This window comes from Cricetulus griseus, chromosome 3, assembly GCF_003668045.3.
Source record: "Cricetulus griseus strain 17A/GY chromosome 3, alternate assembly CriGri-PICRH-1.0, whole genome shotgun sequence".
Lineage (NCBI taxonomy): Eukaryota > Metazoa > Chordata > Mammalia > Rodentia > Cricetidae > Cricetulus > Cricetulus griseus.
The window spans coordinates 145,775,913-145,848,001 of NC_048596.1; the positions used below are offsets into that span (position 1 = coordinate 145,775,913).

At 40.4% G+C, this 72,089-nt stretch overlaps 2 protein-coding genes across 2 annotated transcripts in view; one reads left to right on the forward strand and one right to left on the reverse strand.

Moving 5' to 3' along the window:
• The first annotated feature begins 15,528 nt into the window (after positions 1-15,528).
• Zdhhc13 (zinc finger DHHC-type palmitoyltransferase 13) lies at positions 15,529-58,467 on the forward strand. The gene is made up of 17 exons (XM_027410485.2): positions 15,529-15,660; positions 23,299-23,444; positions 26,473-26,595; positions 28,299-28,376; positions 30,069-30,213; positions 31,472-31,536; positions 33,658-33,820; positions 34,040-34,165; positions 36,622-36,755; positions 39,665-39,765; positions 45,212-45,336; positions 46,219-46,281; positions 46,941-47,034; positions 50,056-50,139; positions 54,070-54,227; positions 56,174-56,271; positions 58,096-58,467. The coding sequence occupies exons 1-17, from the start codon at positions 15,634-15,636 to the stop codon at positions 58,232-58,234; spliced, it is 1,869 nt and encodes a 622-aa protein (XP_027266286.1). The 5' UTR covers positions 15,529-15,633; the 3' UTR covers positions 58,235-58,467.
• Positions 58,468-64,865: 6,398 nt separating this feature from the next.
• Csrp3 (cysteine and glycine rich protein 3) overlaps positions 64,866-72,089 on the reverse strand; it is a 17,899-nt gene continuing 10,675 nt past the window's right edge. Inside the window, exons 3-6 of the mRNA XM_027410486.2 lie at positions 69,904-70,072; positions 67,950-68,082; positions 66,785-66,878; positions 64,866-65,174 (exon numbers count right to left, since the gene is read on the reverse strand). Of these exons, the coding sequence (XP_027266287.1) occupies positions 65,098-65,174; positions 66,785-66,878; positions 67,950-68,082; positions 69,904-70,072 (473 nt within the window). The 3' untranslated portion in view covers positions 64,866-65,097. The remainder of the gene's footprint in view (positions 65,175-66,784; positions 66,879-67,949; positions 68,083-69,903; positions 70,073-72,089) is intronic.

Sequence of the window (72,089 nt, forward strand, 5' to 3'; positions counted from 1 at the left end):
CCATCCCTGTGAGCAGGGCTCAGCTCTGAACAAGCTAGAAAGGAACAAGCCAACTGAACACTAGCATTCATCGAGCCTCCCACTCCAGCCTCCATGCCTTCCCATCATTGTGGACTGTGTCCTCAGTCTGTAAGCCCAGACTGTAAGACAAACATTTGTGGCTTTTTGTCAGATATTTGGTCACAGCAATGAGAAAAGTAGTCAGTATATCATGTTTGTGGTAACTGTTACAGAAACCATGGAAACTAATATACTCACTAAGTATTGTTTTCCTCTCTCTTCCCAACCTTCTAAAGCAAAACACATGCATGCAAACAAACCTACACACATATGCACACATATTACATAAAATATTATGTATTTTTCATGCACATTCCATGAAAGATCAGTATTAGGAGCAGATATACTAAATCTAGAGCACATAAATGTTGTATCATACAAGGTGTTACTGTACCTGGATACTAATTAGTAATTAACCCACTTGGTCTGCCTCCTGACGGTACAGTGTTCTGTCCGAATTTCCTTCAGCTCATGGATACAATGATAACATTTTGAGCTGATGGCACTTGCCTAAGAGAAAGCTTTGTCACTGCATCACAGCAGAGGCTTTTTCTTTGTTTGCTTGTTTTGGTTTTTGAAAGGTGTTAGGGCTGCAGGGAAGCTCCCTCTCTGGGAAGAAACTGACAAGGAAGCAGAATTTTGGTATTGTATAAAATCAGTACACAGGCAGAATCTAAGGCCATCAAACCAGAGACAACAAACCATCCAATCCAGCTCCTTGCTTTGGGAATCCAACTTAGGATAGAAAGCCATTATGAGAAGTAGAATTCTTCACAATATAGATCTTCTTGGATGCGGTGCTCTGGAGATGCCCTGGGACATGACTTGGAGAGGTTTGGATTGCTAATATCCAGGATCCAGGAGATGCCCATCACGGATAACTACAGTGCAGATATTGTATCTCAAGTCAGTGTGCCACTGTGCTTTATTAACATTCTTCCCAAGCCACACTCAGAATACAACATCTGCTGCAGGAAGACACAGAGGAAATGGAGCCAAATAAAAAAACCACTTCACTCAATGGAGTCTCCACCAAGATGGAGGTGCCTGGTGTCCGATGGTTTGCAGTGGAAGAGATTTGAGTAGGTGTCTAACCTTCTCCAACTTATTGCACAGGTGAAGAGCCTAAGACGCAGAAGACCTGCATTAGATGGACTATAGTGAACTAACACCAGATAAAAAATTTTCCATTAAGAGCCAGGTATTGATGGCACACGCCTTTAATCCCAGCACTTAGGAGGCAGAGGCAGGTGGATCTATGTGAGTTTGAGGCCAGCCTGGTCTATAGAGTGAGTACCATGACAGGCTCCAAAGCTACACAGAGAAACCCTGTCTTGAAAAAAAATTCCACTAAAAAGTGTAGCAGTGCACACCCATAACACTAGCACTCAGGCAGGTCACAAGCTCCTCTGAGGCCAGTCTAAGCTACACAGAGTGACCTGCCTCAAATAACAAATAGATACCCTCTACTCTTGGCCTTTATCTTTTGATCTGTCATGCTGCATCAGGGCATCATGTATATGATCCACACTCCTCATCAGAGCCAGGCTGTGCCTCATCGCTAGCTTTCCTAAAATACCTGCTGGACCAAGTTAATCTACAGCTTATAATTCTGAGATCCTGGCCTCTTTGCAGCTGCCCTGCTGATTACTGTTGGCAAACAAGGTTCCTCTTGAGCTGGGCACCTGAATATAGGGAAGGAAGCAGGATAGCTACAGTCCTCAGTCAAGGCACATCTTCTCTGGCTTCGTATAATGAGGAGTGAACAAGCCCACTGCCGCAGATGGTGGTAAGGTTTTCTTTATTGAGATACACCAATCAAGCGAGAGGGAGGGAGCTGGAACCAGCGTCGGTAGCCGGGGGAGCAGAAGAGAGAAGGGCCGGCCTTAAGAACCTTCCCTTATGTCAACCCCGTCAACACCGACTTCCCTTCACCCAGCCCTCATGGGCGTGTCCCCGGTACACCTGGCACCTGTCCAGGTTGCCTGGGGCGGGGCAAGGGTGTCTCCCTACAGTATAACCTAAAATCTCTGTTGTCTCCACCACAGGGAAACCCCTCCAGAAAATTCAACTGAGGCAATACTTACTGCATGCAACTTTCCTCACCATCCCAACAAGACCAAACTGCTCTAAGCAAGCAAAACTTGTCCAGCAAATAGATGAGTACTCTGCTTTTGAAACTGAATGATACCTTCCTGAAAACAACAATGGTGACTTTCTCAGTGTAGTGCTAGGATAGCTATGGAAGACTAGGCCAGGCAGTAAAGAGCAATGAACTGCTGCTGTCCCACTTGGAGATACGCAAATGATGATGGTTACAGTCTCCCCAGCAAATGGTCAGTGAAGGATTATCAGCATTAGTGTTATTGGCTGACTTATTCCTTTACTCCAGCAATTCTGGTAATTTTCCTCTCCTTGGCTTCGTGCTTTCTTGTGGAGGAAGCCCTCCCTAATTTCTGTCTCCCTCTCCTCCATCCTCTCTCACCTCATCTCAAACATAAAAACTGTGGCTTCCTGGAACAAACAGGTAACTTGGAGAGGAAGAGGAAGTGTCACCTACCTGGTAGTGAAGGGCGGGGGGGGGGGGGGGGCAGATGGAACTGGGAGAGTAGGATGAAAAGGGTAAGTTACTTCCTTGACTAGCTCTCTAGATTATCCAGTAGGTAAAGCACAAAGTAGGCACACACCTGTTTTTATGGTCACTTGATGTGTTAGCCAGCCCAGAACCTTAAAATGGACCTCATGTCCCTAAAGTAAGACCCAAAGCTTGTTTTCGAAGAAATACATTCCAATTTGTCAATAGATGATGAAGACATTCTATGTTATTCTGGTTTGCTTTTCTCCCTGAAGTATTTGTAATATTCTGGAATGAAATTACCACAGCTTAAAAAAGAGAGCAGGCTAGGGGTATAGATTAGTTGGCTCTGTGCTTGTTGTGTAAACGGGAAGACCTTTCAGTCCCAAGGCCCTACATTAAAAAGCCAGGTGTTGCTGTTCATGATTGTAACGCTGGTGCTAAGGAGCTGGAGACAGGTGAGTCACTGGTGCTCATGCCAACCAGCTCAGCCTACTCTGTGAGAGCCAGCCAATGAAGAGACCCTAGCTTAAAAGAAAAGGTGGGTGGCACCTGAGAAACTGCCCAGGGCTGATCTCCAGTCTCTACACGTGTGCCCAAATCTGAACATGAGAGACAGAGACAAAGATAGAGACAGAGAGAGACAGAAAGAGAGTGTGTTCAAATGACCAAGTATGTGTGTATCTTGTACTAACATCCTTCTGCCGGAGACTGGCTGATCCAGCTCTACAGAGCCCCACTCTTTTGTCTCAAGCAGGGCAAACTTCCCAGGATAGTTTGCACTGCTAAGCTCTTGTGGCTTTTTTTCCAATGTCATGAGAACTTTGGCTGGAACCCTATCTCTACTCTGCTTCTCCCCCCCCCCGTCCCCCCCTCCCCACCAACTCTGAAGTAGTCATGATTCTCCAAGGAAAAAGACCCAGTAGGAAAGACTGAATAAATGCTAGATGAATAATCTATAAACACATAGATGATAAACAGGAAGGTGAAAGGTAAGTAGATAGTTGGTAGAGATACATACATTAGTTCATGAGTACATAGTTTGTAGGTTTGTGAGGAATTGGCTCATGCAGTTTTGGAATGACAAATCTGAAAACCATACACAAGTCAGCAGGCTGGAAAGAAATCTGGGTGAGAACTGATGTCACAGTCTTGAATCCAAAAGTTAAAATTTCTATATTGCTAGCTGAAGGGGGTAGGAAATCTGTTCTGTTTGGGTGTGGGACCCTCAATCTTAGCTCATAAGTCCTTCAACTGATTGTGTGAAGCCTATGCACACCACATATGGTGAAATTCTTAAAGCCTACTGGTTTTAAATGGCATGTACATCTTTAAAATAACTTTATAGTAATATCTAGGTTAGTATTTGACTAAGAAATTGATTACCACAGTCCATCCCAGATTCCCTCTCCTGAGGTTCAGGAGCTGCTAACACAGCTTCCAGCCTTTCATTTTTCAGTCTTAGGGATGGCAGGTTGCCCAGAAGTTACTAAGCTGGGGATCAACCTAGCCTTGGTTTTCCTCTCAGCCCTTCTAACACCACATAACCACTTACTTGTGTTAAATTCACTGGGTTGAAACTATCTAAAGAGGCACATGTTGGCATGATGAGGCCCTCCCAACCATGATAATATTTGGGTCCTCAGAAATACTAGCTAAATAAATTTTGGTCCTTGCTTGTATTCTTAAAATTCATAATTAAAAAGAGTCTTCAGCATTAGTTAAGTGGCAAGACTCTGAATGGATTTACTTTAGTGGCAAAGGCATGGAGCCAACTCACTAGTCAGGTCTGGCTCACGGACACATGAGTGCTTGCAACAATCATGTACCAAGTGAGAATGGCAGTCCACCAGAACCACTGAGGGTACCTTGTTCCATAGGAGGGGAGAGATGGTGGAATCAATACTTCCAACACAGCCACTTCAGTCTGCAGGAAGAAACAGACACATTGACAAATTGTGATCATGTCACTAGAGTACCAGTGCTCGCTGCTGCTTGTCACCCAGATGCCAACAAGCAGACAGGAACTGAATCTTTAATGCTTTATTCAGAAAGTTAGCAATGCAAGAAAAAGTGGGTTCACATCCTAGAAACTGGCCTTCTATATAATCTCTGGCTGGCAGGTTATGTTGGGGGCAGGGAGCTAAGGCAATCAATCATTCTAGAGCTGGTCAGGTGATCGCTGCGTTTCTGTAGATGTTAGTCTTGGGCACCTCTGGGAATTCTGAATCAAGTTAGTTTCTGCTGGTATTGACCCTGTACCCGCTCCTGGGGCAGCTGGACTGTGAGGAAGTTCACTTAGAAAAGTCCAACCAGAAACAGTGTATACTAGGTTAAAAATCATGTGGACATGTGGATTCCTCTTCACAAGGTGGAGTACACATATGTCTATAATACAGATATGAACATGAATGTGGGGAAACACCAGCTGGGAGCAAGGCGAGTGATTATTCTGCAAAGCACTTTCACATGGTACCACATAAGCTGTTCCCATAATGCCAGTCACCAATTTCACAGACTCATTTGGACCTCATTGTGATTCTAGTATCCTTCCTGTTACTTATCCTGGCCAGGTCACACTAGCCCCAACTTTCCTTTTTAATTTGCAGAAATTTCTTTTTATAATTATTATTTTTTTCACACACAAAATATTTTTTTAATTTTTCAAATAGCCACATAATTTGAACAGACATTGAAGTGAAGATACAAGGCAGTTACTAAGTATACAATATCCATTGACTGGACAGAAATTTAAAACAAAATTGCAATAAAATACATCTTCACACACACTATGATTCCTATAGACAAAAAGATGTATAATAACCATTGCCCCCTAATGTCAGAGTTCGTTTAAGCTGATAAAACAAAACACTGCAGACAAAGTAGCTTGGAAGCAACAATTCTATCTTCTTCTGTCACCTAGCTGGAAGAAGGGACTATGGAATATCCCTGGGATCTCTTTTAGAAGAAGGGAAATACAACCATGAGGGTTCTTCCCCCTCATGTAACTGTCAAAAGACGCACCTCCTAACACCACCACCTTGATCAAACACAGATACTGCATAATCCAGCAATGCCACTCCCAAATGTATTCCAAAAAGAATAATAATAAAAAAAGAAAACTCATGTCTACACAAAAATGTACATGTGTTTTGTTTTGTTTTGTTTTTAGGGTCCTCCTTGTTTACTAGTTTCTCTGGCAATGTGGATTGTCTAAAATCCACATATGCGTGAGTACATATCATGTTTGCAATAGCATTTTCCTTTTAATGTATAATTCTCCAATTACAGCTAATGTATCTTTAACCCAGCAATGATTCTGGCACCATCCATCATCTATAGCACTCATTCCCAAGTACCATACCATGCCATTTAGGCTTCTAAAAACTCTACAAAATGGGAGCAGACCTGTGAAAGATTTTGTGACTTGGCTAAGGGGACTCCGCTACTGGGTGAAGAGCTAGATCCATCTGTCTCCCAGATCAGCAGACCCCATCACTTTGTCTCCATACCAACTGAAGAATGGCTGAGATGACTGAAGATGTTTAAACAGGAAGACCATATACTGGAAAGAGGTAGTCTCATCATTCATTCAATTACCAGTGGACTTCACTGTAAAAGAGAAACGGCACTGAAAACGAATGTGAAGACAAGCAAAACCAATATTGATATACAATTCTACTTAATATAACTGAAATTATGGATGAAAAAGCATGTACACACATTACTTCAACACACATATGTTCAACACTAATTCAGAGAACACACAGAATGAAGAACTTTTAGCATATTTGTAAAATTTATTATTAACGAGCATGCTTGTGTGTGTGTCTGTCTGTCTGTCTGTCTGTCTCTCTCTCTCTCTCTCTCTCTCTCTGTGTGTGTATGTGTGTGTGTGTGTGTGTGTGTGTGTGTGTGTGTGTGTGTGTCTGTTTCTGTGTCTGTGTGTCTGTGTGTGTGTTTGGGTGCTGCAGCACCTGTGTAGAGGTCAGAGTACAACTTTGTGGAGTTGCTTCCTTTTTCTGCATTTACCTGGACTCAGGATCGAATCATCCACCTTGCACAGCAAGCTCCTTTACCTGCTGAACCATCTTGCAGGCTCTGAGTACAAGACTTTTAATGACCATATGATTATGAAATTCTTTCTTTTCTTATTGATTGATTTTGGGGCTGAGGGACATGAAAGTACCACAGCACACATTTGGAAATCAGAGAGCAAATTTTATGAATAGTTCTTTCCTTCCACTATGCAGTTTCTGGGGATCAAACTCAAGCTTTTAGGCTTGTCAGGAGGGACTATTGACTGAGGTATCGCCTTGGCCCAGAAATTACTTCTTGTGTACTACCTTCTCCATTTCCTGAAGTCAGAGTCCTTGGAAATGTGGTTTATAATCTGGGTCAATCTCAGCTGGTAAATTGACCAGATGATTGATAGATAGATGGATAGATAGATAGATAGATAGATAGATAGATAGATAGATAGATAGGCAATAAATAAGTAAACATGCAAATCAAATTTTCCCATTGGTTAAAAAGTTATCAATTTTGTGCTGATTTTCGTAAACATCTATGTACCTGTAACTGCTCTAATCTACCTCAGACGTCCCAGAATTCTTAGTTTCCTGCTTACTGTTTAAAATCTCCATTTTATACATCTTAAGATAACTCTGCTTATTTGGGAATATTTACATCAATTTTAATATTCTTTTTCATAGTGTAAGTGAGTTACCTAAAGGAAGTGAGGGCAGAATGCCCAGATTTCAGGTGGTGTCCCATGGGTGCTTCCTTCCTCTTCCCTCTGCCTTGCTCATGGGTACCTCCCCGCAGATTCTGCATGAAGTAGCATCATGGAAGTTATTCCCTCTTTCAGAGTCAGGACTCCAACTTGTGCTTCACAGAGGACAATAGCCCACAGGTCAATTGGGGCTGGGATCAAACCATCTTGGCCTTGCATCTGATAATTCTTTTTTCTTGTCTGTCCTATAAGATGAACAACACAGGAAGATTTCCCACGATCCCATGTTCTAAAGTGTGCTCAGGTATGCTGTGTCCACAGATACATTTTACAGGACAGGAAACTAAGGCTAGAGACTGTCTGTCTTGTCTGAGGCTGTGTGTCAGTGATATCTGTGTAGACTTGAAGGACATTGGGAATCTTGCCCAGTGTTCCTTCATCTGCCCCACACAGCTCCATCACCAGGTTCAATTGTTGCATCTCTAATGGAGGAGGAAACTATGGTTCTGTGAAGTGATCTGACTCTGATCACAACTGGAAGCCTGGCCTCTAGTGCCCTCCATTCAGGTCACCCAGTGACACAGTGTGTTTCCTCTGTTGTGAACTGTTCTACCTTGTAGACATACTATCCCTGTGACATGCTATCTTCCTGGTTCTGTCATAAGAATCTTCCAGACATTTGAGCTCTTCATATGACTGGTGCTGAAATCTGTACAATGGGCTTCCACCAAAGGTTTGCAACTCCCTGATGAAAGGGAGAAGGTGAACTATTCTTCTAACTCAACCCTGAGGAGGAAAGGACCTATGCAGAATTTGGAAGTGAATCATGTGAATTGGGAGCTTTGGTTTAACTTCTAGCTTCTTCTCCCCCTCCCACGCTGTGCCTCCTCAACCATGTCTTCAGTTGCTGGCCAGTTTTACCATCTTCACTCAACAACATTTATTGAGATCTAGGATTTCCCAGTCACGGATTGGTAGCAGTGACAGACACACTCAATACAGTAAGACAAGCACATCGCCAGAGTGCTGAGCCATAGGCCAGAAGCGGTGGTCACCCAGGCCCCAATTAAATCTTCTTCCCTCTCAATCTTTCTCCTCCTCCTCCTCCTCCTCCTCCTCCTCCTCCTCTTCCTCCTCTTCCTCCTCCCCTTCCTCCTCCTCCTCTTCCTCCTCCTCCCCTTCCTCCTCCTCCTCTTCCTCCTCCTTTCTTCTCTCTCTCTCTCTCTCTCTCTCTCTCTCTCTCTCTCTCTCTCTCTCTCTCTCTCTCATTCTTCCCCTCTCTGTTTTGCTTTCTTCCCTCTGAGTGCTTTTTATTTTATTTTATTTTTTTGTTCTCCTGGGTGCTATGAGAAGTTTTCTTGGCCAAGTTTCCATTTTCTCCCAGTTTCCTTGTACTTTTGTTTCCTGCCCCTCCCTATCCTCCAGGATCCCAGTGGCCTTTACTGTCTCCTGGGTATCCAGAGACCCTCATTATCCCATTCTCTTGGCCTCGATCTCTAGAAAGTAGTTCTCACCTCAGGCTGACTTCTAGCTCATACCTCAATATTACATCATCAAACATGATGCTATTTCAGAACCTCTCAGATAGATATGGACTGGGTGAGATCTCACTCCTCCCCTCACTTTCTGTTGTGGGTTGAATTGTGCCCTTGAAACAGATGTTCAAGTCTTAAGTACTGGCACCTGTGACTATGACTATATTTGGAAATGGGGTTTTATAGAAATAATCAAGTAAAGACAAGTTCACATTGGGTAAGGGTGGAACCTAAACTAGTGACCCCTACCCCCACAAGAAGGGAAGAGCAGTGTAGAGACATAAAAATGGAGTGAATGGTAAGAAAGAAGCAGAAGTTAAAAGGATACACCCACAGACATAGCATGCAAGCATTGCCAGTGACCTCCAGACATGAGGAAGGGGCAGGGCAGGGGAAGGGGAGGGGCCATGCCTGAGAGCTTCAGAGAGACCATAGCCCTGTTCACATTTTAATTTAGGTCTTCTAGCCTATAGAACTATAACGTAATAATTATAAGTCACCTATTGTATTTTTATTCCTCTGGTGGCCCTAGAACATTGATAAATGGTCCTGAATGTGTTTAGATCTAAGGGGCCGGGGGATGACTTTAGTGCTTGGAATTTTGTACCGTAGGTTCCCTTTCCTGGAAATTGTTCCTACCTAAAGCCCTTGGAGATCCTGACAGAAACAAGACACCCAAGCACAGCTGTGTAGACAAGATAGATAAGTAACTGGAGACCCTGGAAGCCACTGAATAAATAACTACAAAGTCACTTCTCTCTTTGAAGAGTCTGAATAAAGATGTGTAGATTGAGTGACAGGCAAGCCCAAGAAATGCTACAAAGTCAGAGCTGTCCCCATGTTCTAGGAGAATGTACTCTGATTTCATTTAATTCTCTATGAAGTTATGAAGTGGGTACTATTACTATTCCCACATTGCCTATTAGAACATAGAAACTAAGAGTGGTAGGGCCTTTCTAGAGTGAAGCAAAAAGTGGGTTCTGTAGCCCATGTCTCACCTTGATTCTCCAGAGTAGCTAGGAGCTTAAGAATGTTGCTTAAAGCATCTGGACAAAGTTTGGAAAAGCTCTGAACTTTGAGCTAATTCCTGGATTCTGAACTTAATTCTCCCTAGTGATTATGGTGCCAAAGCCACAAATAGGACACTGTGCTTGCTATTCAAATCATTCTTGACATTAGCTCTTTGATATTATCTTGCTCAGTGCTCTTGGACAACTGTTTATCCCTCTGGGGCACATAACAACTCTAAGTCTATGGGGGAGGGGAGCTGCTGATCCCTACTGTTCCTGCTCCACAGTCTTGTTGGAGCCTAAACCTAAGTGGGAGTAAAGTAGTTTGCAAACTGCACAGAGCCAGAGATAGGATTCTTTAATGTAGATCATTAAATTTTTTTTGAGCTCTCAGAAACATTAAATGAAAATAACTGCTATCTGGTTGATTTTTGAACTCAACAGCTGAAGGTTGAGCAGCTCCCATGGGCCCTGTACTGTGTTGTGTGTTGAGAATAAGTTTATGTTGAGACAAGTCGGGTCCTGTATTCACAAAACTGCTTATGGTGTGCAAGAAAAATAGATGTTCTAAATGTGAATGCAATGTAGCCACAATGATCTGTGCTAGAAGCATTAGAGGGTGCTATTGGTATACTTGATGGGGCATCCTAACCTGGCCTATGAATCCAGAAAAGTCACTCCCAAGGAGGGGATATTTAAATGTCTTTGAGGAACACCGAGGCTGAGAAGCTGGATATGCAAACAAGTGCTCAGCACTCCATCAGTCAAGGAAGATTTAATACACAAACTTAGGCATCAATGCTACAATCTGGACACAGCCAGAAAATCAAATCATCCTTTAAAAGTAGATGCTGAAATGTGACTGCAGATGACTCAAATAATAACCAGTAAAAATAAATAGCAGAAATACATTGTGTCTATTATTCCCCTCCCAGCTGCCTCTGTCTCTGCTACACACACACACACACACACACACACACACACACACACACACACACATACACACACACACACACAATATATATATATATATATATATATATATATATATGGTTTTATATATATGATATATATATGGATATATATATATATATATATATATATATATATATATGGTTCCTGCTAATCTAGCATGTAACATCTAAACCACACATGGGCTCCCAACTCAGTACACATTCATGGTACTAGATCTAGTCATGATCTTGATATTTTACAGATGAAATGAGATGTTTTTAACTTTTCATGAGTATGACTTGTCCATGGGCAGAAGACAGAGGATTAAGCAAGATATCTGAGCAGGTTCCATGACTTTCTAAAGAGAATTCTCCATTGCACCCTACCTTCCAGGCTGAGGGGGCCCTTTTGGCCTTTTGGACCTTTTCCTTAAGCAGGTGTCATCTCTGTTTCTCTTTGTTTATCTGTTGTCACTCGCAGAGCAGAGATTATTGTCCACTACTTTTAGCTTCTAAAAGTGTTTTAGCTTGTACCTGGCCCAGAATCTCAGCTGACATTTGTCTCAAAAAGCACCCTCCCTATCTAGCTGCCAGCCTGTAGCATGGAGCATTGGCAACTCCTACCTGCTTCATGTGAGAAGCTCTCCACAGATGAATATTTGTTTTTTATTGCTATCACTATTTGTTTTCTTCGTTTTCACATTTTGGTGCCTCCATCATAATGATAACAGTCACAGCCCCCTACTCAAAACATGCCCATGTCCTTTCCAGAAGGAAGAAGAAATGAGCCCAGAATCAAAAGTTTAGGCAGAACAAAGTCAGTTGTCACCCATACTCTGACAGGAGACATTAGGAAATCTGTCTTGGATAGGGATTCTATCGCTGTGACAAAAACATCATGACCACAAAGCAAGTTGGGGAGGAAAGGATTTGTTTGGCCTACACTTCAGCATTGCTCTTCATCACCAAAAGAAGTCAGGGCAAGAACTCATGCAGGGCAAAAACCGGGAGGCAAGAGCTTATGTAGAAGCCTTGAAGGAATGTGGCTTTGTTGACTTGCTTCCCATGGCTTGTTCAACCTGCTTTCTTATAGAACTAGGACCACCTGCCCAGGAGCGGCACCACCCACCATGGACTGAGCCCTCCCCCATTTATCACTAACGGAGAAAATGCCTTACAGCTCTTTCTCATGGAGGCATTTCCTCAACTGAGGCTCCTTCCTCTCTGGTGACTCTAGCTTGTGTCAAGTTGACACACAAAACCAGCCAGTACAAAATCCCAATATGAAATATTCAAATCAAATAATTTCTCAACACTGCAAAAGTCAGCACTTAGTATGGTTTGTGGATCTGAGTTAACTTTGACGTCATCCTTACAGACCACTTTTTACATTGTGGTTGTTTATGTTTGAACATTTCTTGTTATGTTTCAACACTTGCCAGATGTACAAAGCATGATGGAGGGAGAGAGAGAAAAGATGAATGTTCACCAATAGCCCATGGCCATGAAAAATAAATAATGATCTACTCAACAACAGTAAGAGTGAAGTGCTGGTGAGTGGGTTATAGAGTCTTTCTCTTTGTGCTAGACAGTGAACCATGGGAATCAAGGGAACAGTTCTCTTTCTTGCTCAAATGCTTTCCCAATGCTGAGCAATGTCTGGTCTGTAGGAGAAAGTATGTGCTTGTAGGATGAGGACACTGCTACCGGTGTAAGGGCACTAGAGACAGAAAACTACATAATCTTGCTTAGGAAAGTTACATGATCAAAGCTAAGAGGAACCATAAAAAGACTGCTTTCAACCTCAACTTCCATGCAAATTTACATATGTGGACACTTAACAAAAAGGGGAAATGGTTTGCTCAGAATTACAGAGTGTTATAGGAAGAATGCCCTAGCTCCCCTCCTCCATTTACTGAAATCTTAAACCCCAGTGCTTCAGATGTAACTGTATTTGTCCATATGTTTTTTAAATACATATATGTGTATGTATATGTATGTTAAATATTTATATATGTATACATTTTAGGATACATACATAAATATATATATACATATTACATATATTTAGGATACAAATACATGCAAAGGAGATGACATGAAGGCACATGGAGAACATGACCATCTTCAATCTAATGAGACCAGCCTCAGAAGAAACTAAGCTTGCTGAAACTTTGACTTTAGGCTTCACACTTCAGATCTATGTGACAATAATTGCCTGGCACTTTAGCCACTCAGTCAGTACTGCCTTTTATATGGCAACCCTGGGAATCTAATACACACAGAAAGTGTAAACTAGAAACCAGGCTTGCTGGATCCCTATTCTTTCCCCTTTACACACAGCACCCAGCTGGTGTCATTCAATGCTCTCTCAATCCCATTCCTGAGGAGGCGCATGGCAATTATAACTAACCCATTTACAAAGCCTAGAATGTACCAAGCTTTGCTTTGAGCCCTTCACACACATCAGTTCATTTAATTCTCTCAAGAGTACTATGAAGTAAATATCATTTTGTGTCCTATTTATAGATGAGAAAACTGAAGGACAAAGACACAGCAGCATTTTGAAGATCACAGAACTACTAAACGCAGAAGCTTTTAGGGACATACACACACATTCATGCTTTTCTGCTGAGGCATGTCTACAAAGGTAATTTCAAAGGTGAGAGACAGTGACAGCAACTAGCAGCATCACTAGGCTCACTGTCATAGAGGAATTAGACAAGGATATGCTTATCTTAACCTGAAGTAGTTTGTTGGAGGGATAAAACTAATGAGCAGAGTGGAGTCAGGAGCCTGGCTAAGAAGTGGCATGTTGAAATTTATTCAGTGCAGACTCTTCCAATATCTTAGGACATCAAAACAAAAGCATGGAATAGAAGATTCCAAGCCTCCCTCAAGTTCAACAGCACCTTAATAACTCCTTAAAGAGGAAAGACTCAAACTGCATGGCCATAGCACTAACTAATAAGAAGGAACGTGATTGGATCCTCTCTCCACCACTCACTAGTCAAATGATTTGGAGTTTATGGAATCAGCCAGAACCATTTCATGACTTAGATATAATGTATGCAGAACACTGGCACAGTTACCAACACACACTAAGTGATCAATAATTCAATAAACAGACATCCAATTAGGTAACCATTAGGGAGTGACCTCACCAGAAGGTTCTCTCCTCTTTGAAACCCTCCCCAAGTTTCATTCTACCCTATCCAAATTAACTGCCTTTTCCTCCAGCTCTGAAGGAAGTCCCTTGCCCTTCCTTCTATTTGTTATTTAGTTTGCTCTGCATGGCATCATAAAAGTTGATGACATATTTGTACATCCACACATCTACTCACTGTAATTATGGTATTTTCTGAGTCTAAGTGCTGTTCTGGGTACTGAGAGTTCCAAAACAAATATGCTTCCCATCTTCACTGGGTGTAAGTTTTGTGGGTAACCTACTGTATGCCCAATAAGTAGAGTCACTGACAATAATAACAATACACTTATAATTTTACTGTTTCAATGTAATATTTTTTCATGGATAAACCCAGCACTTTATTTCCAGACATTTATTTCATGGTTTATAGGATGTGGAGTCATTATAGTTTTGATTCTATTCTGAATTAGTTTCTAAGGATCTAACCCAGCTGGGCTTAGCAGCAGAGGCATTAAGGAATTATTACACAGTACTGTGTTGAATGCTGGTCTAGGAAAGCCCCATTGTTTTCTGGATGCTGAGGAAGGAGGGCTTGCCACTGGCAGGACCCAAGAGTATCCTTGTTTCATAATTCACCAATCTGTGTAAGACTTACATGCCAGCTTCTCCATATATTCCACCAAAAGGTGCAGGGTGGGGCTTGTCTAGTTTACCTCTACCTTCCCTCTGGAACTCATGTATCTTCTGCTTTAAAACAAAAACAAACAAAAAAACACCTTATTTTGTTGGATTTATTAATTTATTTGTGGAGGTGGTAGTGAGTGAGCTTCTCTCTCTCTCTCTCTCTCTCTCTCTCTCTCTCTGTGTGTGTGTGTGTGTGTGTGTGTGTGTGTGTGTGTGTGTGTGTGTGTGTGTAAGTGAGTACATTAGAGGACAACTTTGAGACTTTTCCTCTTCTGCCATGTTCCTGGGGAGCACACCCAGGTCGTGAGACTTGCCGGCAAGCAAGTGCCTTTACCCTCTGAGCTATCTCAACTGCTCATATCTTCTGCTTTCTATAAGGAAATAGGCCTTGATGGGAAAAGTGCCTTGCTCAAGAGCACATGACTTAAGAGCAGCAAACATTTTAACAGCTAATATATGTGAGGTTGTCCATGAGACAGAACGCTCTTCATTTGTCAAACCTCTGCTGAGGGACAGTGCATACTTTTCCTCAGTGAATCTTCCAAATGCTTAGATGAAGTTGCTCTTGACTCCATTTCACAGTTAGGGAGACTGAGGTGAGGTAGAGATTTCCACAAGAACATCTAGTTTGGGGACAGCCCAATCCAGCACCTGTAGAGCCTCCACCTGAGGGGTGCCAAGGGTGGGGCTGTGGGAGGTAGCATAGCAGGGGCGGGGCACGACCGGCAGTTCTCTAAAGGTGAGAAAGCCCCGCCTCCGTGCGAGAGAGGGCGGGGATTGGCTCGGCGTGGCTGATTGGCAGCGCGGGGAAGCACGCAGCTACGGGGGCGGGGCGCGAGCCGGAAGTGAGCGAGAGGCGGCTGAGGCGTGCTGGCCGGCGAGCCGCAGCCGCCACTCTGCGCAGGAGCCGCTGCGGGGCGGGCGCCGGGCGTGATGGAGGGCCCGGGGCTGGGCTCGCAGGTGAGCGCGGCAGGGCGGGGCGGGGACGGCGGTGGGGACCCGAGCGGTGGCCAGGTGAGGCAGCTCCGCTAGGGAGCCAGGCCTGGGCCTTGGCCACACTGAGAAAGATGCTGCTTGTCCCCTGCTTGTGGCCGCGAAGCGAGGGCGGGCGCGCCTGCCGCTTCCATTTAGCTGCGGGGCGTCACGCACCGGCCTCTGGGTCTGCTGGGGCCTGGAAAGTGTCAGATGACACACCTCAGGTGGCCCAGCCAGCCTTAGACCTTTGCCTGGAGTCTCAGAGATTCTGTTGAGTAATTTTCAGCCCTAGCGCCTAGGCTGCCGCCTTCTCTCCACCCTGTGCTGTCTTAACTCTAGTTCCCACCTACAGCCTTCCTTGAAAGCTTGGAGGCTATGGAGACGGAAGGAAGGAACTCCTTGGTGCCTTCTGCAAAATCCCAAAGGACTCTACACTTAGCAGGGCGCCTGTTACCCAAAGCTACATCAGTTCCAGAGGCCACAGGGGAAGCTTTAAAAGCCAAGCGAACTCAGAATTTGTCCCTTTTGATTGTGACCTCTAAAGACTAAAACTGGCTTTCAGTCGATGGTTTTTCAATCCTAGCAAATGTTTAGCATGTGCCACATACTGTGCATCTTTTTATCCCAGCATCCTTAAGCAAAAGAAATCACCACTTATAGGTGAGAAAACTGAAGCAGTCCCTGATTCGAGTGAGCTAGAAGTAGATTTTCCAAGCAATTTGAAGTAATCACATTGCTTGGACTTTAACTGTTTTTCCTAATCCCAAGGGCGTTCTTCATATCTTTCTCTTTTTTTCTTCTTCAACCAGTTTGATGTAGGTTTAAGTGGCAGATAGCAGGCTGAAGTGTTTTCATTGAGAGTTCTTGCATTTTAAAAGAAAATGATGTGCAGGGAGATTGTATTTTACAAAATGGTGTAGATTCTTTACATGGAATTGTGTCTCATTATTTTTCTCAGACTCAAAAGTTGGTAAGAGTAGCCATCATTTTTTAATTACTGTCACTCATTTTTAATAAACCTATAGGGGCTTAAAGTTTATTCCTCCATGCTGAAGGGAAAATTACCCTGCCCAAGTTCTATGACATCAAAAGGGAGGATGATTTTAGAGGTTGAAGTTGGTGGACCAAGATAGATTGTTGCTAATAATGATTTCTATTGTTACTTTCTTCTGTTATAATGGGGAGAGCTTACCCCCATTCTTGGTCCTCACTACTCACTTGTGAGCTAGGAAAGAGTAATTATTTCTAATTTTAAAAGTGAGAACTGAGACTCAAGAAAGTAGAGTCATAGCTATAAGAGCAGCAAAGTGTCACTGCCATTCCACTCATTCATGTAGGAAATGTTTTGAATGTCCTCTAGAAGTTAGGCTCTATTCTTCATGAACAAAACTGACAAAAAACATCCCTTTTATTGAATTTGGTACTTGGTGCTGATAGGTTTTTGCCAGAAATTTTCTACCCAACCTGGTTCTTTGTTATGTTTAGGACCTCATCTTTTACAGTTTTGTTTTGTCAGTAAACTCCCAGCTACACTGGGATCCAGGCCTTTATACTTACTTTCTCTGCCCAGAATGTTCTTTCCTGTGCATTGATGTGGCTTATTCCTCCACATCTATAATGTCCTCAGACAAATCTCACCTCCATGTAGCACTTTCCATCCCCTTGTGCTTAAAGTGGCAAGCCTTTCCCATTGTCATCACTAGCAACAACACTCCATGACCTTTTTCTTGGTTTCATATTTCTCCCTAGCATTTACTATTATGCAATATACTCACTGGTCCTGATGATGCTCTTTCCCCTCTTCCAGAAATAATGGGGAGTGATTAAGAACCTTCTAGGAGTCTTTATATATCACAGTAATTATAATCTATTCAAGTGGATAAAAGCTAAAAGTCCCTGGCTCTAGTAGTCTATGATTCCAATTCATTTGTTTTTCTCTAGTCCACTTAGGATTCCAGCTCACAAATTACTTAAGGTACCAGGATAACATGTGTTGTTTCTTGTCTGTTTCCATAAGAGACATGGGTTGGGGAGAAAGAGAAAGAAAGGAATAACAAGAAAGACACAGGGAAATAATGAGGGCAGTGATTGGTATCTGATGCAAGCATCAAAAATGAGAGTCTAACTGGTGTCCAACCAATAGTGAATTTAAAAAATGTAACTGTGATACTTCTGTTAACATTGTGACAAATTTTAATGATTCTCTGTTATACCTCCCTACCCCCACTTTATTTGTGAGTCAGGATAATGATCCTCACCAGAGTTTTCCAGACCATGGTTTTCTCTTAAAGTCTATTGCAACTTCAAGTGTACTTGCTATTTTAAAAATAGTTTGATTGCATGATAATTTCCCTGTAGCTTAAAGATGCTCCAATTACATGTCCTTGTATAACAAACCACTCAAAAACATAATGGTATGAAGAACAGCCATTGTTAACTCATGGATCTGTACATCAAAAATTTGAATACATTGACTGGTTCAGGTTGGTTTGCCTTCCTGTTCCATTGTGTCTAGAGCCTCAGCTGGAAAGACTCATAAGCTAGATGTGAATTGCTAGCTGGTGCTGGTATTATCTGGGAGTGTCTTTACTCATAGATCTGGTAGTTGATGCTGACTCTCAGCAGACTCCTCTGTGTGACATGTGACCTGGTCTTCTACATAGCCTGGTAGCTGCATTCTAAAAGAAGTGTGTCTTAGGAGACAGGAAGAGGAAGATACATTTCTAAGGCTTAGACTTGCAAACGGGCACAGCATCATTTCTGCAGTATTTTATTAGTGAAGCAGTTCACAGAGCTTAAAGTCAAGAGGAAGTGGCATAGACCTTCACCTCTTGATCTGAAAATTTAAAAAAAAAAAAATTGGGAGACTGTATTATAAAGATTGCCACAGGTGTACCTTTGTGCCTCTTACATAATGTTCCTATTTTGGCCCTTTTCTTCCCTGTGTCTTTCTTGTTATTCCTTTCTTTCTCTTTCTCCCCAACCCATGTCTCTTATGGAAACAGACAAGAAACAACACATGTTATCCTGGTACCTTAAGTAATTTGTGAGCTGGAATCCTAAGTGGACCAGAGAAAAACAAATGAATTGGAATCATAGACTACTAGAGCCAGTGACTTTTAGCTTTTATCCACTTGAATAGATTATAATTACTGTGATATATAAAGACTCCTAGAAGGTTCTTAATTTCATTTTACTATAACTAAGTGCATGTTGTTTTTGGCTACGTATGACTCTGCTGATATTTTTTTTTTTTAGCAGATAGAGCAAAGCATAGCTATTCAAAAGAGCATTGTGGTTCTGGTTCTGGGTAAAATGGAAGGGTTGAAAACACACCTCTCCCACTGAGTGTGTCTGTGAAGTCTGGCAGATGATATAACATCATCAGGACTCTGGAAAAGTAAATGATAGAAATAAGATTGAAGATGACCAGAAGACAGACTCTATCAACCCAGCACATAATTTACCTTTTCGATTCTTATGTTTTGCTGCTGTTGTAGACTTAACTCCTAAAGGAGGGCATCTGGGTAGACAGAGCTCCATAAGAAATCCATTTCACTTAAGAATCAAGCAAAGGCTTCTGGCAGCATGGGTGCTGGAACTTTCTTCAGTAGCCAGAAGAATTGTGATTTCAAGAGTAGTTCCTGGAACTGAGCACAAAATAAAAAATTCATCTGTGAAATAACAAGCTGATGAACTGGACATCAGAATTTAAAGCTTATCCCATGAATGGTTCTTCTAAGAAAAAGAAAGCTACAGCCCAAGGGAAAATATTTGCAAGTCACATATCTCTAGTACTATGTCTAGATTGTTTAAAGTCAAGAACTCTTAAAACTTAACAGTAAGAAAACAAAAAGCACAAATGAAGAATGCTAGCTGGGCATGTTAGCACATGCCTGATATCCTAGTTCTTAGGAAGCTGAAGCAGGATGATCACTACAAGTTAGAGGCTGAACTGTATGTAGTGAGACCCTGTATCAAAAAAGGGAGGGTAGTAAAGACTTAAACATAAACTTCATAGAAAATATTCAGAAGACAGGTGAGCATGTGAAATAATGCTCAGCCACATTCACCATTAGGGATATGCAAATTAAGACCTTTGTGAAGTATACTATACATCTGTTGTGCTAACAGTTGACCAAGCTGATGGGACTGGATAGTGCTCTTTAAAGTCTGTCCGATTCACAGGTTGTTGTTTTTACTTCATGAATTAAAACATTTTTTACTTCATGAATTTAAACATTTAAATTCGTTACACATTCGGTGTTGTTATATCTTCTTATTGAATTAGCTCTATAATATGATGAACTCCCCTTTACTTCTCAAAATATTGTTGACACTTGCTTTGTCATATCGTCATATAACCAGTGCATTCTTTATGCTTAATATTTATGTACCTCTGTGTATTTTTATGTGTTATATTGAGTTTTCCATTGACAGACTTTTTCTAGCCTTGTAGAGTTCACTCTGTACATACCTGTATACAGTACATTCTTTTTACTTTTCAAAATTTAGGATATATGCAAGTAATATGTCTTTTTGTTTCTAGAAAGCATTGAGAAATTTTAAGTGTCTCAAATCTTAAGCTTTGGCACCCCCCAACACATACACACACTTTCTTCCCTGATTAGCTTATTTCTCTCTTGAAATCTGCTCTCATCTTTAGGTATCCCAACATATTTCATCTATTATTTCTGGCTTCTCATTTATAGACAGAGGCCCTGAGGCTCTAGCGGGCCTCTTAACATTGCCACACAATATTGTTACAAAGTAGCTTAAAATAATCACCAATAACCTCAATGCATTAAGCAAATTTACTATTTTGTTTTGGTCTGCACATGCGACTAGTGGTAATTCTGAAATTTTTAGGTTCATGGTAAGGTTCGCCCCCATCCCTTGCTTCCTTTCTTTCTTTTTAATTGAAAATTGTTTGTACATTATGTTCTGATCATGGTTTCCCTTTCCTCAACTCCTCCCAGATCCTGCCCACCTCCCTATTCCATCTCCTCTATATAGTTCTCTTTTGCTTTCTTCGATTTCCCTCCCTCCCTCCCTCCCTCCCTCCCTCTCCCTCCCACCCCCCTCCCTCCCTCCCCTTCCCCTCACTCACACACACACAAAACTTAAACTCTGATTTCTTGGAGATCATTTTCATACCTTCCTATTGTTCATGGTTAAAATAGCCTATTTCGGGTATTTTGTCCAGTTTTCTGGGTCTTTAAAATAGCAGGATAGCCAGGGAGAGATCCAGTCCTGGTTATTGCATTGTGCTCCTATGTTCCCTGTTCTGGGAACCTTAATTGATGTAGCCATTTTTAAGCTGGTTTAGCATACCTTTAATGTCAGTTACACTTCTGGCTACACATTGTTAAGAATCGTTTATGCATGGATACCCAGAGACATAGACAAGAAAGTGCACAGCAGTATTGTATGCAGTAGTCCCAAACTGGAAAGATCCAAATGGCCACATAAATAAGTTGATTGTGGCATGTTAATATTGGATCATTTTACATCAATAGGAATGAACTCATTGTAGCTTCTTATGTCAACTTGTAAGTCTAATATGAAGCAAAACAAAGGTTACATATATAACATGATTTCACACCAGATTAAAGGAGAAAAACAACTAGTTTTAAGGCTGCACATACAAAGGATGACACTGTGAAGAAAAGCAAAAGCAGTTATTCTTAATATGAGGAAACTTTCTTTAGTGTGGGAATAGTGTATGTTGGGGGCAATGTGCTGGGGTGCTGGCAGTGTGGTTTCATGGCTTTGGGGATAGTTTTGTGTAATTCATTTAATACTGACACTGAACACTGTATAAAAGAAGCAGTCAAGGCCAGGTATAGGATAAATTCCTGTAGTTCTGGCACTTTGGAGGTGGAGACAGGAGAATCAGAAAATACATTATTAGATTTTTTTCATACAGCTCAGAGAACAGTTTCAGAAAGAAAGTTCTAAAATATTTCAAGGTAATATAATTGTAACAGCTAATAACCAAGGAAACGATATTGAAGGTGGTAAGCACTCCTGGTTTTTAAATCATCTTTAGTTGTACATAAGTACCTCTTGACTTTGCTTAACAGTAATTCAGGAATTTACCCTCTACTTCACTGTTGCCTCAGTTTTTGAGCCGTGAACCTAGGGCCTCCTCCATGCTAGTTGAACACTCTTTATCACTAACATATAGCCCCCAACCTGCGCCATCTCTTAACAAAAGCAATGCCTTTATTGACATTGAATACTTTATTTCCACTTGGGAATTTGAACAGTTTAAGAGATTGATTTGATTGGTTATCATACTAATGAATGGTGTACAGTTTTACCACCATTGGAGTTGAATCTTAGTCATTCTTTAAATTTTAGAATATATGCAAATAATATCTCTTTGTTTTTTAGAAAGTGTTGAGAAACTCAGCTGTTATGTATCTCAACATTAGATCTTTGCTTTGGGGGCATTAAAACGACTCAATGAGCCTTATTTGTCCTGGGGATTATAACCCATTTCTAACATCTTTCCTGATGTTTGTGTACTTGATATTTTAACGAAGTTGTTGACAATTGTCAAGTGTGTCACCACCACCCAGCTTGTTATGGCCAGTTTTGATTGTTAATTTGACTACACCTGTAATCAACTAAAACCAAAGCAGCTGGTCATTCCTGTGAGAGATTTTCTTTATTTTTTTAATTGTTAATGACTTATTTCTTTTTATTTTCTGCACAGTGGTGTTTTTCTTGCATGTATGCCTGTGTGAGGGATCTGTCAGATCCCTTGGAACTGGAATTACTAGGCCTGATGGGACTCCTTCCCTGAACCCTGTGGTCACTTTTGTACTGGCTATCTGTTGCTGAGCGATGACAAATGATCACATATGTAATGGCTTAGAGAGTTTATTAGCTCAGTGTTTCTGCTTGTCAGGTCCAGACACAGCTTGGCTGGATTCTTTGCTGGTGTCATGGCAGAGCTGTGTTCCCTTATGAAACTTACATTTCTTTCTCAAGCTCATGTGACTACTAATGGAAGTCAGCTCTTTGTGGATGCTTGATAATTGTTCTCATTTTCTTGATGTCTGTCACCAGGGGCACTTTCACTTCCAGAAGCTACCATCAGTCCTTGCCACTTGGGCTTCTTGCTGTCTTGTTTGTTTCATAGCAACCTGTTTTTGTAAAACCAATAGGAGCCTCTGCTAAGACAGTCTTATTAATCATTGTCATAGAGGACATTATCCCACCACCTTTAACATGTTGCTTGCCACAGGGTGTTTCCATTGTCATTGGGAAAGGAAAATACAAGAGCTTGCTTCATTTGGAAGTGGGAAGAATATTTTTAGGGTGTACCCAAAATTCTGAAAACAAGATCCCAGTAATGTTCTGACAATGTCAGCAGCCATGACTCTCTACTATTACTACCCAGGCATGTTCATGCCTTTTCAGCTAACCTGTTCTATGACCACATTTATAATTTGTGTTTTTTCTAATATTAAGCATCTAAGATAAACTATCTAAGATACTCCTGTAAGAGTTTAAAGCTTAGGTATTGTTGATAGTATTGAATGCTTCACTACATAGTTAATTATGATATTAACTCTTTTATATGTTTTGTCAATTGCTCTTACTCTTCAGTGCAGGAATCACAACCATGGCTCACACCTTCCAGGATTTGGTCGACACGGCACCTGTGCTCACGAAAACAAAGAACTTTCGAAGGCAAAAGAAATTCTTCCTCTTATAGAGGACTCCAGTAACTGTGACATTGTCAAAGCCACACAGTGAGTCTACTAGATGCTCTGTGTTATCCATAGAACCTGTTTGCTGCTATAACTTGTATGCAATTGATAGTACTTTATGGTCACTTCCTTACTGTATCCTAATAGCTCGATACCAGCACCAAGTGAATTTGCCGTTTCAGCATCAGAGTACTTAGTGTAGTATATAGCCTGTTTGTGTATCATGCAATTCCATTAGATTATGAGCGGCTTCTTAGCAAAATTCTACCTCCTTTATGTTTGTAGCCCCAGGCCTCTTGCATAGTTTCTGTCTTTCATTGGGTACCTGGTAAATTGTTTACTGGAAAAGTGAATGAATGAGTTGGAACAAGACTAAAACCAGACTCTGAATTTGAATTTAAAGCATGCTGTAATCTAATACAGGAATGGGATGGGAAATAACAGCTCATGTTTATAAATATTAGCCATTAATTATTACCTGTTTCCTACATTTTTGTTTGCTGGCACCAGAGGACAGATAGTTAGAAGTATATTCTCTGACCACTTGAAGCAAATAATGGGTCTGTTCCTTGTGCTGAAAATGGAATTGCATTTAAAGTAGTTCTGTTTATGGTGATCATATGTGGACATCTATATCATCAGTTACTACCAGTGTTTTCATCTTTACGGAGCCTGTTTATTTCAGTGGCCTCTCACCTCTCGCTTTTGAGCATATTTTGAAATGTGTTGTCTATCAGACAGAATTAGGTAGTAATTTATATTTTAGTATTGAGTATAAACATTATATTTATTTAATATGACATACTCATCTAATCACCATAAAGAATTAATATTACCAGGCTATCTTAGTATGGTTTCTGTTAAATTCCTGGTTGGTCTTAACACTGACTAATGTTTTTTGTTCATTATTCATATGTTAAGAATTACCTAAGTATCCTAGTTACCAGTATTTATAAAGTTTAAAGGCTCCAGGTCCGCTACATTGGGTGAATATAATCTGGTAGTTTGTGTTGCTAGGAAGACAAGAGTGTTCTTAAGGGGAATGTTGGTTTTAATCAGAATTGGGAACATTGAAATGTCTCTGTCACCTGGAAAGCTCTGTTGTGCCAAATGCTAGATATCAGCTGCAATCACAGGGAAGCTCCATAAAAACTCATCTCTGATGTTACGTTAGGTCTTGGACCTTCTCAAATGATCGTGGAGATATCTTTAGTTAGTTATTTGGAAAGGAGAAATGAGCAGAGAGACAGACGTTCGAAACGACCAATAATGTGTCGTCTTAATGTTTCTCAAATAAAAGGGAGAATTTTTTTTCCAGCAAAATAACCAAGGTGACCTTTAAAAGATGGAATATACAACTATGATGCTGTGTCATTTATCAGAAGCTTCCACATATTGTTTTCGCTTAGCATTGTGATACATATGCCTCCACTCTTTAAAATGCTGCAAAGGCATGTGCACATTTTTATCAAGCAGATACATTTTCATTATACAGTGTGGAAAAGTGAGATCATTCACCAGTTGGTTTGATTTTTGACCTGTAAGAGCCAGTTGACACTTTCAGGTCCTTCTAGATAGAAATGAGTTTCAGAGAAAGTGCTGAAAGATAGGTTGTGGTTAGTTTCTGTTCAAAAGAAATGTGCAATTGTGGTAGTGGTGGTGGTGGCAGGGTGCACACCTTTAATCCCAACACTCTGAAGGATGGATCTCTTAAGTTTGAGGCCAGCCTGGTCTGCTGAGCAAGCCAGCCAGAGCTACATGGAGAAACTCTGTCTTAAGAAACCAAAAGGAGGTAGGGGTGTTGCTAATGAAAGATTTTTAAGTTTATGCATGTATTAGAAGAAATACCTCAATAGATTCAATATCTCCTAGACTTCTTTTCCATTCCTGTTATCTGCCTCAAACTTTAGTTTCTCATCCCCTGTATTCTCTGCCATCACGCCTATGTTGGTCTCTGAACTCTTATCTATTCTTAAGCTGGTCTAAGTAACTTCTATAGTACCACTAATGAAATCTTTCTTAAAACTAGAATTCTCAGCACTTTCCTTTTCAAGATTGGTTTGAGAGTTTCTTGGTTTCCCACTGAACTATAGATGAGACATTAACAGTCTCATCTACCTTGTGTGGTCTTGCCTCTTGCCCTTCCCTCTCTCCTGTATTGTTTGTGCTTAGCATTGCTAAGTTGCTTCTGTTTCTTTGAACATCTATATAGTATTTCACATCTCAGTTTTTGTACATGTTATTCCTTCTGTCCAGAAAGCCCTCCCTTCTTAAAATACAGCATGGGTATCATGTTTTAGTTTTTGCAAGAAGGACTCATCATTCCCTCCTTGTCTAGGTCTACATTATGGTCATTTATTGTTGAATTCTTCCCATTCCAAGTTTGCTTTTAGGATTTTTCCTACATTGTGAGATAGTTGCATAGGTGTGCTTTGCTTCAGAGATAAGATTATAGTCAGGAGCCAGCACCATATGTTCTTAAACAAATGTAATTATTGAAGGAGGGCAGGTCTGAGCACTAAAGTTTAAGAAAGTCTACTTCAGCTCCACATGAATTAATCCATCAGTATGTACACTGAGCTTACTTTGTTTGGCTTTACACTATTTGTGCATCAATTAGACTTAGACCATATCAAAGAATTCACCATTGTGGAGGTCAGCAACCAGTTTCAACCAGTTGGGTTCAAAATGTTTTCAGGAAATACTTCACCAGCTCTTGTACTGTAATTCATAGAATTTTAAAATTTTGTCTTGGTTGGCTATACAATATTGTATGACAGCTGTTTACATGGTATCTATATTGTGTAAGTAACCTATAATTGACTTACAGTATGTGGGAAGATATGCATAATTATTATATATGACACCGTTTTATGTAAGGGACTTAAACATGCACAGATGTTTGCATCTGCAGGGATCCCTCCAAGAATACTGAGGGACTATGTATTTCCGTATTAACTATAAAGTTATTTGGATTTAAAAAAAAAAGTCATGGTAAAGGGAAGAAATTTTTACACATAAAACTATTATAATAGTATTAACTATGCTTTTCTTTTTTTTCTTACTTAAGATATGGAATTTTCGAACGATGTAAAGAGTTGGTAGAAGCAGGATATGATGTCAGACAACCAGACAGAGAAAATGTGTCTCTACTTCACTGGGCTGCCATTAACAATAGACTGGAGCTTGTAAAGTAAGATGGAGTGTATATGCGAGTGAACTGGTCTTTGTGCTTCTGGAACTCACTTTCGTTTTGTTTTTCCTATGAGTTGGATGACTATGGCCTTATATTGTAAATGAATACCTGGAATTTGCCACACATCTGTTACTATAGAGTAGAAGAGAACCAATCATAAAGAGGACCTATCGTAAACATAAAGGCTATTAAGTGAAAGCAGATGTGTTTTGTTTTATTTGTTTGTTTGTTTTGTTTTTTCGAGACAGGGTTTCTTTGTGTAGCTTTGGAGCCTATCCTGGCACTTGCTCTGGAGACCAGGGCTCGAACTCACAGAGATCTGCCTGCCTCTGCCTCCCAAGTGCTGGGATTAAAGGCGTGCGCCACCAACGCCCAGCCTGTATTTTAAAAAGAAAGGAATAACATTACAAACATTGTCAGGATAGAAGTTGCATCTAATTCTAGAAGAAGCATTGAAATATTTTGTGTTAAAACAGCAAGAGGAATAGATAGGTAGAGAATTAAATTTGAAAAAAGTTAAATGTGGAATACTGTTTGAAGTGAGCATTTAATGGTTTATATAGTTCTTCATAAAGAAAGCCCTGCTGCCTACCCATCATTGTTTGGTATAACAATTTTTACGTTAGTGTGTAAAATGCTATTGGTGTTGAGTATTTGAGTGTATATGTTTCATATTATAAAATCCTTGAGTTCTAAAAGACTAAATTTACTAGTTTAAAAATCTTATAATACATATTGACAAACTCATGGTATATTCTTTAGATAATGTGATAAATGAAGCACATCTTTGAAGTAAGAAAATAAACTTCTCTAAACTAGAGATGAAAATTGTTTTCATTCCATTGTAGGTTCACTGTATACAGTACTTCATACCTTATGTTCTCAAAATAGATTTTAAATTCATTTTTTTGCTACTTTAAGAATTCATTCCTGGGCTGGAGAAATGGCTCACTGGTTAAGAGCACTGGCTGTTCTTCCAGAGGACCTGAATTCAATTCCCAGCAACCACATGGTGGCTCAGAACTGTCTTTAATGAGATCTGTCACCCTCTTCTTGTCTTCAGGCATATATGCAGACAGAACACTGTATAGAAAATAAATAAAATTAAAAAAAAAATTCATTCCCACATGCTACTTCTAATTTTGAACTGCTAAAAATGATAAAATCGCACCTTCCTCTTTCTACTTTCGAAGCTATTTAAGAGTGCTATAGTCATTAGGATGTTCAGGGAAGTTACCATGTGTTGGGTTTGTGGGTGATAGTGGAATGCTAATTATAGCAGAAATAATTATGTATATACTATTAAGTGTTTCACCAGAGATTTGTCTGCTGCTGTCCTACATAGTTTTGAGACTTACATAGATTTGGGCCCTTCAGGAGAGTTCTCTAATTTCTGTTTTATAATATAGTGCTAAGAAAAAGTTGGGTTGGGTTGGTAGACAACTTTCCTGGGTTGGATCCCAGTACCACATAAAAACTGGATGTGATGGTGCACACCTATAATCTCAGTAATCAGGAAGTGGAGACAGGATTATCAGAAGTTAGTTCAGGTCATCTTTGGCCACCTAGCAAGTTTGAAGCTGGCCTGGGATACATGAGACTTTGTCTTAGGGTGGGGATAGGAGGGTGGGATGGGGGAGGACTTTCCTTTCTCAGTATTAATCTAAAGTTTAATGTCTTATTTTCATTGCCTTTAACAGGTTTTATATTTCCAAAGGTGCTGTGATAGATCAGTTGGGAGGTGATTTAAATTCAACTCCTCTTCACTGGGCCATCCGGTAAGATGTCTTTCCAAACTGAAGTTAAGCTGTATGTGGCTTATGGCAGCAGGTCATAAACTCAGCTGCAGGCAGGGGAATGGGTTTCTTTTCCTTTGTCCCCTCTCTTCTTTTCAAAATAAAGTACTACTTTAGCATTTCCAGAGAGTTGTTTAGTGCTTGATCCCTGTGCTCCAGTATGATTATCAGACTCAAATGTATGGAATTCCATTTTAAAACTGGAATGAACATCTCTATTTAGTTTGTATGAATGAAAGCAGTAGTTCAATTGTAAACTCAGTTTCCAGCCTTTAAGAATGATTTTTCTGGACAATAGTGGTTTGTGCCTTTAATTCCAGCACTTGGAAGGCAGGGGCAGGTACATCTTTGAGTTCAAGGCCAGCCTGGACTATAGAGTGGGTTCCTGGTGAGCCAGGGCTACACAGAGAAACCCTGTCTTCAAAAAAGAAAACAAGAGAGAGATTGATTTCCTCTCAAAATAAAAGTAAAGTGTATCTCTGTCTTTTAAGATCAAATGGGTAACCTCCTTTGAAGTTGATGCAGGCCGGTTTACAATAGCACTTATGAAATCTAGCCTCCTTGTTTACTGTGTGGTACACTGATCCTGTGAAGCTGAGAGAATCAGTCTGTCTGGTTAACCCACTCTGGTTGGTGAGGTTGTAACTAAAGTGAAAAGTTAATTGTTACTGCAAAGCAGATCGCAGAATCTTTTCTCAATAGGCAAGAGTTGAGGAACCTAAGGATTATTTTTCTCCCTCAAACTATTGCTGTGGTTAGTTTACATGAAAATGAGTTTTGTTTGGGAAGATATATATATATATATATATATATATATATATATATATATATATGGTTCTTTATCTGTATATGGTTCTTAATAATATGGTTTATAAATATATATGTGGTTCTTAATGCTTTCACAATGTGCCCAAAGTCTTAATATTATGCTATCATATTTCAATATATCTATATATTTCTATATATCTATATATATATCTATATTTCTATATATCTATATATCTATATATTTCTATATATCTATAATCATATTTCTATTTCTATTTCTATGTCTCAATATGTTTTGGTTTCTAAAACTACGGGGTTTTAAAGTTTCCATTGTTGGTATTAGGCATTTGCTATTACTGTTTGCACATGCTATAGCAACATAAGGTTGAATTTTGATTGTGAGGTCATCAAGTTTATCATTTGCCCCAAGCATGATCATGTAAGTCTGAATTTGGAGTATTTAAATTAAAGATATTTGGAGCTGGAGAGAGAGATGGCCCAGAGCTTAAGATCACTTGCTTCTCTTACAGAAGACCAGAGTTCTTAGAACCCACTATAGAGTGGTTCACAACTGCCTGCAACTCCAGCTCCAGGAAATCAGATGCCCTCCTCTGGCTTCACCTAGCATGTACACATATGTCTCTACACACCTATACATAAATAAAAACAACTCCTTTTTTTTTTTTTTTTTAAGAGTAAAAGACACTTGTATAGCTTCCAGTATTTAAAACATCTTCCTATTAGAAAACACCCTTTCATCCAGCCAGAATCCCTCATGTCTTAGAGATGTAGTTTCTTCCTGGATTTTGGGGGGTTTATTTTTGTTGTTGTTTTTGTTTTGTTTTTTGGTTTTCTGCATGAATACTTCTACAAATACAGTACATTTTAACTTTTTTCTGTTTGCAGACAAGGACATTTGCCTATGGTCATCTTATTACTCCAGCATGGTGCAGACCCCACTCTGATTGATGGAGAGGGATTCAGCAGCATTCATCTGGCAGTCCTGTTTCAGCACATGCCTATTATAGCTTATCTCATCTCCAAGGGGCAGGTATGTTTTGAAATGCCCCTTATATTCTAGGTTGTGTGATCTGAACATACTGGGAAGCTTATTGGCCCTGGTCTACCCTAAGTTTTAAACTGGAAGTTAATGGATGTCTGGATATTCAGAATTAACCTTTGTAAACCAACCTAGCTGTTCAGCACTGTTTTTTTGTTTTTGTTTTGGCTTCATTAGAAGGAGAAAGACAGGTTATTTTAGCTCAGCATCACTTAATGTTTCTGAAACTTGTAAGCCTATAATAGTTTTTCTGACGAGACCAGTAATTTTCAGGGTTTTTCAGAAACATGACCTCAAAGCCTGTATTTTTCTTCTGCTTGAGTGTAGAAATGGCAGTCAGAATACTATTAACCCATCGTTTGCTTTCATTATTTGGGCTCAAATGGGAGGCTAATTTGAATGTGTGCATCTTTTTTATTGTTCTCTGAGTAATGAAAATGATGTCCTTCAGAGCACAGGTTAAATTATAGGCTGTCAGCAGTGGGAGTTTCGCTGTTAGCTGTGCTTGCTGGAGTGTGTTTTCTGACAGCAAGGTGGTTAATGTGTTAGCAGTCTTGTCTGGAATGGCTGTGGAAACATGTTTGCACAAATGCCACTGGATTGATTATTCTCCCTCTATAAGCACTTTCTCTCATACAGCCCAGTGAAGTAAAACAATTATAACCTCCTGGGCTTCATTTTGGAAAGATGTATGAGAAGGGAGACTTATGTGTTCTGTTTCTCCGGGGTCTTAAGAATCCTTAGTACCTTAAACTCTTTGACTTGAGTGCCACTAGTGTACCTCATGCCTGGCCCTGTTTTGTGAAGGACTGTATCCCTTATAAAGAGTTTTGAATTTTTTTTGTTTAACTATTTGAAGCAAGTGCAAAAAAATAAAGTGACTCTGAAGATAGGTAGTTCACTGTTATTGGATGAATGTTAACATGAATCCATGAGTCAAGGATTAAATGAGATGACTTCAAGATCTCTTTGTCATTTTGGTTTTTGATTGTCAGCTATCTTTTCCTTTCGAATCATAGAACACTTAATATCATATATTCAGATTCTCCCTTTAAAATGTTTTGTAGCAGTCTATAGGTTTTTACTCTGTAAAAGCAAAACATTTTTTTTTTTTAGCTTAAGTCATATTTGAATCATTTTTGTAGAGCAGTGATGGGACTGCATGTGTCAAAGAAGTATTTATTTACTAAGAAATGCAACTTTTTTTTACTATGTTCACAGTTTTGCTAATTGATTAATTTTTAACTAGAGTGTGAATATGACAGATGTCAATGGCCAGACGCCTCTCATGCTATCAGCTTACAAAGTAATTGGGTAAGTTACTGGATTGCCTTATTCTGCTTCTTGGTTCCTATGAGTTTTCTGCAAATACAGTCTCAAGTATCTTGTTCTGTGAGATGCTAGGACATGCTGAAGATTTTACACTGAGTAGCTGTATACCATTGAAGGACTTTCTTTTCTCTTGGTAGCTTTGATGAAAAGTTTGAAAGTTTACAGAGTTGGTATTCCTTAGCATATGCTTATTAATAGACCTATTTCTTCTTTTGAACCTGAAAAGATGACAAATTTAGATGTTCTCATAATCACAAATCTCTATGATAAACTCACTTTTCTGACAACAGTGAAATTAAGTCTCTCTGCTATTGCTAACTGCTCTGAAGACACTGATAGAGCTGATGTGACAAGAGTCTGTTACAGGATGTGATCAGATACATATTCATAAACACATACTTAATGCCCACCATGTGGTCAGCTATCATTATTCCTTGTACACACATACTTGTTAAAGTTTTCTCATTATCAATTTGTTTCCAAGGTTGTACTGAATCCCCAGGTCTGCTTCTCCTTGACACACCTCCTACTGGAGCTAGATTTGTTGTAGAACCATTTTTCTGGTTTTCTTTTTATGTAGACATGGGGCTAACAGGTAGGATTTTGCTAGAAGTTTTGTTAGAGCTTAATAGAGTAAGTAAAGTCAGATCTTGTTCTTATTGATAGATCTCTTGAAGGAAAGGAAAGTATTGATGATAAAAAAGAAAAGTATTTCATTGAATTGTTTTCTTGATTATCACCTTTTTTGTTTGTTTGTTTGTTTATATGTTTTAAGACTGGGTTTCTCTGTGTAGTCCTAGCTGTCTTGGAACTCACTCTTTAGACCACACTGACCTTGAACTCAGAGATCTGCCTGTCTCTGCCTCCCAAGTGCTTGGAATAAAGGCATGCACCATCACCACCCAGCTTAGCTTATCACTTTCTAAATGTACTAATATTTTAAGAAATTTGAGATTCCTAATCTTGGAATTCTAAGTCCTAAATGTTTAAAATCTGATTTTATTTTTAGATAACATAACATCTGTATAAGTTGAGCATTACTAATCTCAGATTCTAAGTTCCAAATATTCAAAATATGAATTTTTTAGACAACATATTGAATAGAAAGTTTCACACCATACATAATGCAAGTAATCATTAAAAATATAACTTTAAACTATATATATATATGATGCATATGAAGCAAATGAATTTCATTTTACATTTGCTGCTTGTCCTTAAGGACTAGCAGATATCCTAAAATATCTAGCCATCCCCCCCCCCAAAGAAAACACAAGATAGTTTTCTGGTCCCAAGTATTTTGGAAAAGAGATACTCAACCTGTATTTACACCTGTTTTACCTAGTAGTTGATAGAAAGAGAATATAAAGGTAGATTTTAGTTTATCTGCTTAAGTAAGACATGCAATTAGTGTTTAATTGTACACCATTTAATATTAGCCAAGGTTAAATTGACAGTTTTTAAAAATATTAATAACTAAATAGAACAACATGAAGAGAACTTCCTTTATCCCCTGTATTGCTATCTAAATTATGTCACTGATACAGCAGGCTGCCATTTAAGAGCTGTCTTTCTTGTTTGTTTGATCTTCCCTGCTAGTAACTAGAACAGAACTAGTCATTTTTTATTACTGTTTGCACATGCTATAGCAGCATAAGGTTTAATTTAGATTGTGAGGTTATCAAGTTTATCATTTGCCCCAAGCATGATCATGTAAGTCTGAATTTGGAGTATTTAAATAAAAGACATTTGGGGCTGGAGAAATAGATGGTTCAATGCCTAAGAGCACTTGCTGCTCTTACAGAAGACCAGAGTTCTGTCTTAGAACCCACTAGAGAGGGTTCCCAACTGCCTGCCCTCCTCTGGCCTTGTCTGGCATGCACACATAATGTCCCTTCACACCTATACATAAATAAAAATAACTCCTAATTTTTTTTAAAGAGTAAAAGACACTTGTACAGCTTCCAGTATTCTAGTTCTTCAGAATGCTTACCTGTTAATTGATACACTAACCTTAAAGTGTCTCTGTTTGCATTTTCTCCTCACATCTGCATCTCTTCATCCCTACTAATGCCTTGTGGTATTTTTACTGTTTTGACACAGGCCAGAACCAACTGGATTTCTTTTGAAGTTTAATCCCTCTCTCAGTGTTGTTGATAAAACACATCAGAACACTCCACTTCACTGGGCAGTTGCAGCAGGAAATATCAGTGCAGTTGATAAGCTTTTGGAAGCTGGTTCTAGCCTGGACATCCGAAATGCTAAGGTATGACCTAGTATTCTCTTCCCTAGTTCATTGTATCTTCAGTTAAAGATGAGTATTTAATGTACTGGTAGCTATTCATTTGGGTTTTAGATACTACAAGATAAAATAATAATAGCTACTGTTAGAATAAATGTGTTGAGTCTATTATTGTAAAAAAAAAGCATTTTGATACCTGTACTGTATCAAAAAATGTAAATGTAATGTTTTTTGCTTTTTAAGGGAGAAACACCTCTTGATATGGCTGTACAAAATAAAAACCAGCTCATTATTCACATGCTAAAAACAGAAGCCAAGATGAGAGCCAACAAAAAGTTTAAGCTTTGGAGATGGCTACATAAATGCGAGGTATTCTATGTGATAAAAGTTTTTGTTAGTTTTTGGTTTTAGGGCAGCAGTGGATCTGTAAATGGCATCTTTCCCATGTATCCCACAGCCCAAAGAAAGAAATCTCGAATTTCACTAGTTGTTTAACGTTAATTGTCAGGTAGATGGTGTCCAAATTATGTGTTACCTGGTGTATCTGCTAATTACTTAAGGAATGAATTGAAATGTAAAATGGGTTTGATTCTGAGAGTGGCATCTACTTGACCCCAGTTCAGTGTCTAGTAGACATTTACAATGTGAGGTATCAAAACTGGCATCCGGCTCCTGCCCACCTGTGACTAAGCCTCCTGGTCTCCTCTTTCTCATCCATCATGATGTGTGCTGTCAATCATACCCTGTATCCATGTTGGTGTGCTTCTGGCTGGTCCTGCTGTCAATTTGTCTCTAGAACCTGATCTCATCACTTCACTAATGCCACATTAGTCCAGCCCCATTAGTCTTCATATAAACTTATTTTCCTATTGAGCATAACTTTTTTTTTAACTTAGCAATTCCTCTCTATAGTGTTCTGAACTTAAAGAGAACTAAACAGTAAAATATGGTTTAGGAATTTCAGCTTTCTCTCACAAATGGCTAAGAAAACTAAGCCATAGTTGTGAATGTAATTCACACTGATAAAATGGGTATTGGATTGATTAATGTTTTTGTTCTCAAATATGATAGTCACTTTAGCAGATGCAAGATTTTTACATGAAAAAATCACTGTAAGTGTTATGCTTAGTTTTCAGTTGGTGTGAAGAAAGATGTTACTCCCCAACTACTTAGGAATAGCAACACCAAGATTCTGTCCTAGAAAACTTTTCTATATATTCATCCCCTAAATGGCATTTGCTTCTGCTTCATTTTATATATGAAATTTGATTCCTTCTCAACATGTCACCAATGCCCAGCGCCGTTAATCCTGCAGATGAGTCCTTGAAAATATAAGTCCAGATTTTATGTACTTTAACATTTCTGTTTGTCTTCCCAGCTGGAATTTCAGCTTCATGGGGGGAAAATGCTCTCCAGTTTATTGTCCCATGTGTGGAACAGCTTGTACACAGGATTTCCCCAGTAAATAGTGTAGCTCATGTAGAAGGCTGTTAGGTTCTAGATTTTCAGTTGTCATGTCCACATTTAATTATTACTCTTCTGAAATTATTTTGTGACTTTGGTTATATTGTAGATTTCTACTATATTTTTGTCAGTAAGTAAAAACTGGAAACTTTGAAGACTTGATGCCATATGAAATTATCTTACTCCCAGAACAGCTTGCAGGAGTAAAACTGGAAGGAAATAAGGCAAAGTGCATTTTTCTTCTTTGCTATTTCAAAACCTAGCTTTCTGGAGACTTAGACTCAAGGCACTGAGATGCTCCATTGTGGAGCCCAGTACCACCACTACCAATGGCCGGCTAGCTCAGGGTTTCATTCCTTTAACCTTGTCAGTGTAAGCTGAAACATTAGCATTCTGAAGAAATATTTCAGTCTTTGACCCCCTGAGTACCAAGACTTCCTTCTGGCTTCCCTGCTTTTCTCTCCCAGGTTTTGAATATGGCTTTCCAATCAGTCTTTCTTGGTTACTTTTGGGGAATTAGCTTTGTTCTTAGACTTGAATGCTTGGCTTGGCTAATATTCTGCCATCACAGTCTCAGGAAAATTGCTCACGTACAGCTTTCCGGCCTCTGTGCAGATAGATAAGTCCCAAGACTTCGAAATTGTAGCTCTGCCCTACAGACTGCCTCCTGGATCTCCCCTGGGTGTTCATAGCCATTCACAGTTCCAAATGCTCCAAATCAAGCTCATCCTTTTCAGAACTCTTTCTCTGGCATTCTTAGTGAGGGGTCATGCCAGGTTGGATTCAAGGTGCAGTTACTGTAGTCTTGATTGTACTGATTTTTTTTCCTAAGAGATTATTTTTTTTATTAGTTCAAATTAGAAACAAGCTTGCTTCACATGTCAATCCCTTCTCCCTCTCCCTCCCCTACCCCCCAACTCCCCACCAGCCCTCTACCTCATCCCCCCTCTGCTCCCTAAACTTACACTCCCTGGGGGTTCCCCAAAGTCTGTCATATCATCCTGGGCAGGGCCAAGGCCCTCGATTGTACTGGTTTTTGTAGTTCCTTTAGTTTCTTTTTGTTGGTGATGTAGAGTTCTAACTAAAAGAAATTATTTTTGAAAATGTAAATATTTATTATCACTTTCCTTTTAAATTGCCTTTTTTGAGGGAAAGTAAAAGCTAAATGTCATTAAGCAAAATTTTTAAGATTATCTCTAAGGTATATAAGTCAATCATATTTTAAATTTGAAGCAATTTGAAGAAAATTTGCTAGTTGGGTTAAGTTGTTCTGTGCTTCGGAAGTAGTTCTTGTATGTACTGAACTAATTATCGTTAGGAGGTTTGATCCACAAAGTTCTAAAACTCTGATTTTTCAATAGCTCTTCCTGCTGCTGATACTGTCTGTGATCACCCTGTGGGCTGTTGGATATATCCTGGACTTCAATTCAGACTCTTGGCTTTTAAAAGGATGTCTTCTAGTAGCATTGTTTTTTCTGACATCTTTATTTCCAAGGTGTGTATATTCATCTTTGCAAAGCTGGTTATTACATTTCCAGTGTAGCTGCCTATTTCTGTTCTAAATCAGCTGGAATCTCAGATTGATGTTGAGCTATACGTATTACTGAACCATGTGACAACATCCTCAGAATGGTAGGAAGAGAGGGATTTGGTGGCATAGCTTTAGGCTAAAAGCAGACATTGGTGGAAAATAAATATGTGGGTCACACATTGTGTCATTCAGTTTGACAGTGATAAAGTTTTGTAACCATTTTATGTCTTGAAGCATTTACCCATTTTTCACATCCTAAATTAATTTTATACTAATTATTTTTCTGCTTGATAGTTTTTAGAATTGAAGCAACCTGAATATAATTGTGAAGGTGATGAAACAGTAAATACACTGTAGCTCTCTTTAAAAATCATACACATACACAGAGAGAGAGAGAGAGAGAGAGAGAGAGAGAGAGAGAGAGAGAGATAGATAGATATGCATGGTGGGTCAGACATATTGCCTGGACCCGGGTTTAGCTTTAACACCTACCAGTCCAATCTCAAACAAGTTGCTCTCCCTCTCTTGTGCCTCAGTTTCTTTATCTGTAAATGAGGATAATTGTGATAATACCCACTTCATGGCTTTGGATGTAAATATTTAGAACAATGGCTAGTATACTCTCTGTATTTGTCACATCCCAGTCTCTTCCCCAGTTCCCCATCTTAGTGACAAGGTGTCAGTTCCTCAGGTGAATGTGGGTGTCATCCTTGATTATCTCCTTGCCTTCACTCCCAACATTTAGCCCTTTGTAAGTACTTCCTGCCAAGCCCCTGGCTGGTCTCCTGCCTTCACCCCTGTAGTGTACCCCACATAACAGATGACGCAGATTCATTTCCGCCTGTTTTCTGGTTAAAAATCCCCTTTAAAGCTTGTTGTTATGCTTCAGAGAAAAACAAAACAAAAAAACAGATTCCCTCCCCACGCCTTCATCCCAATCTCCATCCCCACACTGCACTCCTACCTTTCTTTCTTTCTGCTTCTGGAACACTAGCTTCTTCCCTGAGCTTTGCTGGTGCACTGACCTCAAGTGTTTTGACACTGGATCATTTTGTAACTGAAGAAGTCACTCAGGCCTGGGTTCAGACACCACCAGGATGTGAAGCCATCCTGATGCAGCTCTACTGCATCACCCAGTTTCCTCTCTTCCTAGAAACTTCCTGTAATGTAGAGCCCATAAAAGTAGGAATTTGTCTCTGCTGCTGAACATTTTCATCCACTGAATGAGACAAACTGTAAATGCAGATAACGATCTATAGAAAAGATCTGGAAGACAGTGCAGCCTGCCAGCTAAGACCGTAAATGTGCCTGTCCCAGAGTCCTTTTGCTGCCTGCACTTTCTAGAATAATCATGCACTACTTTTTGTCATAAGAAAAACAGGAATCTTTACTTAGTCACCCAAAGACCAGGATAGTTAGGTGGAAACAAATTAGAATTTAAATGTGAAATACTAGTTCAAATTTCTGAAAAATAACAAAATACCTAAAATTGTATGATTCAGAAATATGGCTTAGAAAATACTCATTTTCTACTGGCTATTTGAATACTAGTTTAGCAAAACTAGCAGGAATCAGTCATTAGATTTTTTTTTTAAAGACACAACAAGGGCTTACCTAGCAATTTGTACTCACCAACAACAGAAACATTTTATTTAGTTATTTGAATGTTTTTATTAAAATCCAAATTGGTAAAAAATTATTGTATGAATAGCTTTGGTTTTATGACTATATTTCAGATATGAGCCAAATGCATGTGGCAGATTGGTCCGCTGCCCTATTTTTCTCATATTTCTCTAGAGTTTCAGTTTTGTGGAAATGAGCAGCTGCACACTTCTGTTGTTATTTGGCTTGAGGGGTGGTTGCTTCTTGATCTAGACTTCTATGTGACACCTGTCAGAAATAACAAGCCCTTGTGGATTTGGCAATTCATTGCACTATTTTATTAGACCAAGTGCACCTTTTTTTCCTATAAAGTCTCAGTTCAGACATGGAGGTTGCAGTAGACTCCGTTTTTACCCATTGTAGCAGCATGTACCTGGTGCCACAAGTTCTTCTCAGATAGGCTTTTATCCTAATTGTCTATGGTCATTGTGGCATTTTTTTTTCTTTTGACTAAACAACATTTCAAATGTTCCTTTCATAGGCACCAGTTGTCAGCCCTTGCTTACACCTCACCCCCTTTTTGTAACCCACCAGTAGCCATTTCTAATAAAAATTCTAAAATGTATCTGGGTAGAGTATATTTGTTTATAAGATGTCTATATTGAGTTTGATGTGGAAGATGTTTTCATGTATTACTTTTGAAACTACAGTATTAGCCTTTTGAACAAATTACACAAGAACATCAAGCTGCCGGCTGTTGGGCTGAGATTGTGAGTGCTGTGGTGACTACTGTCATTTTAGCTGTTATGTATTTTCACGTTGTGACTGCTCCTCAAGCTAGCTCATGGTTAAGGTTTTGTGCACCTGCTATTTCATAAACATAGACTTGACAAAAGCTTGCTTACAAATGAAAGTAAATTTCCAAGTATTTACATTTTTGTATTTTGGTATGTTTCAAAATTACATGAAAAAATACAATATAATGTTACAATAGAAATACAGAATATTCACTGAAATGTGTTGTCATGGATGAAATAATTACAAGTAGCTGAGAGGAGCCGCAGTGTGTGCTTTTGATAGATTACCATACAGTTGTCTCATGTGAAAGATTGAACTGACACATAAACAGTCAGGGGAGAGGCTGCTGCTGCTGCGACTTGTCATTGTTTTGAGGAATTAGAACTGATATGACATGAATCATACCAATACCCTACTTCACTAACACTGAGTGTTTGCTTGTTTTTGTTTTTGTTTTTGTTTTTTTCCTCCAGGTTTTTGGTTGGCTATAAGAACCTTGTGTACTTACCAACGGTCTTTCTGCTAAGTTCCATTTTCTGGATATTTATGACTTGGTTCATCTTATTCTTTCCTGATATCCTTTAAGCTTAAATGAAATACATATTTTGTTTTACTTTCAAAAATCAGTAATGCCATTGTTAGCAGCTTACATAGTGGGAAAAAATCTAAGGGATACAACTTGTATTTGCACTCACATATTGATTCTGGCTGAGCTTAATGTTGAATATACTTGATTCTGTTAAATCTACTTGGTGCTATACAGACATCAGTTTCTAGCATTCTTCCTTCCAGGAAAATGACTATAGAATGCATATTGCTTTACTTGGGCTCATAACAATATGTTGGTGTTTTGAGATACTTGAAGGTCAGATGGCTGTTTAAACTTGGTCAGCAGTTACAATTGATAAATAAGTCTCCTGGGTACCAAAATTGGCTATATGGGAGAGATTTGGGGAAATATGGTCCTCGGTAATGCTAAGCAATTCAAAGCTAATGGCTCAGGCAGCGATCCTAAGCAACATTAAATGAGTTTTGAGTAGATGTGAAACAGATTTCAAGAAAACTACTTCTAACATGTACTTTACCACATTTTGTCCTTGGTCCTCTAAAAATTTTAGCCCTGGCCTTTATTCTTTTATGGCCTACTTGTGTGGTTTCAAATGGAAATTACATCTTATATCTAGTAAGTATGTTTATTACATGAAGACAGGGATGCAGGTCTAAGTCCAGTGCATGGTCCTCTGGTCCTCTTGAAGGTGACCAGATTCAGCCACCTAGAAGTTGAAGAAGGATTGCTCTTTGGTTTATATCCATTTGTAACACCATACACATGTCCAGGCTTCCATCTCTTTCCAGACTTCCTTCTCTCCTTCCTATGAAACTGTTATAATTCTGCTATGTGCCAGGGAAAGAAGTGTGGTGGGAAGAAACGTGCTTTTTGGCTTATTGCCTTACTTTCTGTGTCTGTATCTTTTTCTGGTAATGATATTTCTGAAAGAAAAGACTAGGGTACTTATTGAAGAAATGCAAAAGAGAAATTTAAGAATCTTTCCCACAGGAATAAATAGGATGGGCATATGAGTTTTCAGAGTGCATATCTATAGCCACCATGCCGTGTTTTTTGCTTTAATGCTGTTTTATTATTTCTAATATGATTTGTTTTCCTTTAACCTAAGTGAAAGGCATAAATACTGTAGATGTCAGTAGGTTTTTTTTAAAAAAAAAAACCTCTAATCTTGGACTTGTAATTACTGATTTGATAAGGATTTTAATTAATTTAAAATTAATTTTCTTATCACCACTTAAGGACAGCATAGTTTCTACCACATCATTCACAGATGACCCAGTGCTCATAGATGCTAGGACAGTGAACATTATACTGAAAAGGCATGATTCATACTTTTGTGTCTTTGAACAGTTTTTGAAATTGTGATTTTTGATGAATTTTTTAAATATAAGCAACTTCAGTTATTCCAGATTTTACATTATTTTGGTTTTACAGATCAAAAATTAACAAGATATAGAACCCCATCATAGTCTATCAACCTCATTTGCAGAAACTAATTCTCACTTGACTATAACTAAGACCTGCTTGATACTTGTGAAGGTATATTATGTTAGGAGAATTGGTTTTCTTACTAGATAGACTCTCAAGGTGTCAGAATGAACACGATGCAATGTATCACTCACATGCTGAACAGGCCTCGGTTTGAGCATGTGAGCCAGTAGGCATGTGAAGGCATGTGAGCCAGTAGGTGGCATACCTCACCCAAGACTAGTGTTTTCCAGGATGTTATATGCTGCTGGAACTGCCCTCTAGATTTGCTGCTATTTAGCCTTGTAAAGACCTCACCCAAATATTCAGATTTATCATGCTCAGGCTACCAGTTAGGATTGACCAGGGGCTTCTGCCCTACAGCCCATGATTATTATGGGAAGAGAGTCAAGAGCATTGTGGAAAGCATATTGTCCTTGTTATTAGGCAGTATGGTTCTGAATTTCAGGACCTTTCTCTTGTCCTAGCTTCCTTGGAACTTGCTATGTTGACCAAGCTGGCCTCAAACTCACTGAGAAACATCCCCTGAGTGTTCGAATTATAGACATGTGCTACTGTACTCAGTGTAAAGGCTGGCTTTCCTCCCTGTTAAGGATCTGAATCCCAGTCTCACACAAGATAGGCAGGGATACTAATAAAGAGTGCCCTTTTGTTTTTGTTACTATGTACTTGGGCTTCACCAAGTCTGTTTTTCTGTCTTTTGGGGATAGCAGTACCTAGCTCTTGAGGTGACCACAAGGATTACCATGCTATGATGTCTGAAGGCTGTGCAGAGTCCCCATTACGTAATTGGTATTTATAAATAATACTTTGTAATAATAAAAGAATAATAATAATAATAATAATAATACTATGTGTTGGGGACAACTCAGAGATCTTTTTCTCTAGGTCTCTCTTACGTGTTTAGTAAGTAGTGTATTTGGCTTTTATGAGAGGGACTGGATGAAAAGAAAGAACTTTAATAATGACTCAAGCTACAATTAAGACTGGGTTAAAGAAATGATGAACCACAGAATGCTTCTTTTGTGATACTGGCTATACTTAAGGCTAAGAGCTGGATATGTGGAAGGCCCTCTTGGTTTCAGTCAGCTCTTGATATGACTTAGTTTTTAGATCAAGTAGCAGAGAATCAGGAGCTTGCTGTGCTGATACATGCCTGTGATTCCAACAAGTGGAAAGTTTGAGGCTAGCCTGGGCTACCCAATGAGTTCAGATCAGCATAAACCCCTGTGTTTTATATTTAACATAGGACAGAGAGGAAAAGAAGAAGAAAAGAGGGAAGAAAGACTTGGGAGCTTTGAATGAAGGTTCAGTATGGCTAGTAACTGAAGAAGCAGCCCTACTCTGATGTAGTAGTACAAGGACTTGAGTGTCCAGGCAGAGGACAACAGCTGTCCCCTGAAGTGGTCAGTACATATTCAAAGCGTGTTACCCTCTTGAATTCTATTCTTTTGTAGAAAATGGTAAATAACACAAGCAAAGGAGCATAACCTGTAAACTGTTATGTAAGGAACAGTATTGCTGCAATCTTGAAGATATTATCACTGAATCCCAGTTTCGAATGCTGGGAGATGGTCATTTGGAATGACATTGTCACTGTAGAGCCATTAAAAAAATGTATTAAACAAATGCAAGGGTAAGCTTATGTCGGGTAAATCTAAAAGAGAGCATGGTATAGAATGCAGAATCCAAGGGATGAAGCCAGGTAGCCATGTTCTAGGAGAGCAGATTTTATCCCTGCATCTTCAGTAGAGTCACCAGCTTACAAGGAAAGCCAACACATCTACAGATACCTGTATTCTCAACTCTAAATGCCATCATAGAGAGCATTCCTGGGTTAGAAAAGGTGAAGTCTTTCTACAAATATGAAAAGACAAGCAAGAGAGAGAAGGAAGTTGAGTCTTGAAGGCAGTTAGGACTTGGACATTTTAAAGTATGGCTTTCTGAGTAAGAGGTAGTGGAGTGTTTGTGGTTGCCATGGAAGCAAGGATCTGTTTGCCTCTGTATGAGGGTTAGAGTGCAGTTCCCTTTATTTGGGAGAGGGAATCCTGTGGTGCTTCTGAACCAAATGAATTTTGAGACTATAACATGTAAGTTATCAGGACTTAGTGGAGAAAAACTGCATCTAATTTTTAACAAAAAGTCATCTCTTGTGTATCATGTAGAAGTGTTCCTCTTCATTCAGTGTAAGCTTTGTTATAATTCCATTTCATACAACTTATCTGGCCTCTTATCTCTTTCTTAAAACCAGCCCCACTTATATATTAACTGTGATAAGCTGTCTTGATTAAGGCTTCTGTTGCTGTGATAAAACACCATGACTGAAAGCAGCTTGGGTAGGAAAGGGTTTACTTCAGCTTTTAGCTTGTTGTCCATCTTCCAGGGAAGTCAGGGTAGGAACCTGGAGTTAGGAACTGCTCCAGAAGCCGTGTAGGAGCTGTTTATAGCCTTGTTCAGCTAGGACCACCTGCCTCTTTCTGGGTAACAACATAGAAGGCAGGGCCTTCTCACATCAGTCATCAATCTGTACCACAGGTCAGTCTGGTGGGGACATTTTCTCAATTGAGGTTCTCTCTAAATGACTTAATTTGTCTCAGATTGACATAAAATTAGCTAGCATAGTCAGCCAGCAGGAGTCATTCTGCCTGTCTGAATCAGGTGTGTTTGTGCTAGTCTCTGGGTTAGGTCAGTGTTTCTCAAACTTCATTATGGGATGAAGCCCATGAAGAGCTCCTTAAATCCAGTCTAGTGTTGTCAGTATGGCCTGATTGGAAGTTGACCTTGGCTGTCTGCCTGTCTGCCTTCTGTCCTTCCCTTCCTGTCCATCCTTTTTCTCTTCCCTCTTTCTTTCCCTCCCTCCCCACTTTATTTCCATTTAGTTTCATTTTCGTTTGATCTTTGAGATAGTGTCTGATTAAGTAGCTCAGGCTAACCTAGAACTGCATCTGTAGCCTAGGTTGGCCTCAACTGCCCTCCATATGTTGGCATTCAACTCAAAGCAGTTTTTCCAACAAGCTGGTATTGCTGGTCGGTGCACCATTCTTTGAATAGTAAGAGTTGAGCATCTGTTTTTTAGCCTCCTTTTCTGTTCTCAAGTTAACACAAGGTAGCTTGGTAACGAAATAAAGTGGGGAGGGAGGGAAAGAAAGAGGGAAGAGAAAAAGGATGGACAGGAAGGGAAGGACAGAAGGCAGACAGGCAGACAGCCAAGGTCAACTTCCAATCAGGCCATACTGACAACACTAGACTGGATTTAAGGAGCTCTTCATGGGCTTCATCCCATAATGAAGTGTAAGGCAATAGTTACTGTGTCAAGCCAATAATGTTTACATTGGGCATGGTCAGGCTTACCACTGGCTCCTTGACTTGTTACTGCATACTCATTCTTCTCTGTATTTTAAAAAAAGTACCACTTTAAAAACATTTTAAAGTGGACAGTTTGTAATCCTTGCAATCTTTTCAGCATAAACTTACTCATATTTTCAGTAGTGTGTAATTTGCACTCATTTTGTAAGGAGGGCAATTTTTAATTCAGAACAGTTTAAAGGGACAGGTTACTAAACTCTCTGATAGGAAGCTCATGCAGATAATTGTGTACTTCATAGGAAAGTACATTGAAATCTCTGACCCAAGTCTTGTGTTTCTTTGAATGATCTTAGGAAAATTATCTGAGGAAAGCCACAGTTATACCTTGAGAAGTTAAATTTGGGAGACTTGGATGTTTTCCAGTCTTCAGGATGATTGCATTCAAAATGGGCCTCAATAATGAAGAAGCGACAGTTTTTACGAAGAGCAGACTTCCGTAGGATTAGAACATGGAAAAGGACCACTTTGGGTGGGTGGTTTGTGTACATAGGGAAGTTGGGGACAGATTGCAAGAAAGAGGTTCCTAGGGACAGTGATGAGGTTTGTTTACATCACACATGATGCTTTTCTCAGATATGTTCCTTAACATGACTGTAACATGTAGCAGGCAGCCCTTTCTATTTTGCTTTCATTTTCAGCATCATAGCCTTTCTCTATTTTTTCTACAAGACTTGGGCAACTGATCCAGGCTTCACTAAGGCTTCTGAGGAAGAAAGGAAAGTGGTAAGTCTTTTTTTAATTATGCCTTTTTCTGAGAGTCACAGCCATCCTGGCCTGTGGTACAGCTATGTCTGTAGTACCTGCCACTTAATAGGACAATGTAAATGTGGACTGATTAGACCATCAAAATGGGGTTCCCACACAGTTGCACTTAAGTTTTTAAAAACATCTATTTTCTGTAAATGTGATAGATACCCTACCAAACTTTTTCAGAGTTAATTTTTGTTGTTGGATCTTCCACCTCATTACAATTTTAGATTAGTGCCCTCTGTCTAGAACGCCTACCTCCATGAAGGAGTGATGATGATGCTGGATCATAATGGATTCTTCCTCCCCAATAGCCGAGGAGATATCTCCTTTTCTCTTTCAGGTGTGAAGTTGCCAGAGACATGCCTCTTTGTGGTTGTTCCTTGGATTTAGAAGTCAGGGAAAACGTTGTCTTCTATTACATAAGGCCTGCCCTGAAAGACCCAGGCCTTGTACTTGTAGCCATCAGTTTGGGTGCTTGTCCATGAATTTTATTTTATTTTTATTTTTTATTTTTTTGATGAGTGGTGTGTGTGTGTGTGTGTGTGTGTGTGTGTGTGTGTGTGTGTGTGTTCCTTTGTTGTAGCAGGCTATAACTGGGAGCTACATGCCATTTGAGAGAAGTGGTAAGAGGTGTGGGAGTATAATTTTTATGCAGTTAGATTTCTTGGCTGCTGTATGAAAGAACACCTTGAAAAGTCACATTATTTCAGGAACAGAGTGGTTGGGTGGGGAGTATTCCAAATTGCTGTCCTGACTACTTCTGAAGATAGAGTGGAAGCTGTGAGAACAGCACACAGCCATGCATTGCCCATTGCCCATTCAGTTGCATGCTAAGGTCAGATGTTTGTCTTTCAGAATATTGTCACCCTTGCAGAAACTGGCTGTCTGGACTTCAGGACATTTTGCACATCATGTCTTGTGAGTCTCCTCTGTTAATACTTTGTTTTCCATAGTACCGGCAAATTCTTAGTAGCATTGCTTATGTAAGCATTTGTCAGATCTTCATGGCATATGTATACACTTTTGTTTTTCCCCTGGTTCTAATTTTGTATTACTCTCAGACCAGTTTTCCACTGTGAGCATATGAAAGAATATTTATAATCTCATGAAGCTCCCTGTGGTTAATCTCTTTGTAAATTATCCATAGTACTTTTATTTGCTTTTCCTGTCATGAAGTATATGTTAGAATTCATTGTAAATGAGACACACCTTATCATCTCAAAATGACAAACAGGACCCTCCTATTTTGCAGTTGAGCCTTAGAAGAAGAGAGTAAATGATTGGAAGAGTCTGAAATGGAACTGAGATTTCCATTTTCTTACTCCAGTGCTCATGCTGAATGTGTCACTGCCGAGCTTTCCTAGCCAGTATGAACAGTGTCTGAATTCAGATCTCTTCTAGTGAAGGCTTATCTTTGTCATGTGCAGAAGTAAATATTAATAAGGCCTTTCAGAGCTTATGTGTGAGTAAATCATCTAGTTGGGATTATTTGTCCCAGTCTTCTATGACATATTAAAGTTTTGCTATGATCTGTTACCAAAGACTGTTTTGCTTTGGCCTCTCTTAATTGCCCTCAGATAAGGAAGCCTCTAAGGTCACTCCATTGCCATGTATGCAACTCTTGTGTGGCTCGATTTGATCAGCACTGCTTCTGGACTGGACGCTGCATAGGTGAGAGACTTAATTTGTTCTTACTTCTGTGGTGAAGTTAATTTAAGTATATTTGTTATCTGCGTAATTAAGAAAGAAATGGAAAGCCATCCAAGGTCTCCATTTCATAGCTCCTCTTCAAGAATCTTTACAGTTAAGACTTTGGGAAATGATTAACAGAATATTAATGACAGTTTTTTTTATTATTCTTTTATTAGTTCAAATTAGGAACAAGCTTGTTTCACATGTCAATCCCTTCTCCCTCTCCCTCCCCTCCCCCCACATCCCACCTGCCCCTAGCCATCCCCCCTCCACTCCCCAGGCAGGGTAAGGCCCTCAAAAGGGGCTCCCCAAAGTCTATCACATCATTCTGGGCCAGGCCTAGGCCCTTCCCCATGTGTCCAGACACTGAACCTACTAGAAGATAAAGTGGGAATACCCTTGAATTAATCAGTACAGGAGACTGCTTCCTGAATATAACACCAGTAGCACAGACACTGAGATCAACAATTAATAAATGGGATCTCCTGAAACTAAGAAGCTTCTGTAAGGCAAAGGACATAGTCAGTAAGACAAAACGACAGCCCACAGACTGGGAAAAGATATTCACCAACCCCACATCTGACAGAGGACTGATCTCCAAAATATACAAAGAACTCAAGAAGCTATTCTCCAAAACACCAAACAATCCAATTAAAAAGTGGGGTACAGAGCTAAGTAGACAATTCTCAATAGAGGAATCTAAAATGGCTGAAAGACACTTAAGAAAGTGTTCAACATCCTTAGCCATCAGGGAAATGCAAATCAAAACAACTCTGAGATACCATCTTACTCCTGTCAGAATGGCTAAAATCAAAAACACCAATGACAGTTTATGCTGGAGAGGATGCGGAGAAAGAGGAACACTCCTCCACTGCTGGTGGGAGTGCCAACTTGTACAGCCACTTTGGAAATCAGTATGGTGACTCCTCAAGAAAATGGGAATGAGTCTACCACAAGATCCTGAAATTCCATTCCTAGGCATATACCCAAAAGAAGCACATTCATATAACAAAGACATCTGTTCAGCCATGTTCTTAGCAGCATTATTTGTAATAGCCAGAAACTGGAAGCAGCCTAGATGGCCCTCAACCGAAGAATGGATAGAGAAAATGTGGTACATTTACACAATGGAGTACTACTCAGCAGAAAAAAACAATGGAATCTTGAAATTTGCAGGAAAATGGATGGAACTAGAAGAAACCATTCTGAGCGAGGTAACCCAATCACAAAAAGACAAACATGATATGTACTCACTCATATGTGGACCTGATTTATGATACATGGTAGTGACTGTGCTTTATCAGAGTTGTTTTTAATGATGTTGCTCAGAATGGTTTCCTTCCAGATGATGATGGAGAAGCTAATTAAAAAAAAAAAAAATGGTACCAGGTACCACAAGAGTAACAGAACTGTTCTGTTTTCATGGATTTTGTTTTTTACTTTTTTTTTTTTTAATAGAGTGTGCTGGATGTCTCTATAATTTTGTTCAAATGACTGCAGAACCTGGAAAAGCTGTTGCTGCTATTGATGCATAACATATTGTCATTATTGGTCTTTTTATATAAATATATATATATATATATATGTATGTATGTATGTATGTATGTATGTAATTTGAATTTTTGGAAACTTTAAATGTGCTGTCAACTTTGGAAAAAAGTATCCCAGTTTACCATGTTGATTTGGCATAGTACAGAAATTAACAGCCATATTGGTCTAGAAATGTTGAACTTAATTTTTTTCCATTTGTACAGGGTTTGTCTTGTCATTTGTGTAGTATTTTAGAGTTTATGAAATAAATCATCATCAGAGTATACCTTCGAGGTTGTTGTTACTATTTACATTTCAGGGCAAAGAGTAAATAATTGAGTTTTTTTTAGTATTTGTTTTCCACTCCAAATGTCACACTCTTTTCTTATGTTGTGACTTACCTTTTTTTACTACCTTCTCCATCTGTCTCCTTCAGTGCTCAGGTAGAAGACAGAACCAGAGTTAACAGAGGAACTATGATTGCATCTTCAATAGGGATTTGTTTTTATCCCCCTGAGGAACTTGAGGCTTCAGGTCAGGCAGGTTCCTGTGATACATTCTGATGTTCTCTTCTCTTCCTGGGAAAGGTGGCTAGATGATTCCTGGGGTCCCAGTCTTCCTGGGCCCCATTCTGTCATAAAGATTAGATGATTGGCAGCAAGGAAACAGTCCTAATGGGCCCATCTATTGTCTATGCTTATCAAATTGCATTTGGCAGTGTTTCCACATTCATAAGTAAGAGAGGTCCTCTTGCTATTGTAAGTGAGACTGTGGGATCAGAGAAAACCCAATGACTTTGGCTACAGTATCAAAGCTAGTAATCATAAACAAGGGTCATTTGTTGCCGTGGGTATCGATACTACTGAATATTGCTACTGCAGAGGAAGAGGAGACTGAATGGTGTTAATCATATCATTATGTGTTAGCCCCCAAATGTTCCCACCTCTACCATCAAGCAGCTAACACATTGTAGGGAGGGCTTTGGTTGCCTGATGCCCCTCACCCCTTCCTTCTATGACCTTTTTATTGGCCATGGTTTCCCCCACTTTGCTGTGTCTAGCATCCCACCAAGGTAGATTATGTACTTACTGCACTTCGATTTTGCTGTTCTGTTCCCTTTCAAGTTGGTCTTTGATGTCCGTAGGTTGTACTCACCCAAACACATTCCATGGAAAAGAGGCCAGATAAGATTTCACCTGCTGATTACCCCCAGTCCAAAGCTGGCTTTGCCCAGTTAACTTTTCTCTATGCAAACTGTCTTTTTTTAGGAAAGTAGGGAACATTATTTAACATGGACATCTGACCATCATATCAGAGCTATCTGGTTTAGGTATATTCAAAAGCAAAGCAAGCCTGTTTCTGTTTTTACTTTGAAAGTTTTTTTTTTTTTTTTTTTACAGAAAAGTAGTCTTGTCTGGGAAGTCCTTAGGAAAAGAAAATACTAAGTATGTTTCTTTCCTTCTGACTCAGGTTTTGGCAACCATCATCATTACCTCTTCTTCTTGCTTTCCCTTTCCATGGTATGTGACTGGATCATTTATGGATCTTTCGTCTGTAAGTATAAATGTTTCTTATAAGCTTATGTACCCATGCCCAGTTCTTGTCTGTGAGTTCTTGTCTGCCACACTCTGGCCAGTGTGTGAACCATACCCCTAGTGAAAGAATGAAGTGGCAGTCTTTAAAACTCTTCACAATAGAAAGCTGTAAGAAGAGGTAACTTGGCCATACATGGGAAGAGTGTCTGAGTGAATTTGAGTGGTCAGAACAGAAATGCATTATGTCTTGTGTAGACTTGTCCTCCTGTGAAGAGAAACGAGCTGCCTGAGTATAGAGCAGTGGTGAGTAAATGAGACAGGAAAAGAAGAGGCAGGCTGGAGGTGAGAGGGAAGAACAGTGGTCACAGTAAATTAAAGAGAAAGCTCTCAGAGTGCAGGCCATTTGAGAAGAATCTCACTGAAACTGAGAACAGGGGGAAACTGTCACAGAGGAGAAATTGGGAAGAAAATACTGACTCACTTGTTCTACAGTCCTGGAACAGAAAATAACCTTCAGTAGCATTTCTTAAAGATGCCAAGGTGTGTTGTGCAAGTCTGTTCTGAGGTGACTGATGAAGGACAGGTTTTAAACTGAAACACAAAGGATGTTGGTGAGCTCTTAAGAATTGTGTACCTGTACTCTTCACACCTGGAAATAGGTCATCTAGGGGAAGACCCTGTAATGCTAGTATGTATTTATGTATTTATTTGAACTTTGGGCTTTAACTGCTTGTTGTTTATATATTTTTGGAGACTGGGAAAATTTAGACATGGTCTTGACTCCTAATCTTTTTACATGTGCCCCCCACCCCGCCACCCACCTCCACCCCCGCCACCTCTGTTTTGTTGCCACTGATGTCCTAGCTTATTGCTGTAAGATGAAGTCTTCAGAAACACATTGTTTTCTTTTTGCCTCTACATTCCAAGCCCTAGCACTCTTGTCCTCCCAGGCTGTCTCCTCTTTCCATTGTCCTCATTTCTATCCCCACTTCCTTGTTTAAATTTAGAGGGTTTGGGGGGAGTATTTTTGTTGTCTTACATTTATTTGTTTGTTTGTGTGGGGGGACAACTTGCAGGAATCAGTTTTCTCCTTCCACCACATGTGCTTCAGGGATCAAACTCAGGTCAGCAGGCTTGGCGGCAGCAGCCTTAAGCAACTAAGCCAATCACTAGCACTATGGCAGCTGTTTGCGAGTTTATTCCATCTTGCACCTCCCTCCTGCACACAGCAGGGTTAGATTCTCTTGTGTTTGAGTTTTCTTGTTTGGAGGTTGTTAGTGTCTGTATGGATTGGGTTGCCTTGTGCCCTGACACGGGCATAGTACAGGGTTCAACCACTGTCAGACCTTTTCCTCCTCACATGTTGACTGTGTTCTCTAGAGAATACTTTATAAAACATAACCATGGCTGGCTCAAACAGGGCTGTTCTTGTCCAAATCCACAGCAGCCCAGAGCAGTTTAAACCCTTTTAGATTGTGTCTTATAGCAAAATGCATTCACGATCTCTTAACAGAGCTTCTCTGACAGCTGCCTTCTAAGGCATGGCAATGAAACCTGTTCTTGGAAGCCTTCTGAGTTGGCCCATGGGCCAGCTTTGTCTCTTGGACTTGATCCTAGCAGAAAGGAGCCAGACTTCGCACCACTCTTGTTACTCCTCACTAAAAATAGTCACGTTATTTGGTGTTGCAGTCCAGCACAACATCATGTTGATGAAGATAGCAGCAATTATCCATCACATTCAGTCTTTCCAAGTTGGTTTTTATAACACATATTTATACTTTCCCTTCTTTGTTTTCTTTTTCTGGCTTTGACCAGTTTTTATCTCATATTTTATTTGTGAGGAGTTACATTGACTTAAATTCTGTAGACCAGCTGAGCATACTTTGTCATTGATGACAGTATTGTGTCATTTGTCATTTTTTTCCAGACAGTAAACACAAGCTTGTGCTCCATTTCTCCTAACAAGGCCTCCTTGTCACCCCACCTCCTCTGTTTACCATTTATCTTGTTATCATTAGAGTTCTGTAATTTACCTTCTTCATATGGCCCACTACCTGCTGCTTCTAACTCAGCACAGACTCCATCCACTTTATCTTGTGTGAGGTCTATTTTAAGAGTAGAAAGAGGTGAATTGGGAAGTCTGCATCCTACAAGTTACAAGAAGAAAGGCATTACATCATATCCGGAAGGGCTTTGTAAGTATCAGAGCTACTTAATGATGAGAATGACTGGCCTGGAACAAAAGAATTTCCTGCCATGAAAGAGGATGAATTTGGATGGAGTGGAGGTGGGGAAGAATTGGGAAAGATAAAGGGAAACCATAATCAAGATATATTATGTGAGGGGGGAATCTGTTTTCAAAAAAGAGGGGGGAAAAAGAATTCCCTGTCATTAACCATAGACTATCTAGGAAGGCTGCATTAGCACGAATTAAATTGTTACCTTACATAAGATAATGTAGATGGCCACTTGTTGCCATATCTTTGGTACTAAATCTGAAGTCAGTGTGAGTGCTTCTCTGTAGGCCATGCTGTTATCAAGAAGAAGAATGAGGAGGAGGAAGAAGAGGAGAAGGAGGAGGAGGAGGAAAAAAAAAAAACAAAAAACAAAAAAAACAGGAGGAAGCAGTAGAAATCCTTAAGCTAAAAGAAGCTAGATAATCTCCCCCATTCAACAGATGTTTCTTCTTCCACCTGCTGTGGAAGTTATATTCTTTCTTTTTCTTTTATCCATTAGGTGCATAGGATGCTTCTTCCTTTGCTAACCTAATGAGAAGCTCTAAAATGTGTCATTTGCTTTAATAATGTGTTGCCATGATTGTTACTCAGCTCTTAAGGTGCTTTAGGCATATATTCATGAAAGGTGGTTAGGAATCAAAAGAGGGGAAAATAGATCTTGAAGACTAAAATGGACAGTCTTGGACTCATTTTCTTCCTGTCTCAGGGGATGCTCATGCTGCTTTGGATGGATGTCTGAAACTGCTTACAGATTATTAGAGGGCTTTGTGAAACATCAAAGTACAAATCTGCAGAATTCTCACTTCAGGAGTAATCTACCCTTTATGTACATCATGACCTTGAAGATCTGTTTCCTTGTTTCTGCTGCTTCCTACCTGTTTTTTCCTTGCTGCTACTCTCAGTTCATGGCCACAGTGAATGCCTCTTTTAATTGTCAGTGACTGACTGAATCTTGCTCTGTATTCTTGTGCTGGACTGGTCTGTCTGTGAGGCTCTTTACCCTGGCCTTTCTTGACAGGACTGTGAATCAGGCCAATGGCAGAGGTACACCAGGCCTGGCTCCCTATCACAGGTTATGTCCTGAAGGTATCTGGATGTTTGTATTATGTATTGTGCCCACAGCAATCCTGGTCACCTGAACCTTTAGCTAAGTATTTATATTCAATCTTGCACTAAATCCATAATGTCCCTTAAAGTGAAGAGGATTGCTTTCTCTAATGATTACCTTTTATTAGGTGTCATTATGCTCAATTGTCAAACCCTTAAAACATTGTAGCCTGTGTATTTTATGGTGAGTATGCTGTTTTTAGTGAACACTTTTCTAGGCCCTTTTTTATTTTATTCCTTTTACTGTCGACTGCTGGTGTGGTGCCATCAAAGCCTTACTACCACTCGGGTCCCCGTTCTCACCTCCAGTATCTGAACTGGCATTTAAAAGTAAACTCCTGAAGTTCAATTTCTGTGTTTGTTTGTCTGTCTGTTTGTTTGTTTTGTTTTACTTTTGATGCATGGAGCTTGGGCCAAGGACCATATACATGCTACTAAGGATACTCTCCACCCTGAGCTATTCTTCCTATTCCTAAAGTTAAATTCTGATCTATGCTATTGTCTGTCATTTCTCCCTAAGTAAAACTATATAATTTTATCTTTTTGCATGATAACTAAATTTTTGTCATTGTTAATAATGCTTTTTTTCCCTTGTGAATTTATAGACTGGTCAAATCATTGTACCACAACATTCAAGGAAGATGGATTATGGACCTACCTCAGTCAGATAGTGGCCTGTTCTCCCTGGGTTTTGTATATCTTCATGCTAGCAGCTTTCCATTTCTCATGGTCAACGTTTTTATTAATAAATCAACTCTTTCAGGTATTCTCATTATGGCTTTGAATGAAATTTTTAGGGACTCATAGTTGGGTAGAAAGACTTGACTTTAAAATCAGAAAACTAGCATCCAGTTCCTCTTCAGTTTTAGTTTCCTTGTCTGTAAGATGAAGGTAATAAAGTCCATCTGTTCCCACAGGCAGCTTAAAGGTTAGAATAACAAATTGCTTGCTCAGGTTGTATCCACTCAAGAATGATCTAATCTGGCCTTTTAATTTATCAAAGTCACTCAGTGAGTGGCAAAATCAGAAATGGACACTTAGTTCTTCTAACAGTCCCACTCAGGATTCTTTTCATCTTATATTTAAACTACATAGTATGTGAAAGCACAGAAACTGTAAAGTATTGCACAAGTGCAATGCAGTTAATTCCTTCAGTTCTTATAATTCTTGAGTAGCTGCAAGAGGGAGAAAGAAGAAAGACAGGCCACCATCCAGTGGACAGGGTGATAATCTGTTGAGAAAGTAGATGAAAGACAGGCCACTAACAGGTGGACAGGGTGCCCACCTGTTGAGAAAGTTCACATGCTAGGCAGTAGCAGCTTCAGGCTTTCTGCTGAGCTTCCTACCCTGTGCTGTGCCCTGTTTCTATAGCCTGTCTGCAGGAGGTAGGCAACAGTGGTCAGTCTAAGGCAACTATTATAAGACTAGGGTTTAGACTATTACTCCACAAAAGCAAAACAGATTCCACTTTTATGAGGAAATAATGATAGAAGTAAGAGGACAAGTGAAGGGAGTCAGGAAATGCTAAGGAAAGAGATTAACACTGACAAAACCAAGCATCCGGCTCTATCCTGCTGCCATCAGCAGCTCAGGCAGTAAGAATCAGTGTTACAAGTGAGTACTCATGTACTAATACTCAGTTTATAAACACATTTTCCAAAGCATTTACACATCTAGTTAATCATGAACACTAAGGTAGAGAATATACCAGAGTAGTAGCTCTATTGTCTAACAAAGGTAGACACCTTGCTTCTGACCAAAGGCCTACTGATGAGGTGATATGTGAGGTTCAGACACCCGTAATCGCTGAAGTGAGCACCTCTAATAATGCAATCTCCCAAGAGGTTAAAAACATGAGTATTAGAAGTTGAAGGCCAGCCTGGGCTACAAAGCAAAACCTGTCTCCAAAACAAATAGATGGTAGCATTAATATTTAATTTAAAGAAAGATTGATATATTTGTCTGCACTAAGGAAGAAAAATGGTTAAAAGTTTCAAATAATTTTCACAAACAAATATCTTACAGTTGTTTAATTATTTCTTTGGCAATTTTGATTTCCTAATGTAAGATCAATTTAACTGCATTAAATCGAACTGAGGCTGATAGTTGGGAGCAGAAGCTGTGTCTCACACTGACCTGCCAGTCCCAACTCCATCTCTCTCTGCTGTGTGGCCTTGAACCACTTACTTCACCTCTTTCAACCTCAGCATATGCCTTCGGTATGTTAGTTATGTCAGATCCTCAGCATAGTAGGATAAGGATGCTGTGATCACTCCGTTTTACAGATGAGCTAACCATGTGAACTGTTGTGGTCTATAATGATTTAAGAGTTTCTTAATCATCTTAGTCCTTACTCTTTAATTTATGAATTGTATGTTCTTCCCTTTAGTGTATTAACTTTTTTCTTTGACACCTTTTTAAAGTTCAGAAGTACTCAGAAACTATGATAATTGCACCAATGCTACCTTACCCTATTTCATTTGTTTAACAGCCGGTGCGTTCCTATGTTGAAATATAAATATGGCCACAAGACACGGCTGTAGTGAAGTTATTTCATAATTCTGAGTCAATGTACAGTGCTTTCTTGAGTATTAATAAAATTCAGACAGTAAGTTCAGCTATTATTTAGTAGGGTATTAAGTGTTTACCAACACCCTATAGTACACTTTTAAGATGTGGTAATTCTTGATGTACCTCCATCCTTTTCAGATTGCATTTCTGGGCCTAACTTCCCATGAGAGAATCAGCCTGTTAAAGCAAAGCAGACACATGAAACAGACGTTGTCCCTCAGGAAGACACCATATAAGTAAGTAAATTCTGGTCTTGTCACTGAGTCCTTGGAAGATTCCCAGCCACTGATTTCTTGACCTAGTTCCATTCTCTACCTTACTATCTGGTGGAGGTGAGCCTGTCTTTCTTGGAAGCCTCAGTGTTAGGTTTTAAGTGATAAGGTTATATGCCCACTGGGGTCAGGAATTTAGTCTCCTGGATGCGGCACAAATATAAATTACTTTGAAGTTTTGCCAAGATGGGGCCTCTCTATTTGAACCAAGTGATCACAAGGTTGTGTGTTGCTGGCAAGGAGTCAGCATGAGATAGTTAAGCATGAGGCTGACAAGCCAGCCACAGGGTTCTGTAAAAAGCATTGGGTGTGGTATGCTTTAGCATGACTTTTAAGCTCCAGTCATTCTTTTAATTCTCTGTGTAACATGCCTACCTATGTCAGATTTCTAGATTGGGATGTGTCCCCTTAGAACACTGGCTCTGTAAAATTTAACCTTGATTTTAAAGTTAGAGTGCTCTACAGGAACTCTGATCTTGTGTTGTGAAAGACCAGGCTTTATCTCCTGCCACCTACATCAGTGTCTGGGAGGCTGGGGGTGTGGCAGAGGTGACCCAGAGCCTTCAAGGGATTTAAGCACTTAGTGCTTATCTCAGTGGCAGTCTGTCTCAAAGCCTGCTCTTGGCTTTAGACTGTTAGATGGGGAATCAGGAACTGGTTTGATGTTACAATGTGGATTTATGGATGAGAGAAGAGTTGTCTACAGTGAAGATTGGCCATTCAGCTCTTAATTAAGCCAAGCAGAAGGAGCCTTAGGTAGAGACACATCTTCACAGTGTACAAAGAGATTATCCCACAACACAGTTCTACACTTGCAGCCCTCCTCTGAAAAGTTAGGTTAATCCTTTACCAACAGCTGCATGGTGCTCGTGTAGAGCACAACTGTCTAACGGCAGCATGGTCGAGGTTTGGTATGTGTACATTGGCTTTAACATAAAGATAGGGCATTGATGTGTGCATTAAAGTTAAGTATTCCCTGTGCTGGAGTAAGATAGAACTGTTTCAGCAATATGGAGAAAAGGTGATGCTGAAGATACTTATAATCATGGAGGCTCTGGGAAGATTGTGGATACTGACTGGACCTTGAGAATCAGGAGGAGATAAGGGTGAGAGTGTATTCCAAGCCCACAGTTCATAATCATGAGAAAACAGTCATCCTAGGAGTAGGAGGTTTGCAGAGGTGGGTTTGGGGAACTAAATCCTGAGGTCATTGAGTATAGTTCATTGAGTATAGTCTTGAATACAAAAATAAGGAGGCTGGATGTGATCTTCTGGACAGAGAGGTAGCTTGAAAAGGTTGAGCTTGGGAGGTAAGAGGCTGTCAGTGTATGAAGGGTTCTACAGGACAAGACAGTCTCCAATGCATCAGGAACTGGGACCCCCGTCAGAAGAGCTATTTAGAAGGCATAGGGAAAGCCAACCTTCCTGGTTACAGCTGTAGCCTATGTGAGCTTTCAGATAAAGTGCAATGAGAATAGGCGTAAAATGAGTAATGGCAGTGACTGGTAGTGTAATAGGAGGGGACCCAAAGGAAGTGATGAAGAAAAGTATTTTTGGGTTGTTGACCTGGTATCAGGGTCTCACGATAGCAATTCAGGTCCACAAATGGAGCTAGGTTTCAACTTTAGGGTTCCATACCAGGAGCTGCCACTTCCCTCTCAGCTTTCCGAAAGATCCTCAGAGGGTGAGTTATTGCAGATGCTCAGTGATCACTTACGGTTTGGGTGAATGCTTGTTGGGAGCAACATAGGGAACCTAGTGAGCCATCTTTTCTTCTTTTCTTGACAGCCTTGGATTCACACAGAACCTGGCAGATTTCTTTCAGTGTGGCTGCTTTGGCTTAGTGAAGCCCTGCATAATAGATTGGACCTCCCAGTACTCCATGGTTTTCCATCCTGCCAAGGAGAAAGTTCTTCGTTCTGTATGAAGAAAAGCACCTCCAAACTCACTCTTGACTTGTTTTTGTTTCTGTTGGTGCTGTGAGGTCTGAAAGTGAAGTGAGATGCCGAGCTCACCACCGTTCAAAACTGTGGGAACACAGTCCTCAGCAAGTGCGCACCCTCTGTCAGACCTAGAGAGAGAGCCTATCGAGCAATCTGACAGGCATCTTTAACAAAGTTCCATATTTCCCCAAGAACATGAGTTACTTTAAAAAAAAAACAAAAAACAAAAAACATAATAGTCACTGATTATGGATAAAATAGAGTATTTTCAAATACTGTATTGGCTTTTTAAAAATAGTACTCTTGAAACTTGTAATTTTTGATAAGTTATTTGTCTTTATTGTATCTATAAATATGTAAAGAGTATTTAAATAGATGTACCTGTTTTGCTTTCACACTTAATAAAAACATTTTTTTTATACTTGAGATTTGTTTCTGATGCTTAACTTCTGTAGAATCTTGAAGACAGGTTATCAAATATAGGGAAACTAATTCATGATTTTAGGAATGAGTTGAAATTACTGTTGATGCCAGCAAGCAATGTTTTACTTACTTTTCCTTTTAGAATTTGAATACATGAAGTCTCAATTTTACCCAGTACCATTAAAAGATTAATTGGTTGATGACACTACTTACTGATTTCCCCTGTTCTAGAAGAGATGCTGATTCTGTCTAACTCTTGGCATAATTAGTACAACTCTACCAGTTACTTTTCTTACTGAATCCTTCCTTGGGTTCTTGTCTTGGGGTGAAAGCTAAATTTCTTGTCATGGCCTGTGAACCCCTGAATGATACTGTTTTATTGTACCAGTGTCATTCTGGGCCACTGTTCAGTTCTTCAAGGATCCTTGTTTCTTCCACCAGGAAGGACCTAATTGCAAAAGAAATGAGTATCTTCTCTAAGGTCATACGGATGTTTAGTGTGGTTGCCCTGTAGAGTGCCAATCACCTAGAATATTACCTACTACAGTGTTCATACAATAAATATTTGAATTAATGTGTTGAATGAAATAAAGGATTTTTAAGTAAGTCATATAATCAGAGTCACAGATAGTAGGTACAACTTTTCCAAGCTATATTCTCTCCCTTTCTCACCAGCCCCTAATACTTTAGTGTTTTATTGCTGTGAAGAGACACCATGACCATGGCAACTGTTACGAAGGGAAACGTTTAATTGAGGGTGGCTTGTGGCTTTCAGTTCAGAGGTTTACTGCATTACTGCCATGGCAAAAGCATGGTGGCACTCAGGAAGCAGGAAAAGAGAGTGTGCCACTGGGCCTGGCTTGAGCTTCTGAAACCTAAATGCCCACCACCAGTGACACACTTTCTCCAACAAAGCCACATCTACTCCAACAAGGTCATAGCCAATAGTGCCATTCCCTATCGACCTATAGGGGTCATTTTCATACAAACCACATATATCAAGTAAGTTTTCCCAAATTGTCCACAGAACATTTAGATCAGAATGAAGGAGACTAGGTAAGAAGCCAGGACTCAAATTCAAATTCTGTACCTGAGACCTTCGGAACCAACATGTTCCAGGTCTTTACGGATGGAAAGTGCATTTCATAGTGATTTATTAAGCTATTATAATCATGGAGCTTTTAAGACAGAGGGAAAGCTAATATAAGTGAAATTGTAGAATAAGGTAGCAAACATTAAAAGCCATTCAGAGTAATGCAAATAAGACATAGGAATTTAGAGGCTAAGGAGGACTCAGTGGATACTATCAAGGAAGTGTTTGTGAATGGTAGTATTTACAAAGGACAGGGTGGACTCCAAAGCAACAGGAGTAGGATAACTTAGTTGTAGTAAATTGATATTTCAAGTGTGCATCAGTCAAGGGAATTAATATGATAATAAACATCTCCTCAATGGCTTTAAATATCCTCAGCACTGGTGTCTAAACACAGCATAAGGCTCATTTCTTATGTCACCATCTAGCTGTCAGCAGGTGTCCTTCCACTCAGAGACTCACCATTACTGAATGTTTCCAGGACTAATGCACTTTCTTTTTTATTAGTTCAAATTAGGAACAAGCTTGCTTAACATGTCAATCCTTCCTCTCTCTCTCCGTCCCCTCCCCCCAATCCTCCTACCTGCCTCCCACTCCACCCTCCCTCAGCCCCCCAGGCAGAGTAGGGCCCTCCATGGGGGCTCTCCAAAGCCCACCACATCGTCCTGGGCCAGGCCTAGGCCCTCCCCTATGTGTCCAGGCCAAGAGAGCATCCCTTCACGTGGGATGGGCTCTCAAAGTCCCTTCTTACACCAGGGAAAAATACTGATCCACTACCAGGGGCCCCATAGAGTGCGGAGGACTCCTCATTGACATCTATGTTCAGGGGTCTGGATCAGTCCTGTACTGGCCTCCCAGACAGCAGTCTGGGCTCCATGTGCTCCCCCTTGTTCAGGCCAGCTGTTTCTGTGGGTTTCACCAGCCTGGTACCGACCCCTTTGATCTTCATTCCTCCCTCTCTGCAACTGGGTTCCAGAGTTCAGTTCAGTGTTTAGTTGTGGGTGTCTGCCTCTGCTTCCATCAGCCACTGGATGAGGGCTCTAGGGTGGCATATAAAGTAGTCATCAGTCTCCTTATAGGGGAAGGGCATTTAGGGTATCCTCTCCACCATTGCCTGGATTGTCAGTTCGTGTCATCCTTGTAGATCTCTGGAAATCTTCCCTAGTGCCAGATCTCTCCTTGGACCTATAATGGCTCCCTCTGTTATAATATCTCTCATCCTGCTCTCTTCTATTCTTCCCCCAATTCAACATTTCTGCTCCTCTGTTTCCTCTTCTTCCCTCCTCTTCTCCTCTCATTCTGCCAGCTCCCTCTCCCCTACCTTCATGCTCCCAATTAGCTCAGGACATCCGGCCCTTCCCATTCTCCGGGGTCCATGCATTTTTCTCTTAGAGTCCTTCTTGTTTCCTAGTTTCTTTGGTGAAGAGGATTGTATGCTAGTAATCCTTTGCTCTATGTCTAAAATTCATATATGAGTGAGTACATACCATGTGTCTTTTTGTGACTGGGTTACCTCACTCACGATGGTTTCTTCTAGTTCCATTTGCCTGTGAATTTCAAGATTCCATTGCTTTTTTCTGCTGAGTAGTACTCCATTGTATAAATGTATCACATTTCTCTATCCATTCTTCAGTTGAGGGGTATATAGGTTGCTTCCAGGTTCTGGCTATTACAAACAATGCTGATATGAACATGGTTGAACATATGCCCTTGTTGTATGGACATGCATTATTTGGGTATACACTCAAGAGAAGAATTGCTGGATCTTGAGGTAGACTGATTCCCAGTTTTCTGAGCCACTGCCATACTGATTTCCAAAGTGGTCTTACAAGTTTGCACTCCTATCAGCAATGGTGGAGTGTTCCTTTTTCTCCACATCCTCTCCAGCCTAGATTATCATTGGTATTTTTGATTTTAGCCATTCTGGCCAGTATAAGATGGTATCTCAGAATTGTTTTGAGTTGCATTTCTCTGATGGCCAAGGATTTTGAGCACTTTCTTAAGTGTCTTTCAGCCATTTCAGATTCCTCTGTTGAGAATTCTCTATTTAGTTCTGCACCAGATTTTTTTATTTCATTGTTTGGTGTTTTGGCGACTAGCTTCTTGAGTTCATTGTATATTTTGGAAATCAGCCCTCTGTCAGATGTGGGGTTGGTGAAGATCTTTTCCCATTCTGTGGGCTGTCGTTTTGTCTTACTGACTGTCTTAGTGACTTTTGCCTTACAGAAGCTTCTCAGTTTCAGGAGGTCCCATTTATTAATTGTTGATCTCAATGTCTGTGCTACTGGTGTAATGTTCAGGAAGTGGTCTCCTGTACCAATTTGTTCAAGGTTATCTCCCACTTTCTCTACTAGAAGACTAAGTGTAGCTGGATTTATGTTGAGATCTTTGATCCATTTGGACTTAAGTTTTGTGCATGGTGACAGATATGGATCTTCTGCAATCATCTGCATGTCCGAATCCAGTACCAGCACCATTTGTTGAAGATGTTTTCTTTTTTCCACTTATAGATTTAGCTGCTTTGTCAAAAATCAGGTGTTCATACATGTGTGGGTTAATATCAGGGTTTTCAATTCAATTCCATTGGTCTATCTGTCTATTTTTGTGCCAATACCAAGCTGTTTTCACGACTATAGCTCTGTAATAGAGCTTGAAGTCAGGGATGGTGATGCCTCTGGAAGTTTCTTTCTTGTATAGAGTTGTTTTGGCTATCCTGGGCTTTTTGTTTTTCCATATAAAGTTGAGTATTGTTCTTTCAAGGTCTGTGAAGAACTGTGTTGGGATTTTGATGGGGATTGCATTGACTCTGTAGATTACTTTTGGCAAGGTTGCCATTTTTACTATGTTGATTCTACCTATCCAAGAGCATGGGAGATCTTTCCATTTTCTGGTATCTTCTTTAATTTCTTTCTTTAAGACTCAAATTTCTTACTGTACAGCTCTTTCACTTTTTTGGTTAGTGTTACCCCAAGATATTTTATGTTGCTTATGGATATTGTGAAGGGTGACGTTTCTCTGATTTCTTTCTCATTGCATTTATCATCTGTATATAGTAGGGCTATTGATTTTTTTGAGTTGATTTTGTAACCTGCTACTTTGCTGAAGGGGTGAATGGGATGTTGGGTAGGAGTAGGGCAGGAGCAGAGGGTACACTCACCTTGGTAGGGGTCGTGCCGCCCCTAATGCACTTTCTATATCTAGTGGTGGGGAGAGAGCACGAAGACTCTTCCAAGAAACTTTGGCAGACAGGGCTCCATTGGCCGAATCCCATCATCTGTCCCAGACAGTAACAAAAGAGTCTAGGAAATGAAGTGGATTCGCGTGCCCAAGAAGCAGAGAACTCCAGTGTCCAACATGAGATTCTTCGATTTTCTTTCTAAGTTTCTTCACTGCATGTCTTCAATTCTAGCACATCCTGTGTTGTGCCTGGTTTCTGTTCTCTTCCACTGCATTCAACAAATATTTATGAAGTGCCTTTGATTTGTTGAATGTTACAAATGAAAGAGTATCACATTCTAATAAGGATGCAAGGAAATTCAAAATTCAGTGCAAGGAGATTGCACCCCGGTCATGGGAGTGCAAAGGTGGGTTAATCTGCCCAGGTACTTCAAAAAGCAATTAACTTGGTTAAGGAATAAAGATGGAGGGGATCTCCATTTTCTAGGAATTTAAAGCAGAAAGAAGAGCATCAGCAAAGACGTGGTAGGCATAGAGTACAGGGTATGTTAGGACAGATTTAAATCTGAGTGTAGCTTGGACTTTTGTGGAGGGTAAGTTGAAGGACCTAGGCTTTCACTGGGTGGAATAGCCTCCCCAGAATTCACATGTAGTCCCTCAGAATATGACTATATTTGGAGATAAAACCTTTAGAGAAATTAGGATTGGAGCAGGTCATATGGATAGGCCTTGATTGACAGCCAGCTTTTGGACATAGACACACTCAGTGGGAAGATCCTGTGAAGACAAGAGGTAGCCTGGATAAGCCAAGGAATGAGACTTAAAAGAAGCCAACCATGTTAACCCTTGATCATAGGCTTTCAGCATGGGAGGACTTTTCTATTTGTTGAGCTACCCCGTCTGTGGTACTTTATTACAGCAGCCCTAGTAAACTAATGCATACACCAAATGGGGATGGAGAGACGACTTCTAGAAGTACCCTCGAGTCAGAAACAAAGAGGCATAAGGAGTGGAGCAGGGGAGATGAGGGACAGGGCAAAGCTGATGGTGACAGTTTTGGCTTCTGTCTCCTGGGTGTTTACTTGGTGGGGCTGGTATCTGAAATGCAGCAGAGGAGGAGGAAGCTGCATTGTCCTGCAATTATGTCACACATGTGTCTTCGACTCCTGGGCAAGCCTGGAGTCTATTACAAGGCAAAATAGTGTGTTGTTCTTAAAATCCAAGTAGGACCTTGTCTAAGGCAGCACATGAGCAGTGCTAAGTGACTGCTTGTTTTAAAGACAGCCTTACTTGGGACTCAGAGAATAGAGAAACCAATCGTTTCGCCTAGTTTTCATAGCTTTGATCAAGTGATTTATATTTGTATTCCAAGTAATTAAGGAATTGGAGAGGTGGGAAAAAACAGTGTAGTTGCTTAAAGAAGATACACATATTCAAGCTACCGAGAGGCAGAGAAAAACATGTCTAATGGGCTGTGTTTCATTAGTGAGGCCAGCAATTTGATGTAAGAGGTTTTAAGAAAATTGCTAAACCCCCAAGGAATTGTAGAGTAAGAGAAAATGCTCCTGTAATTTGTAACACAGAACCATATGTCAAGCTTTGTTGTTATTTTCCAGTTTCCATAGTTTTGCAAAGCCCATGATGGGACAAAAGGATAAATCTTTCACTCATTTTATTAGTTTTGATTTTCCTCTTAGAATTTGCTTTGTGCTCTCGATTTCCTTGGACCTCCTGTTGTCTTCTGTAGTCTCAGTGATGAGGGAGACACTCCTGTCTGGGACACTGTCTTCCTTTACCTCTTTTTCCTGTCTCTTTTCATGGCTGATACAGACATTCATCCTCTGCAGCTAGTTTTTTAAAACCAGTTCTCTCCTCTTTAAAGCCTTACCCTGTCTGCAAAGAAGACAGACACAGTACCACTAAAACATTTATTCCCTCTCCCACACCAAGATCAGTAAATGATGAAGCATCTGCTGCAGCTTGCATTTCTGGTGTTTTCTTCCACAGGTCTCTTATTACTTGGGTGCAGCCTATGACTGCTCCTGAAGAGAAATGCTGTCCAGCTACAAAGGGGGCTGTTTGGGGCAAACTCTGCATCTGTGGGATTACTTGGCACTGTCGGTGGCTGGTAGGGTTGTGAGAATGCACACCATTTCACTCTTTCTTTTCCACTTGCTGTGTAAGGCCGCCAAACCCAATGCCTGTGGGGCCAAAATTTTTAGCATAGCAAACTGTGAACCAGAAGATGAGAGAGAGAATATATTGATTAGCATTGGTATTTTAGGTCCTGTCTAAACATCATCATTCTTACTTGCCAGTAGTAGCCTTTGATGAATTTAACTTTTAAAGAAACAAAACTGTGCTTAGATTTGCTAGTAATCTTTGTTTATACATCTTTGCATTTGATAGTGTTACTGACACTTTCTTATATGCTAGTCCACAAAAGCCAACTCGAATTGCCTGCCCACCCAGCCTTACACCCTGAGGTTGCCCAGGGCTCGCACTCTCTCTCTGCCTGCCCTGTCCACCAGGCATTCAGAAGTGCTTGCAGTTCCTGTATTGTGCTGTAATGTCTCCTGTTGCTGTTCCCTGTTCCTGGAATGCCCCTTCCCAAGCCCACATTGCCCTGCAAGCCAAGAGGACTGTCGTCAGCATCACCCCACTCCTCTGTGGAGAACGTTCTCCACTGTAGCTCCACTTTCATTCTTTATGGTTTTTCACTTGGAAACGCTTCTTTGCTTGCTGGGTTTTTTTATGGCTACAGCAAGATTTTAGGGTCTTGTGACCTATATCTCTTCTTCCTGTCAGACCAAGTGAATTCCCATCCTGTGTGGGGAAAGTTTTGGCAATCTATGGTCTTTGGCTCTGTTTGAGAAAGTCCTACAACTCATCCTGGCCTTGAATTTGCTGTTTACTTGCTTCTGCCTTCCAGGTGTAGGGATTTTTATTTTGTTTTGTTTTTTTGTTTGGTTTGTTGTTGTTTCGAGACTGGGCTTCTCTGTGTAGCCCTGGTTGTCCTGGAACTTGCTCTATAGATCAGGCTGGCCTGGAACTCAGAAATCTGCCTGCCTCTGCCTCCCGAGTGCTGGGAAAGTGTGCACCACTTTACCTGAAGGTGTGGGGATTATTACAGGTGTGTGCTGCCACACCTGGTACCTAGTTCAATTATCAATCTCTCTTTAAACCACCTCACTCTCTCTCTCTCTCTCTCTCTCTCTCTCTCTCTCTCTCTCTCTCTCTCTCTCTCTCTTTCTCTCCAACACACACATTTGAAGCTTCTTGAACACCTTCATTAGGTGTTCTGAACTCCAGAATATGCCTTAGAGATCCCATAGGGTTGAGGACATACTGTCTTTGCTCCCTGGTGTGTCCTCTTTTCTTGACATCAGGAAGGAGCTGGGCCTCACCATCTTTATACATGACCAAGGGATTATAAAAGCAGTTTAAGGGCAGAGCTGGATGGATCAGGACAAAAGACAGTTCTGTCCCTGTGGTTGCTAAGTGGCTTGCAACATCAGAAGCAAATGTCAGGAGAGTAGAAACATTATGGGAGATGGGGAGGCATACAGATGAAGCCAGGATGATCTTTCACTCAGCCAGACAACCCTATCTGCCTCCCACACAGAGAAAGATGCTTGAGTTTCACTCTTCTTCCTTATCACTCTTTCAGGCCCTAATGCCCTGAGACAGGGCCAATGGCTGCACCCTTTCCATTGGACAGTTCTGCTACCTTCCAAGAGCCCATACTGCCAAGCTGAGTAGCCTGACTCCTGGCAAATGTAGTTCCCATCATCTCAGGCCCTTGGAAAACCAAGTTTCAAGAAAGTCTGCAGCCACTTACCTTTGCAGTAAAGCTCCCCATCCTTGTCTGTGACATTTGTGGACTCCAGACTCTTCCCACAGATGGCACAACGGAAGCAGGTCTTGTGCCAAGGCTGGGAGTCAGGAGAGAGTTACTTATCAGGGAGGTAAGCATCACATTGTAGTTCCACTTCAAGGGCACTGACCAGCAGCACACAAAGTAGTGTGACTGCCATGGTCTTTCTGTTACAAAAGAGGGTCCTCAACTAATAATGCCAGGGGTTTCAAGAAAAAAAAAAGATGCAATGACTTTCTCCAGAAATTCTTGGAACCCTGCTAATGGATTTATAATGACAATTTGCATGTGTGTTTCTTCAGAATAAACTCAGCAGGAAAGGTCTTCCCCAGAGTGACAAGATCCCGGGGACAAACTGGTCAAGAAAGACTTGTCCATGAGACAATGGTAATGTTTATATTACATATGCAGTTCAAGGAAGTGAAGGGGAGGAACTAGGCAATTATCCAGGCAAGCCACTTGTTTTTGTTCTCTGTTACTATGATGGCAGAGAGATGTATGGCTTGGCTTCCAATAGGCCACCTCTCTCCTACACATCCCTGTCTGCCTGGGAGCTCTTCTATATCTACAAATGGGCAATCTTTGTATGGGGACACCCTAAGCTGCAAGCCCTTCATGTCTCCCTTTCTCCTTATATGGAATAAACACAGCTTTTCTTTCCCAGGGTCCAGTTCCTTTGGTGAACACCCTGGCGTTGGGCTTGAAACCAATACTCAGGGCAGTGCGTGTTTCTGTGTACACTTAACTTTTCCTGAGCCAGAATATGTACAAGTGTGTGATAGCAGAATCAGGCTGAGTTACACAGGGGTGATGGGTTTCCAGGGCTGAAACCTCTAGAGGGATGGGACACAGAAACATGGGAGAAGGAAGAGGGACTTGTGCACCTTTGTATCCATGACGCCTAACTGCATTTCTGCCCCCTCCCCCAGTACATTCTTATTGTGACAAACCCACTAGCTGTAGTTCTCAAAGGGCACAAAATGGGGGGAATGTGTGCCTTCTAAACAGGTTGTGGGAGCTAAGGAGAATGAAGGGTCTGGTCCCCACCCACAATCCCTATGGATTTAATTTCTCCCATAGATCCAGTGGAGATGAGAAACTGCCATTTGGCTCACCCAGACATCCTCACCTTACCACCTCCCATGACCTTCTCAGCAGCATACACTGACTTCCCGCATCGTGGACACTTCTCTGATTCTCCAAACTTTGCAGAGAACTTGGAAGGGTTGCTTGTGGTGGCTGCACGTGCCGGCTTTGGAGATCTGGTGGAAACATAAGTGGAATGAAGATTGCCCTTGGCACATAGTTTGAAAATTGTGTCTCTCATGAAGTACCTCACTCCGCTGTGCCTCTTTCTTTCATCTACAAATGGGTGTAATCATGGGACGGGTCTCAGTTGTTGAGAAGGTTAAATATGATTGTTGGGTTAAGGCTGTGACGACAGCACCTGTTGGTGTGGATGGGCTAGTGTGTGTTAGCACTGATGGCTTTATGTCTTCCCTTTCACACTTCAGTGAGTGTTCCTTGCATGACCATGTGTTATCATTGGTTTGCTTTTTCCTTTTGATTTTTTTATACTATCATGAAGCCAGCTGGTTATCTTGCACACTTTTCCCAAAGTCACCTGTCCTCTTGAGAGCAGTATCCAAAATAGAGGCAAAGACTCAGCTCCTTGCATTTTTAGTCTTTGAAGTTCCTTTATACGTGGTATCTCCTGACCCTACCACTGTTTGAAGTAGATATGGACAGTGAGAAGAGCGGAGGTCCAACAGGAATAAGACTAGGCATCTCCTGGCTGATGGAGCTAGGAAGACACCAAGGTCTCCAAAGGCTTTTCACTGTTTCCCAATGTCAGAAAGAAGGCTTTAGATAATGCAAGATTACATGCAGTTGTTATCACTTCTTTGTCTTTAACATTAGACCACTGACTGGGATGGAGAGTAATGAGAGAAAAATAATAGAGACAAACTCTGCTTAACATGCAAGCACAAGTCCCTCCAAGTTTCCAGGCTCTATTGTAGATGTACAGATTAAGATACATGGGACTAGGATAAATATAGATTAATTTTATTCGGGGAGAAGTCACTTACAAGAGAAACCTATGACCCACAAGTTCCAGCTCCAAGGATCCACATCCAGCTGCTCTCCTTGACCCAACCAGAACCCAGAGAGATCAAGTGTGTCCCGGACCCCAGACCAAATCCCACACACTCAAGTGTGCACCTGTGACCACACCCAAACGGGCATGGTCAGCACCACAGGTGACACTGGTTGGATCTCTCACTACATTCTATGGTGGATTACTCTCTTCTTAAAAGACCAAATGACAAACTGCTCTCCGAGGTACTTACTCAGTTCAGTTAGTTCTTTCTGGACAATCACGACAGGACTAAGCCCAGTCAGATACCAGTTGGCCAGACAGCAGCTGTGGACCAGCCACCATTAGACTATTTTTAAATCTGGCCAGTGGTCAGTGATGATCAACAGTGAAACCGGGGGGTGCAGATTGAGCTGGCAGTGGCCATTGTGATACCCCACACCCTTAGGATTGTGTTGGGGGACATTGGTACTGTATGGGTATGGCATCAGGAAGCCAAGGAAGCCCAAAACCATCAAGATTGCTGTTTCCTCCTGAGGGTCCGCTCCAGACCCTTCCTCTTGCATTGCAAACATTACTCATCTTACAATCTAAGAAAGAAATCTTTACTGACAAGCACACAGAGAGTGACCATGGCTTTCCTGCTGTATTAATGTGATTTACACAGAAGCTCTCAAAGGAGAAGAAAAGAGACTCCATGCAGTTTGCAAAGGTCAAATAATGGAACATCTGTACATTCTGGGTTTTCTCTTGAAATGCAAACTGAGAACCATCATGTAAAAGTAATTGCCCTTTAGAAAAGCAGATAATTTAAAGAGAGAGACAACACATTGTTAGGACTTGGTCAGAGTGAGTATTCCTATTGTTGGCAAGTCAACAATAGAGTCCATTCTCCCACTTCCAGAAAATGTTACTATGGGAACAGAATGAACTGTCTTGATAATTGGAGACTAGCAGAGAGGGAAGAAGCATGGCAGTCACTTACTGTTGGAACTGCAGGCCAAGGTGCTCGCCTGTGTCCGTGCTGAGGCAGCCAGCGCCTTGTCCAAACCCGATCCCCTTGGGGCCATACCTGCGCCCATAGCAGACCTTACAGTAGATCTCTGACTCATGAGCTGCCACTGTGGTGCTGTCCAGAGCCTTCCTGCAGGCCACTGCAGAGGAGAGGAAGAGTCAGGGAGTTAGGGTTGACCTCCCATCTCTCCTGCTCCCAATGCTGTCTATGTTCAGAGTCCCAGGCCAAGAACACATCTGTGTGATTCCTGGTACATCCAGAGCCTCTGTTCTGAGTCACTCCCAAGAGAGACCTGGCCTTGCAGATGAGGAAAGGGGCTCAGAGAAGAGGAGTGGTATGTTTTCTATACCCAACTGGAAAAGGGGTAGAAGCCAGCCCTGCCTCAAGTTGTCTTGGGCCTGCTAGCAACAGAGTTCCTAATCAACTAAGGAATCCTGCTGAATGGCATCAGGAAGTTGTAGGGTGGGAGCAGCTTACTTACACCTTAGTTTTATAGGAGCAATTTCTTACCCATCAAGGTTTTATTTATTTAATTTAATTTTTCCAGACAGGGGTTCTTCATGTAACCTTGGCTGTCCTAAAATTAGCTCTATAGACCTCACAGAGTGCTGGGTGGGATTAAAGGCATGAGCCACCACTGCTGACCTTCATTAAGATATTTTGGAGAGAACTGTGATATTGTGCCCAGTTCTGGCATCAAGGGTCGGGCAGAAGGGACACAAGTGACTTGCTGGCCCCCTTAGTCTCCCATTGGCTCAAGCTGCCTTGCCACTATATACTTACCTTATGTCATTCGTTCCCAAATGTAAAGTGACTAAATCCAGAAGACAAAGATTACAGAAAGAGCAGAAAGAGTTGTTTTTTAAATTCAAAAAGGCTGTGTGTCTGTGTCTGTGTGTGTTGTTAGGAATTTAACCCAGGGCCCCAGGCATTCTGACAAAGCTCTCTACTACTGAGTTATACAGGCAATCCTGAGGGTGGAACTTTTAAAGATATAAATGAAAATGTCAAATCATCTTATAATATTTAATAACACACATGAAGAATTTATTGGAAATGCTATTTTCCCTAATCTCACACAAACTCAGGGATCCCATTCTTTCTTGGCATCCTCATCCCCGCCACTCACTTTTGGGACAGCTGATTGTAGATAGCTGCCCTGAACAGCTCACATTCACTGAGCCCTGGACAGGCAGCCCTTGTTTGGCCCCTGACCAGGAGGCTGTAGCATAAAAAAAACGATCTTAACACACAGAGCTTATTACCTACCACAGCATTAAGACAGTTGTAAGGTATAAAGAATTTCCACAACCTAACAAAACACTGTAGTGCTTTACAATAATGATTGCTAAGTGTTTATAGTAATAATCGTTAAGTGAGATCATAACCTCAGAAATAATAAAACATGTACATTCAAGTTATTTTTTTCTTTAAAAAGCAAAACAAAACAGTTCCACCAAGTGATCTTTATAAGCAACCTGGCATGGATGAGATCATTGCAGATTAATATGCCTTTCTGAAATGGCATTTTGTTGCTAAAAATAGAGTAATTAAAACAAGCATAAATGAAGAAGATTATGAATGAAGTAGGAGGGGCCAGAGGCAAATGGTTGTGTAGCTTGGAAGACAGATGTATGGAAGAGAATTTATTTACGTGTCTATAGGTTAAAAAGTCTTTGCTCAAAAAAAAAATGAAAAAAAATACAAAACAAAACAAAAAGTCTTAAGTCATTGAGAGAATGTCCAATAGCATGAGAGACTTTAAAAGGCTTTAGGGAAAATGGAATGCCTTACACTGGGGCATGAAAGGCAGTACCAGGTCTGCCCTGTTGCCATTAATTACCACTCTCCACAGCAGCTCACAGAAGACAGGGGCTATTCTACCTTCATATCCCAGATCATGACAGAGGGCCTGGGTCTGCAAATGTTGGATGAGTGACTAGTGAGTTTCCTTGCCATTAGAGATCAGTGACTTCCTGTCCTACAGCCATGAGTTACAGAACTGTCGCTGACCTCCATTCCTCTGAACTACCTAGTTTTCACTCTCAGTTCTCTATGACAGCTTTGTGAAGAGTGTCTCACAAGGCCTGGCCGAGTCCAGCCTTCAAAGGGCTTTTTAAAAAATATATTTTATTCAGTGTGTGTGTGTGTGTGTG

What these genes read in the sequence shown, in the direction of transcription:
- Zdhhc13 (XM_027410485.2), top strand. Translation starts at nt 15,634, where the DNA reads ATGGAGGGCCCGGGGCTGGGCTCGCAG. An exon ending in CATTTTGCACATCATGTCTT is followed by an intron (nt 46,282 to 46,940) that starts GTGAGTCTCCTC and finishes AATTGCCCTCAG; the next exon opens with ATAAGGAAGCCTCTAAGGTC. An exon ending in TAATAAATCAACTCTTTCAG is followed by an intron (nt 54,228 to 56,173) that starts GTATTCTCATTA and finishes CATCCTTTTCAG; the next exon opens with ATTGCATTTCTGGGCCTAAC.